Source organism: Gambusia affinis, linkage group LG24, assembly GCF_019740435.1.
Source record: "Gambusia affinis linkage group LG24, SWU_Gaff_1.0, whole genome shotgun sequence".
Classification (NCBI taxonomy): domain Eukaryota; kingdom Metazoa; phylum Chordata; class Actinopteri; order Cyprinodontiformes; family Poeciliidae; genus Gambusia; species Gambusia affinis.
In genome coordinates, this window is record NC_057891.1 from 4,584,203 (window position 1) to 4,655,693 (window position 71,491).

General features: G+C 38.2%; 2 protein-coding genes, 2 long non-coding RNA genes and 1 pseudogene across 16 annotated transcripts in view; all 5 read right to left on the reverse strand.

Moving 5' to 3' along the window:
• Nucleotides 1-3,784: 3,784 nt before the first annotated feature.
• On the reverse strand, nt 3,785-20,812 carry LOC122827463 (NLR family CARD domain-containing protein 3-like). 7 transcript variants are annotated; one of them, XM_044110460.1, is made up of 11 exons: nt 20,750-20,812; nt 18,768-18,891; nt 18,424-18,490; nt 17,372-17,507; nt 16,735-16,886; nt 13,935-15,687; nt 11,983-12,162; nt 10,371-10,541; nt 6,314-6,487; nt 5,626-5,778; nt 3,785-5,102 (listed from the first exon to the last, which is right to left on the reverse strand). In XM_044110460.1, exons 4-11 carry the CDS (start codon nt 17,497-17,499, stop codon nt 5,081-5,083), a joined length of 2,733 nt encoding a protein of 910 aa, XP_043966395.1. In that variant the 5' UTR covers nt 17,500-17,507; nt 18,424-18,490; nt 18,768-18,891; nt 20,750-20,812; the 3' UTR covers nt 3,785-5,080. The 7 variants fall into 7 exon arrangements, with proteins under 7 accessions (XP_043966395.1, XP_043966397.1, XP_043966398.1 ...); XM_044110462.1 differs by having other exon boundaries at nt 18,620-18,891; XM_044110463.1 differs by having other exon boundaries at nt 17,372-17,565; nt 18,620-18,891.
• A 1,808-nt stretch (nt 20,813-22,620) lies between these two features.
• Nucleotides 22,621-31,960, reverse strand: LOC122827461 (annotated as a pseudogene).
• Nucleotides 31,961-35,254: 3,294 nt separating this feature from the next.
• On the reverse strand, nt 35,255-52,184 carry LOC122827462 (NLR family CARD domain-containing protein 3-like). 3 transcript variants are annotated; one of them, XM_044110457.1, is made up of 11 exons: nt 51,163-52,184; nt 49,319-49,666; nt 46,947-47,270; nt 46,769-46,870; nt 45,423-45,746; nt 42,647-44,387; nt 40,694-40,873; nt 39,986-40,159; nt 37,446-37,619; nt 36,657-36,809; nt 35,255-36,136 (listed from the first exon to the last, which is right to left on the reverse strand). In XM_044110457.1, the coding sequence occupies exons 1-11, from the start codon at nt 51,197-51,199 to the stop codon at nt 36,130-36,132; spliced, it is 3,564 nt and encodes a 1,187-aa protein (XP_043966392.1). In that variant the 5' UTR covers nt 51,200-52,184; the 3' UTR covers nt 35,255-36,129. The 3 variants fall into 3 exon arrangements, with proteins under 3 accessions (XP_043966392.1, XP_043966393.1, XP_043966394.1); XM_044110458.1 differs by lacking the exon at nt 37,446-37,619; XM_044110459.1 differs by lacking the exons at nt 35,255-36,136; nt 36,657-36,809; nt 37,446-37,619; nt 39,986-40,159; nt 40,694-40,873 and adding an exon at nt 41,128-41,405.
• An 8,451-nt stretch (nt 52,185-60,635) lies between these two features.
• Nucleotides 60,636-63,283, reverse strand: LOC122827469. Of its 5 annotated transcripts, XR_006370079.1 has the most exons (6): nt 62,955-63,283; nt 62,322-62,513; nt 62,075-62,242; nt 61,491-61,667; nt 61,103-61,284; nt 60,636-60,868 (listed from the first exon to the last, which is right to left on the reverse strand). It is a non-coding gene; the product is annotated as an uncharacterized LOC122827469 (long non-coding RNA). The 5 variants fall into 5 exon arrangements; XR_006370082.1 differs by having other exon boundaries at nt 61,491-62,242; nt 62,322-62,475; XR_006370081.1 differs by having other exon boundaries at nt 61,491-62,242; nt 62,764-63,283.
• A 6,324-nt stretch (nt 63,284-69,607) lies between these two features.
• LOC122827470 overlaps nt 69,608-71,491 on the reverse strand; it is a 2,327-nt gene continuing 443 nt past the window's right edge. The window contains exons 2-3 of the long non-coding RNA XR_006370084.1: nt 71,023-71,175; nt 69,608-70,487 (exon numbers count right to left, since the gene is read on the reverse strand). This is a non-coding gene — a long non-coding RNA (uncharacterized LOC122827470). The remainder of the gene's footprint in view (nt 70,488-71,022; nt 71,176-71,491) is intronic.

The following is a 71,491-nucleotide window of genomic DNA, read 5'->3' on the forward strand; positions in this document are numbered from 1 at the left end:
TTGTCTCCTTGTAAATAACATATAATTTGTTTTGTCCAAATTTAAAGATAATTTATTAAGTTTGAACCATTTATGTATTTGCATAAATTCTATTTTCATTTCTTTTAACATCCCTTTTATATCATTGCCCTGACAAAAAAAGTGGTATCATCCCATAAATAGAATACATTTGAAAAACCCTGATACATTTACCAAATCATTTACATATAAGATGAACAACTTTGGTCCAAGTACTGAGCCCTGTGGAACTCCACATGTAATTTCACAAAATTCGGATCTAGTATCATGTACTTGTACAAACTGTTTTCTATTCTCCAGGTAGCTCGAAATCCACTGTAATGCCGGCCCTCTAATCCCGTATTTAATAAGTTTTTTGAGTAAAATGCTATGGTCAATCGTATCGAATGCTTTCTTTAGATCGACATAAATGCTGGCACTATATTGTTTTTGATCAATAGCATTTGTTATATGTTCTGTCAGTTCCATAAGGGCCATTGATGTCGAATTTCTGGCTCTAAATCCATATTGACTACTACTTAATATATTATTTTTATCTATAAATGTATCTAATCTATTTACAAATAGTTTCTCCAAAATTTTTGAGAACTGTGGTAACGATATCGGTCTGTAATTACTAAACATACATTTCTCACCATTTTTGTAAATGGGAATTACCTTTGCTATTTTCATGGCGTCTGGAAATTTTCCTGATGAGAATGACAAATTACAGATATAGGTGAATGGTTTAATTACATAAGACATAATTTCCTTTACAAATTTCATATCCATATTTACCCAATCCTTTGATTTTTTTAAGCCATTTTGTTTACGATACTCAGTATTTCTTTCTCATCCGTTTCTCCAAGAAAGATGCTGTTTGGACAACTCCCAATTTTTTGGGTAACGTCGCTATCATCTTTTGGTATCTGAGCAGCAAGTCTTGGACCAACATTTACGTAATAATGATTGAATTCGTTTGCTATTTCATTCCGATCATAAATTTCTGTATTTTCTTTTAAAAAGTGTGTTGCAATACCAGATTTTATTGTATGCTTTGTAGAAACACTATGTATAACTGTCCATATTGCTTTTGTGTCACCGTTACTTTTTGTTAATAGGTCGGTATAATATTCTTTTTTATGTTTTCTTATAATCCATGTCAATTTATTTTTATATTTCTTATATCTATCCTCTGCTTCTTTCGTTTTTAACATCAAAAAGGATGAATACAAATTATTCTTTTTTTTACAAGCATTTCTCAACCCTTTTGTCATCCATGGCTTGTCAACAGCATCTTTCTTAACAAAATTAGTTGTCATACAATGTCTTTTATACAGAACTCCCAAAATATTCATAAACTCATCATATGCTCTGTGTACATCATCCACATATACATTAGTCCAATTTTGTTGACACAAATCATTTTTAAATTTATCCAAATTTTTTTTTGACATATTGAACACTTTTTTCGTTAGCGCAGGTACAGTAATAATTTTCTGGTGATTTTTGTAAATAGCAAAAACTGGTAAATGATCACTTATATCGATTTTGAAGAGTCCACTCAGCACCTCTCCGTCCGTAATATTAGTAAAAATATTGTCAATTATTGTGGCAGAGTGTGTCGTAATTCTTGTTGGTTTTGATATCAATGGAAAGAAACCCAAACTACACATTGTATCAACAAACATACTATTTAAATCAGTTTGGGTTCCTAAATCTATATTAAAATCTCCACACAGAAATAATGTTTTATTTTTACTCATTTCAATAAGCTCTATTAATTTTTCAGTAAATAATTCTAAGTTAGATCCTGGTGTTCGATACACACAACTCACCACTATATTTCTCGATTTCTCGCTTAACACTTCTATAGTAATCATCTCCATTACACCTTCAACAGTTGTTGACATAGTATCCTTTATTTTACACCTTATTTCACTATCAGCAAACAAAGCAACACCTCCACCTCTTTTACTACTTCTATTCACATAATATAATTCATATCCATTTATTTGAAAATTGTTTTTATTTTCCTCATTTAACCAAGTCTCTGAAACTGCTATTATACTGAATTTTCCATTCAACCGTTTTAAGTAATCTGTTATTTTTGAGAAATTAGAGTTCATACTTCTACTATTTAGGTGAATTACAGAGAAACCTGCTTTTATCATTTTACTGTTGTTAAATTTCTCCTCATCATAGTATTCACACTCGATATCTGGAAAAGGATCTGCAGTTATCAAGTTTACATCATACAATTTAGAATCTGAAAATTCATAGATCCTTCCTGGTGAGATGAGCAGAACCTCAGAGCATTAAGAAAAGCATTTGGGTCTCACAGGTTGCTGGTTCCATCCCTGAGTTTGCCTTCATTCTTTCCTCGTTTAAAGCAAAACAGAGCAAGAAGCTTCTGGATTCAAACAAACAACGACTTCAGTGTTTCTGGTTGGAGCTGGAGATCTATGAATATAATAATTATTCATCTTTAATTCTGGTTGCATTCAAAAGGTCCAGCTACTCTGAAGCAAAAACAACTTCAACTCCTTTACTTCCATGTTTTCCTCTCTTTGTATCCACAGTGATCTGAACCGTGAAACTCTGAGGTCAGATTTGAACTTTTTCAGGTTTTTCTCTGTTTTCATCTCATTTACAGCCAACATTTTTTTTGCAGGAAATCGTTTCAGGAAGGAACCAGAAGATTCAGGACTCTGGGAGTTGTGACTGTAACCGACCTGAACACTGAGGCCCCAGAGCGCCCCCTGCAGGATCTGCTCCACCATCTCTGTTTCCAGCAGCAAATCAATCATCTGTTAGTCCAGACAGAAAAGCTGAAGCTGTCAATGAAGCTGAGCAGCAGAAACCCAGAATAACTGGAAGCATCAGCAGGAGATGAACTGGACCACTAGGATCACTGATGCTGCAGCTGAGGAAGAGGAGGACGATGAAGGTGAAGATGCCATCCTCACACTTCCTGTTTATCAACCCAAGAAAGCAGAAAATCAGCTGAAGAAGAAACGTGAGGAGCGAGAGTCGTCCTGCGCCCTCTAGTGGCTGATTGGACTACTGCACTGGGAGAACTGGACCTTGACGCTACTGCAGCTGCAGTTTTAACACCTACATTAAAACTTAACCTTTCAAATCAAACCACATATTTCTTTACTACAATATTTCTTTATTGCTCCTTTAACAATAAAACTTAATACATATCTTGTGTTTTTATTAAACCTTTATATCCATGTTTTCAGAGTCCAGGTGTAATTTATTAGAGAATCTCAACATCTGCTTTATTATAATAACATTTTCTTTCTACTTTACTTTAAAAAAAAAAAAACAGTTGTATATAACAAAAATAAAAACAGTGATATCTAACGTATTATTTCTTCACTGTCTGGTTGTCAATTCTCAGTTGGAGAAAATAAACAAAACACAACATAAAATATATCATTGACAAATATTTAACATTTTCTTTTGTAATTTTCAACAAATAAAAAGTTTGCATCTGCACTTGTGATGGACAGGCCATATAACATTATTATTATAATGTAAGTCCCCAGAGTTGTTCTCATTTGGGCCATCAGTGAATTTCTAGGAGACCAAATGAAACATTTGGGGTTTTTTTGACTCCAGAAGTTCAACCTCCAGGTTTTCCATCGCTGATTGTTGCTGCAAACTTCAGCAGACAATCGATCAATTGATCACAGCTGCTGCTGATCACGTCTCGCCCACAACGAGAAACGTGGTAACATCAGGAAATGGAAAGAGCTCTTATGTTGACAAAAATAAATGATGTTAAAAATGTTTATTTGTAGGTTTATTCAGACAAATTATACATCTGTCAAGAAAACAAAGCAGTCCGTTAATTAAACCAATAACATCCATCAGAACAATGAGGCAAATCCTTTGTTACAAGATCTCATCCATGCTGTTACATTCATTACTTGATTGGCGTTTTTGGATATTCATGTCAGAAATATGTTGTGTTTTTCTGGAGTTCAGTGGGATTTTGGTCAGGGGTTGTTGGACAAGTGTTGAAACCTGGAGATACAACAGTCTAAAGTAGACGTCCTGAAACAGTTAATAAAGTACCATGAAAGAAAAGGAGCCTAGTAAAAAACACAACAGAATAATAATATGAAAACATTAACTTTTTGATAAAATCAATTTAACAACAATGACTATGATGCAAAAGTTATTTATATATTTTCGTGGAAATATACTATTTCCAAGCACTGTTCAGGTAAAATCACTGAATCAGGTTTATTCATATATTGTGCATAATATAGCGAGAGCTCATAGGACAATCAGTAATGAAGCAAGTCTGGATGCAAAGCACTGCCAAGCAAAAACTACACATGGGTTTTATGCAAGGTTATGGGATGCAGCTGTGGAAAACAAACTTCCAACCTTGTACATGAAACCCAAATAGTTCTTTTGGTGAGAGTTCATAAGCATTTCATATAACATGACTAGCAGATGTGACCTTATTGTAATTTTTCCATCACAATATATATATCTATATATTTTTTTCAGATAAATGATGGATGTTCCTGAAAACTGCTCTAAGATCAGAGTTTCTGTGGGACATCCAGTTCCAAACTGGTTCTACTGGTTTCTGTTATGGAAGCTGAAGTTTCTCTCCAGTTTCCAGTAAAGCATCTTTTTCTCTGAGGAGCTTTGAGGAACATTTTCGTGTCAACAGAAGGAAGAAGCAGCAGAGAAAAGAAGGTTGAAGTGTCTTTCATGGCTTCAAAGCTGAACTGGAAATGATTCCCATGTTTCCATTCTCAGACCATTTCTGGTTCCAGGATGAAAATGAATCAGAGAGAAAAAAGATCAACTTTCCAGTTGAATCCAGTTCAGATCAAAACTCCATCAAGCCTCTAAATGGAGCCCAGTTTGAATTGGATCTTTATTGATCCAAAGAGACAAACAATATCTGACACTAAATGACAGACATGAGAAAATAAACAGGAGGAAAATCGTGGAGGTCAGAGGTCATCATCATGATCCAGTCAGAGTTTCTTTAGACTCAAACTGCTGCAGCTTCAACCTCTGAGGATCAGCAGGACACAGAGATCATTCAATACCTAAATGTCTTCCACCTGCAGAGAGAAGAAGGAAGGAGAGATCAGATCAGTGAGTGTTTCCAGACTCTCTCCAGCAGCAGTCAGTGATGCAGCACATCCACTCGATGGTTTCCAGGCTGCAGTCAGACTGATCTCAGAGCTGTGACCAAGATGAACCTGCTCAGTTGTTTCCTGTTGAACTGAGAGAACAATCAGATCTGAGATCAGATCTGCTGCTGCCACAGTTTGATGAATGAGGACCACTGACTGTCTCTAGACATGTTGGACGGCTGGACGCTGGAGTCCAGCTGGACTTCCTGGAGACATGGACACAGCAACAACACTCATCTTCACACCCACACAAACACAGGAACACAGCAAGCTGCTGCTCCTCTGATTGGCTGATTGCTGTCTCTGTGTCCAATCAGGAAGCCTGAACCATTCTCCTCCCACTGAGAAGCTGCAGCTTTACTGGGAACACTGGATCTTTGTTTTGATGCTAACTGGGTTTAGTTCAACATGCTGACAGGAGATGAAATCACTACAAGCATTTACTTACTTTAGATCATCTACAAGATCCTTCAGCTGCTGAACATCTGAACCCTTCAGGTAGTTTCCTTCCAGGTAAAGTTCTTTCAGATGGAGGCTGTTGGACTTCAGAGTTGAAGCCAAATAATCACAGCTGATCTTTGACAAACTGCAGCTCCTCAACCTGAATAAAGAATAAAAGATGAGCTGAACCAACAGGATGCAGGTTAACCAGTCCAACAGAACCAGTTAAAGATTCTCATGAATATTAATGCCAACAAGCTGCTGCTTCAATAAAGACCTGCTGACTTCAGAACCAGAACCAGAACCAGAACCTGGTACTGGGTCATGTTCTGTTGGAGAATTTTAGTCAGTAAAATCATTCCAGGTTCTGATCAAAGTGTTGAAGCATCAATCATTGATTATTGATTTGTTGCTGTCAGATTCCAGGAATTCACTTTTCTAGACTGGGTTGAATGACCTTTGACCTGCTTCACATGAGGGGGATTTCTACACACCGGGGGTCCGAATGCTGTCCTGTTCTGACCTCAGGTCAGCGGGTCCAACTCAGTTACACAGAGGGACTTAATTAAACTCTGGATCCAAGTCCAGGAACAAACTCAGAAAATATTTATTAGAACAGAAGAAATGAACTTTGATTTATGATCAATTATAAATAATTATTCACAGAAATATCAATAATTATATTATTAAAATACCTCAATGTCTCCACTCTGCAGCCTTCAGTCTGTAAAAAACCACAGAGATCCTTCAGTCCAGAACCTTCCAGGTTGGTTCTGCTCAGGTTCAGTTCTGTCAGATGGATCGGTTTGGACTTCAGAGCTGAGAACAGAGAAGTCCAGCTGGTCTCTGACAAACTGCAGAGATCCAATCTGAATAAAGAATAAAAGATGTGAGCTGAACCAACAGGATGCAGGTTAAAACTGAAATATGAACAAATAAATAATAAAATGTAGAAAATTAATTTCCCTGAATGTAAAAGAAACTTGATGAACTGATTCCAACATCTGATCCAGTCAAACTGGTTTAAAGAGTCCAAACCAGCAGAACCAGAACATTTGATCAAAATAGAAACTCAAAGTTTTTCTAAAAGTTTCTCAGGATCTTAAATTCAGTCGGATGTTTTTTTCTCTTTCCATGTTTCCTTCCAGACTCTGTATTATCTGACTGCTCTGTACCGTCATTTATCTACAGATATTTTATCTATCCAGTTTTTGTTCATTAATCTATTAATGATTTTTTCTTGCTGGTTGTATTTTAACTGCAGCTCATTGCTAAGTATGACAGATGTAAACAAGTTTATTTCAATCCGTCTAATTCAGCGTTTTACAATTTCCATTACAGCTCACATTCTGAAAGTTGATCATTTTCTCATTTTGTGCTGATTCAGTTACTGAAATATCAACTAGAAAATATTGAGTCTTTTCTCTGTCAGATTGATGAGGGTCATTTAGTTCAAGTTCTGAATCCTTCATCAGAGATGCTGCAGAAATGGGAACATTATCATAAAGGAACAACAGGATTGTGAAGATGAATCATTTTAAATCTATTTTCCAGGTAAAACATGAGAATGATTTCAGTGAACTGATGAAGCTTGTTGCATATAAAACATTACAAAGGTAAGATCTCACTTCCTGTCCTACAAAATAAGAGCTGAATCAAGATGTTTGAACAAAATGACTTAAACACCAAAACCTTCACAAAGTCAGTATTTACTGCAGGACTGTTAATGAATTATCTTTCTATTATTTATGTCTCCTTAATGTCCAGGAACTCTGCCAGAAGACTGTGGTCATCCTGATAGAGTCTGACTGTCACAACAAACTCAGGTTTTCCTCTAAGCTGCTCTCAGTGGTTTGGAGGACGACTGACTTGGAATTTGCTCCATTAGTGGAATTCACACTAAAATGGAAACTCATCACTTGCTTCCTTTTTGTTTTGCTTCCTGCCAACATCAAACTCCTGCATGTGCTGCAGCTCCATATGATCAGGCAGTCAAGTCCACAGAAAACTTCCCTGTTTCTAGGAACCATTTCATCCAGAGTTGGTCGACTTTCTCTGTCGATCTCTGTCAGACTGTGAACCTTTAGTCTGAGCTTGTGGAGAACCTCTCCTAACAACCTGCTTCACATTCATGTGCTGCAGTCTCTGCTGGTTCTGATGTCTTGGACCAGAATATTCATGTCCTGAAGAACCTGCAGCCTGTTGAGCTCAGAGAAAAACTCAGTTGTCTGGATTTTTCCAGATGAAGATGAAGTTGGTTTCTGATTGAAGCTTCTGATTCAGGAAATGGATAAAGGGCGATTCCACCTAATTTTAATCAACTATCAGCATCTTTAATCTACTAGAGTTAAAACACTGAACCACCTGGACTCTTTAAACCTGGACTGGATTATTATCAACTAATAGCAGAAGATTTAAAACTAAGTGTGGCATTTGTGGATCTTCAATAAAGGGAGATTTCATTCTCTCTCTTTCTGCATCTTGACCTTTGACCTGCTTCACATGAGGGGGATTTCTACACACCGGGGGTCTGAATGCTGTCCTGTTCTGACCTCAGGTCAGCGGGTCCAACTCAGTTACACAGAGGGACTAAATTAAACTCTGGATCCAAGTCCAGGAACAAACTCAGAAAATATTTATTACAACAGAAGAAATGAACTTTGATTTATGATCAATTATAAATAATTAATCACAGAAATATCAATAATTATATAATTAAAATACCTCAATGTCTCCAGTCTGCAGCCTTCAGTCTGTAGAAAACCACAGAGATCCTTCAGTCCAGAATCTTCCAGGTTGGTTCTGCTCAGGTCCAGTTCTGTCAGATGGGTCGGTTTGGACTTCAGAGCTGAGAACAGAGAAGTCCAGCTGGTCTCTGACAAACTGCAGAGATCCAATCTGAATAAAGAATAAAAGATGAGCTGAACCAACAGGATGCAGGTTAAAACTGAAATATGAATAAATAAATAATAAAAATGTAGAAAATTAATTTCCCTGAATGTAAAAGAAACTTGATGAACTGATTCCAACATCTGATCCAGTCAAACTGGTTTAAAGAGTCCAAACCAGCAGAACCAGAACATTTGATTAAAACAGAAACTCAAAGTTTTTCTAAAAGTTTCTCAGGATCTTAAATTCAGTCGGATGTTTTTTCTCTCTCCATGTTTCCTTCCAGACTCTGTATTATCTGACTGCTCTGTACCATCATTTATCTACAGATATTTTATGTCTCCAGTTTTTGTTCATTAATCTATTAATAATTTTTTCTTGCTGGTTGTATTTTAACTGCAGCTCATTGATAAGTATGACAGATGTAAACTGGTTGATTTCAATCCATCTAATTCAGCGTTTTACAATTTCCATTACAGCTCACATTCTGAAAGTTGATCATTTTCTCATTTTGTGCTGATTCAGTTACTGAACTATCAACTAGAAAATATTGAGTCTTTTCTCTGTCAGATTGATGAGGGTCATTTAGTTCAAGTTCTGAATCCTTCATCAGAGATGCTGCAGAAATGGGAACATTATCATAAAGGAACAACAGGATTGTGAAGATGAATCATTTTAAATCTATTTTCCAGGTAAAACATGAGAATGATTTCAGTGAACTGATGAAGCTTGTTGAATACAAAACATTATAAAGGTAAGATCTCACTTCCTGTCCTACAAAATAAGAGCTGAATCAAAATGTCTGAACAAAATGACTTAAAAAACCAAAACCTTCACAAAGTCAGTATTTACTGCAGGACTGTTAATGAATTATCTTTCTATTATTTATGTCTCCTTAATGTCCAGGAACTCTGCCAGAAGACTGTGGTCATCCTGATAGAGTCTGACTGTCACAACAAACTCAGGTTTTCCTCTAAGCTGCTCTCAGTGGTTTGGAGGACGACTGACTTGGAATTTGCTCCATTAGTGGAATTCACACTAAAATGGAAACTCATCACTTGCTTCCTTTTTGTTTTGCTTCCTGCCAACATCAAACTCCTGCATGTGCTGCAGCTCCATATGATCAGGCAGTCAAGTCCACAGAAAACTTCCCTGTTTCTAGGAACCATTTCATCCAGAGTTGGTCGACTTTCTCTGTCCATCTCTGTCAGACTGTGAACCTTTAGTCTGAGCTTGTGGAGAACCTCTCCTAACAACCTGCTTCACATTCATGTGCTGCAGTCTCTGCTGGTTCTGATGTCTTGGACCAGAATATTCATGTCCTGAAGAACCTGCAGCCTGTTGAGCTCAGAGAAAAACTCAGTTGTCTGGATTTTTTCAGATGAAGATGAAGTTGGTTTCTGATTGAAACTTCTGACTCAGGAAATGGATAAAGGGCGATTCCACCTAATTTTAATCAACTGTCAGCATCTTTAATCTACTAGAGTTAAAACACTGAACCACCTGGACTCTTTAAACCTGGACTGGATTATTATCAACTAATAGCAGAAGATTTAAAACTAAGTGTGGCATTTGTGGATCTTCAATAAAGGGAGATTTCATTCTCTCTCTTTCTGCATCTTGACCTTTGACCTGCTTCACATGAGGTGGATTTCTACACACTGGGGGTCTGAATGCTGTCCTGTTCTGACCTCAGGTCAGCAGGTCCAACTCAGTTACACAGAGGGACTAAATTAAACTCTGGATCCAAGTCCAGGAACAAACTCAGAAAATATTGATTAGAACAGAAGAAATGAACTTTGATTTATGATCAATTATAAATAATTATTCACAGAAATATCAATAATTATATTATTAAAATACCTCAATGTCTCCAGTCTGCAGCCTTCAGTCTGTAGAAAACCACAGAGATCCTTCAGTCCAGAATCTTCCAGGTTGGTCCAGGTCAGGTCCAGTTCTGTCAGATGGGTCGGTTTGGACTTCAGAGTTGAGAACAGAGAAGTCCAGCTGGTCTCTGACAAACTGCAGTTCAATCTGAATAAAGAATAAAAGATGTGAGCTGAACCAACAGGATGCAGGTTAAAACTGAAATATGAACAAATAAATAATAAAAATGTAGAAAATTAATTTCCCTGAATGTAAAAGAAACTTGATGAACTGATTCCAACATCTGATCCAGTCAAACTGGTTTAAAGAGTCCAAACCAGCAGAACCAGAACATTTGATCAAAGCAGAAACTCAAAGTTTTCTATCAGCCTGGATGAGTTGAACTATTTCTGCTGGTTTCTGATCATCAGCTGGAGACCCGACTTGGTAACTGGATCAGAACCAGTCAGTTTGTTCATTAATGGTCTTTGGGTTCTTATTAAAGCTGCTGAAAGTCAATGGAGGCCATTATTTAATGTTTATGAGCTTTTTTTCTGACATTTAAACAGATTGTTTTGAAAGAAAATATATTGGAATAAAATTATTTATTAAACTAATGACTCGGCCTGTCACCATAGCAAATTTTACTGGGCGATTAATTGTCTCAAAAATTATTGTGATAAATGATAATATTGTTTGAAGACCTTTTTACACTGATTTAATGGAAATGACATAATAATACATGCGATTTCCTGCCAAAGATAAATACACTTTATTTTCAAAAGAACACTTAACACTGGAACTGATAAAATAAACAAAATAACAAAAAACAAAGATAAAATGGATTCTCAGTCTCCATTAACAAAAATGTACTTGAATATAAACACCAAAGTGTAAATAAATAAATTACAGAGGGGAATCCCAAACAGCTGACACGGCGCAACCCGAAGTCCAGCGGACATTGGAGATGATTTGTGGAAACAACATTAATGTTTATAAAACATTTGGTGCAAAGAATATAGAAATGACGAGGGGAGGAGTTGGACTGGTAACTTTTCAGCTGTTCTTCATTAACGTGACATAAATAGGTTATAATGGTTTTCATTCAGTCAGGACGTTACGCTGACACTAGAGCCACATGAATTGCAGGTAGATTGTAGTAAAGCATTGATTAATGCCTGGTTTTAAAATGAGTTCACTGGACTTGTAGCCATTATTTTGTGCCCATTGTTGGACATCAGACGGCACATCGAACCCGATCGAACCGTTATACCAAGGATTTCTGTGGGCTAATGTGTGATCTCTCAGGTTTTGAAAATGGGCCGACAATCAACTGACAGCTCTAAGATGGTGTCGTGTGAACTGGACATTAAACTGAGGAAATGAGGAAGGGAGGGTCAGTGGAGAGCACCGGAGTTGAGCCTGTTTTCATTCAGCGTCATCAACAGAAAGAGAAAAAGGTTGGAAGAGACGATAAAGGCGATAATTAAAATGACGTGGATAGTTTTAATTTATTGTACGATTAATTGATTTATCATTTATAGTGACAGGCCTAATAATGACTAAAGTATAAATGAACGATTTTATTAGATTAGTAGAGAAAACAAACCTCAGTTTCTTCACTTTACTGACTGAACTCTCCAGGATCTCAACCAGAGGCTTCAGATCAGATTCTTCACCTTCATCTATGTTGATCTGATTTATTTCCAGTTCAGTCAGATCTGAGTTGGACTTCAGCGCTGAGGCCACAACTTCATATTCATCCTTTCGGAGCTCACAGCCACCAAGTCTGTGATTAGAGAAGAAATAAAATCAGTTCTAATTAAATCAATCTGGATCAATAACAGACTAAAATCTGATAACAGTGATGTCATCATCTGATCAACATCTGCTCTTCAATTTACTGAGTTTGACCCCACAGAGAATCAGTTCAGTTCCTGGTTAAAGTCCAGGTTCTGGTTCTGGTCCAGGCTTCATGTCCTCAGACCTTCAGCTGCAGTCAGATGTTGAAGATCTTCTATCATCTGTGAAGGAAAGTTCAGTTTTCTCTGCAGCATCTGATGGAGCTGCAGCATCAGAGCCTCAAAGGAGCTGCAGCAGCTGATGAAGAGGCTGACTGAGCTGAATGAAGGAAACTACTGGAGATGATGGAGAGGAGGAGGAACTGCTCACAGCTCGGACTTGGACTAGACCCTTTGGCTTCTTGAGATCTTCCACCAGGCAGGAAGTGAGTTAGAAATGAAGTGAGCAGAGCAGGAAGTCCAGCCTGCTGTGGACCTCTGGCATCTCTGGGTTTGTTTAGCCAATATCTGCTGCAGCATCTAGAATCATCATCATCATTAATAATAGTAGGATATTCTATAGAAACAAAGTTCCCAGCAGCAGGTTATTAAATGCTGCCAAGGAGGAAACTGGGAGCAGAAACCAAACACATGATGCTCCCAGTTCTGTCTCCGTTCATCTGCTGGATTTGATGCTTTAACAAAGTAGAAAGTGGACAGTCGTCAACCTGCTGCAGCTAAAAGCTTCAGATTGTTCTGGTCGTCCTGCAGAGCAGCAGCAGAACCGGTCCTGCTGCTGCTTCAGGTCTGAACCTCTCAGACTGTTGATCTGAGAGGAACTGGGACAAACTGGTTGGAAGAGGGAACCGTGTCTCTGCAGTGGTCTGTCCATCGTCTCAGAGGAACAAAGGTTTGGATGTCAGAAGAAATTGTTGCTAAAGTCCTGAAGAGCTGAAGACCAAAACCCCTGGAGGAGGAGGCGTTTGGGTCCAGCAGCATTTTCATGGTGAAGCAGTGAAAGTTCTCCAGTAACTAGAAGAGGCTGGGATGTCTAAAGAGTTGAAGCTCATGTCTCTCCAGGTCTTCATGGAGGACAGCTAACAGCTTCAACAAAGGCTGCAGATGAAGAGTTGATGAGGAAAATGGTTCCAGCTCTGGAAGCTCAGAGTTCTCAGAGCTTTGGGAGGATCTGACAGAAACCAGAACTTTTTCTGGACCAGACAACAATCAACACATTTTGGTCTCATTTACAAACTCAGAGAAAACTAGTGGGAGGAGGAAGAGGTGAGGATGATGATGGAATGAAGAAGATCAACACTGTTCACAAAGTTTCTAATTAATGCAACGGTTTATTTTAATGATTCAACTTTTCATTAAACCTAAATAATTATTTTATAAAAACAGTCAAAGATCCTAAAAGGTGAATTATGGAGTAGCGGCTCAATGACTGAAGAGAAGATTAAAGTTAAAAAGTCTCTCTGGTTGATTGGATCTTTAATAGAAAATAGATTTTTTAGAGTTATGAAGGTTTTTATTCATTTAAACCTGAAAACTGATAAAAAGTTAAATATTTTTAAAATGATCAAAATGTGTAAAAACCAGAAGCTGCAGCTGTCCTGGATGATCTGAATGTTTAGATGTTTGAATGGATGAAATAGTCCAGAGGATGAAGGAAGAAGTTAAAGACCAAAAACATCCAGAAGCAACTTGAAGAAGAAGAAGAAACAGGAGGACAATATTGCTGAATCAGCATTCACACAATGAAAACATCTGGACTCACCGAGCCTTTCTGCAGTTCCTCACAGCTGGAACCAGTCTCAGTCGTCCATATTCTGATGTGTTGTACTTCTCCAGGTCCAACTCATCCAGAACCTCTGACATCAGCAGCATGAAGGCCAGAGCTGAACAGTCAGTCACTGAGAGCTCCTTCCCTGAATCCAGCAGCCGTTGGATCTCCTGATAAAATGAGAGATCGTTCATCTCCATCAGACAGTAGAAGATGTTGATGTTTCTGTCAGGAGAGATTCTATCAGTGTTCATCTCCTTCAGGTTGGTGATGATTCTCTGGATGGTTTCTGGACTGTTCTCTCTCTGACCCAGCAGATCTTCTAAGAGGTTCTGGTTGGACTCCACAGTGAGACCATGAAGGAAGCGGACAAACAGGTCCAGGTGGCCATTTTTACTGCTGAGGGATTTCTTCATGACTTTCTTCATGAACTCATCTAGAGATGTTTCATTGTATTTTTCTCTCAGGAACGTCTGGATCACCTCTGACTTCCTGCTGGTGAAACAGTGGAGCATGTAGACTGCAGCCAGAAACTCCTGGACGCTCAGATGAACAAAGGAGTAGACAGAGATGTTGTTCACTCCTCTCTCTGTTTTAAACATCTCAGTGAACACTCCTGAAAACAACGCAGCATCTTTGATGCTGATGTCACACTGATTGAGGTCTTTGTCATAGAAGATCAGGTTTCCCTTCAGCAGCTGATCAAAAGCCAGTCTTCCTAGAGACTCAATCAACTTCCTGTTCTCTCGACTCCAGACAGATTTTGTCTTTTTTCCTCTATCATACTTTTCCTTCTTGATTGTGAGTTGAACCTCCAGGAACTCTATGTGCATCTCAGTCAGAGTCTTGGGCAGATCTCCTCCCTCTCTGGTCTCCATCAGATTCTCCAGAACTTCAGCAGTGATCCAGCAGAAAACTGGGATGTGACACATGATGTGGAGAGTTTTTGATTTCTGGATGTGGGAGATGATCCTGTTGGCCTTCTCTTCATCATCTCTGAATCTCTTCCTGAAGTATTCCTCCTTCTGGGGGTCAGTGAACCCTCTGACCTCTGTTACCATGTCAACACACTTTTCTGGGATCTGATTGGCTGCTGCAGGTCGTGTGGTTATCCAGAGGAGAGCAGAAGGAAACAGTTTCCTCCTGATGATGTTTGTCAGCAGAACATCCAGTGATCTGGACTCTGTAACATCAGTCAGGATCAGATTGTTGTTGAAATCCAGATCAAGTCGACTTTCATCCAGACCATCAAAGATGAACAGAACCTGAAACGTTTCAAAGCTGCTGATTTCTTTGGTTTTAGTGAAGAATTTATGAATCAGTTCTAATAAACTGAACTTTTCTTCTTTCAACATATTCAGCTCTCTGAAAGTGAATGGAAATATGAAATCAATGTTCTGGTTGGTTTTGCCTTCAGCCCAGTCCAGAGTGAACTTCTGTGTTAACAGTGTTTTATCAATGCCAGCCACTCCCATGGTCATCACTGTTCTGATTGGTTGATCTCTTCCATGTGGGGTTTTAAAGATGTCTTCTCTTCTGATTGTTTCTTGTTTCCTGGATGCTGTTTCAATCTGTCTGACCTCATGTTCCTGGTTGACCTCTCTAGTTAACCCCTCTGTGATGTGGAGCTCTGTGTAGATCTGGTTCAGAACGGTTTTATTTCCATGTTCAGCGACGCCTTCAGAGAGACTCTGGAACTTCATCTTCAGAAACTCTTTAAGGTCAGGCTGATACTGAGCAACAATATCTGAAAAAACAAATAAAAACAAACAAAATAAAAACAATCTGCAATATTCTAACAAGTAACTGGACTAATAAAGTGGTCAGTTTGGTTCTTCTACATAAACTATGAAGGAAACATAATTCAATAACTAGAGAAAACTCAATGAAAGTTATTCCAATGTCAGTCTCAGGGCCGGCCCAAGGCAAAAGCAAACTAAGCAGTCGCTTAGGGCCTCAGGGCCACCAAGGGGCCCCTCAGTGAAACTGATTTTAAAAAAATAATGATTTCTATGTCATCACAACAAAAACACACTATTTCAACATGAATTGATTTGTTTTTACAATATATTTGATAATGCATGTATAAATCATTATTTTATAGACGAAAGAAAAAAGAAAATTGCTCTGAAGCCCCCTGGTGGTCGCGGTAGGTACTGCACGCTTCACCGGTAACATGAGCTGCTGTGCAGAGTGGATCCAAACGTCCAAAGCTCCGGTCAGAAGATAAGTTGGCAAAACAATGTCTCAAAAAAGGACTTATCCTTCAGGGAGAAAGAAAAGAAGATTCACCTGGTATAAATTTAATTCTTCAGCTTTTGGAGTTATGCTTAAGAGAAATTAATTTAATCAAAGAATGTCATGAATATGTGTGTTGGGCTGCACCGATTGCAGTTTTCTGGCCGATTACCAATCTTTAAAAAACCTGACCTGCCCATATTGATTTTGGCCGATAACATTTTTTTTGTCTGAAATTTTGCTGAATAGAGGAAGAAAGTCAGTGGAGTGAATATGAGTAAGAGTCTTCACTTATAATTTTAAAAACAAACAAAATAAAAAGTCAAATTTATACATTTATCTTGTGGTCATTTTCTGAACAGCCTCAAATTAAATGAGGACTTTATTAAGCCCAGTTACCAAGACATAAGTTCCAGTTACACCAGCTGGATTCAGTTGAAACAACTGACCACAAAAACACTTTTAAACTTTAAATCTCCAAATATCAACTAAAGACGTGGATCTGGTTCCACAGAGACGATAGAATAAAGTTCTGATTGGAGATGTTCAGTCTCACCTGGAGCACAGCTGCTCTGATTGGCTGTCAGAGGTCCAGATCCTGTTCTGGGTTGTTTCCCATACTGGGGGCAGCTGGTCAAGACCGGATCCATCAGAACATTCTGAGACAAACCACAGCAGGATGGAGGCTCCTCCTCACCAAAGCTGCTCCTGTGAAGACATTTCTTCATCACTGAAATAGTTCACTAGCAACAGGCTGGAGCTGAAGATGTTCATGAAGGTCCACAATAAACAAGGGACCAGAAACTGGGTCAGAACAGAACCTCAGAACATCGATGATCTCTGGTTTTTAGTACTTCATTGAATTATATTTGGTATCATGACTGATGCCAGTGTTCCCAGTCTGGAAGATGCTGGGTTTCACTGCTTCAGTGGGTTTACAGACAATCTGAATTGTTGCTCTTCACAAGCTTGGTTGTTTTTGTTTTCATGCAACATTTTAATCCATATTAATTCATTCAGACTTTCATTTAAACTCTACTGATTTACTGACCAACATCCTTCATGTCCAACTTTAAATTAATAAGTAAGAAAATTAAGTTACTGTTTATTAAAACACTGAGATCAACCAGTTAATATCATTTAGATTTTATCTCTATAAAATCACATCAATCAGTTAGAAACTGGTTTCTTACTTTCTGTCTGAGGGTCCAGGTTCTTTACTGAAGTCTGGAGGTTTTGGTTTGGACCGATCACTCCTCATAGATGGACTGGTGGGTCCTGGAGGTTCTGCTCTGTCCTTTTTCAGATCCAGATCTTCCATCTTCTGGCCTTTTGGAGAGAGAAACCAGAACCAGTCAGTCCCAGTGATCCAGTTCCAGTAACTGTCCTGTGAAGCAGAAAGCTGGTTCCCATCATGTGTTCAGAGGATCAGAGTGAATCAGGTGAATGAATGAGTGAACATTTCCTATGAACTAGTGAACTTATTTAGCTCCCACAGTGGACTTGAACGCATCATGACTCTATTGTATCTCTCTATGGAGGGAGTTGGTGTGCAGAAGGTTCTGAGGGAGCAGCAGCTCAGGTCGGGTCCACAGCTCTCCTCCAGACAGAACCGGGACCAGCTGGGGTCTCAGCAACATGTCAGCCTCTGTGTGCAGCTCCACAGGATTTCCTCTCAGCTAAAGAGTCACAAAGCAGCTTTCAGGGACCACAGCATCCAGCTGAGGTACCAGCTGGAGCCACTGCAAGGAATCCTGGGTAAACAGCTGCTTCAATAGGGGGATGAAGCCCCCAAAGACTCAGCGAGGCCTGAAACATATTTAGTTTATTTGAGCTTTGAAAGACAAAAAGTTTCTTCCTGCTGTAAGGAGCAACAAGAGGAAAACCTGGAAAAAGACCAAACTCAGTGAGGAGGAAGAGAGGAAATCTGTGGACTGCTTAAAGCTGGTTCTGATCCGCAGACAAGAAAACATCAGTTTCTGATGAACCCCAGACTGATGAGGAACGGAGTGATGCGATTCACTTCCTGCTGATTTCAACAAGCAGTGAAACTAGTTTACAATGTTTCTCTGCTCTGCACATTTATTGCTGCTGACACCAAACGATGTAAACCGAGCGGCAGGAACAGGAAGTTACTCTGGAACAAAAATCTGACAGAGAATCAAACAGTTTTGACTCTTTTCTCAAGAGAAAGAGAAAAAAACTCACTGAGCTGCAGAGAAGTTTCACTAAAAAGTGATTTTACCTTCAACTCTGAGGGAGACTTGATTTAATTCACTCGTTCTTCAGAGCTTCTCTTCTCTTCCTGCTACCTGTGAAACATAAACCCGCATTCTGGTTTAAACAGCAAAATATTCTTAGAAAAACGTGGAGCGGGTTTGTTTCCACTTTAAAAATAAATTTGTTGCATAATTTGGAATATTTCTTCCTACATTAATCACCGTGTGTGAAGTATCTGGTGTTGGATCATGAAAAACGTCCGTCTCTCCAGAAACAGAAGACTCTTTGTGTGTTGAAAGCCTCTCATCGGTCAGGAAAGCTCCAGAGAGCCGAGAGAGACACGGAGGGACCCGGAGCGGCAACACTTACCTCTGTTAACGAGTCAACGAGTTATTTCCATCATGCGGCTCAAAATGGACGCTGTTCTGAAGGAGATCAAAGTTGGTTTCACTTTCTTTTTTGACAGTCAGGTGACTTCTGTTTTCTTCAGCGTCTACAATCAAAGTTTAATTCATCTAATTAAATATTAACAGTTCAATTTGAGTTTACAGAGTGAAACAAAACTAAAATAAAGATAGAAAACTTGAACTTTTTCTGTTTTGGGTTTGTGAAGCAGATTTGAATCTTAGCAGCTTTTTTCATGGATTCAGCAGAAAACCAGCAGAACAAACTGTTTTTATTTTATGGTGGATTATGATCGCTCACTGCCCTCTGGTGGTGAACTATCGTAACTACACATATTCCTATTCACTCTGACTCAACCAGATCATTTGTTAAACTTAATTTCTTCTCATTTTCACTTTTATCAATTCAAGTAAAATCAATTTCAATGAATGTTGTTAAAGAGCCACTGCAGGGTTAATAAATGGAAAAGAAAATTAAATTTACTTCAAAAAAATCTTCTCAAAAAGATTAACTTTCGGTTATTTTGAGAATCAAGGCCTGAAAAAATATAAACAATGAAAATGTGCTTGTGATCAAATCCAGCCTGCTCTGATTAGAGCATTGAGCAGGATGAAAATATCTAATGGAGAAAAATCTTATATAAAAAGTTAAAATATTACCAGTTAATATTACTTAGTGTATCAGTTAATTGTATGACTGAATTAATCTGTGAATACATTTATTACACATAAAATAATATGCTGCTGCTGTTAATTTTATTTAAATACTTTTATCTGTTTGAAATGACTATCTAGGAAAAAGAAAATTATATAGTTTTGTTTGAAAACCTCAGCAGAGTTTAATTTGGTGCTTTTGAGTAAACATTTAGAGGAGGAAATAGGAAAACTAAAACGTATTATTTAATATGAAAGCTAACCGAGAATATGAACTCGTTTCTGCAGCTCTTAATGTGAAAGTACCTACCGGAAGTGAATATTGTATGTGTACTAGTTCTGCTTTAATATAAGGTTAGTGGTTCATGTATGTTAATATCTCGTTGTGTATCTGAAGTTTTATATCTTTCTTTAGGATAGAAATGCACCACAAACCTATGATACAAACAGAAACCTTCCGTAAGTAGGAAAGAAATAAAATACATCAAACTATATTTCTGAGTTATTATCGCGGCGTAATAAGTCATCTGTTTGATTGTGTCTCTGTTGTGCTGGTTGTCTGAATGGTTTAAAGAGCTGCTTTCATGTTCAGTTCCATCTTAACCTTAACAGACATAAACATGCAGTGAATAAATCGATTTTCAATCAGTTTTTTACACCAAAAACTTTATAATAATAAACACGTTTTATTATTTAAAAACACGACAAACTAATTATGGTAAAGGGCCGTATTGGGTGAACTCGGGAAATCTCACCTGTCCGTGTATCAATCAACTCCAAACCACTTCTTTGTTCTGTCACATTTATCGATTTATTCCATTTTGATTATCATGCTCCAAACTTTGCAAGGACTGACCGCCCCGCTCACCACTTCCTCATACACACAAACCAGCAGGCCAGTAACCTTCCCATTCATACTTCATGACGTCACTCCCACATCGACACACCCACCACCCAATTGTCAAAGTCGCGTGCTCCTGTCATATAAATAATTACTTATTTCACTCATAAGGCTCTTACAGAGCCTCAGTGAAAACGTGTAATAAAAGAAAAGGCCTTCCAGTAACTGTGGGTGCATCAGCGCCACCTCCTCCACACACACATCTCTACCTCACCAACTTGCAACACAAAGTTACACCCTTGAATTCAAATAATGATATATGTCAGATTTTTTTTTTAAAATTTCCTGTATAATGTGCATTGCCTGTATTCTAACGTTGGGCAAACGTATCTTGAACGAGAATATTAAAGAAAAGTACAAGAAGTAATAAAAACTTTAATGTTAATCCTCACCTTCCGTTTCCAGCTTCTCTTCTGACGAAGTACACTTCGCTGAAGCAAACACAAAGGGGCGGGGACGGACCACTGTCAAATCTCATACCTTATATGGAAATGGGACCATTTCATTCCGGAACTGACGGGGGCACTAGTGACACTATTTCCTGTACCGACCGTTTCATAATAATTATAATAATAATAACGTATTTTATTTGACAACGCCTTTCAAAACACCCAAGAACACTTTCAACATTAAAAATACAAATTAAACAGTAAAGAAATGGCTACAAAATGTGATATGTCACGTGGCATGTCTGTCACGTGGTATGTCCCTTTTTTATTTTGAAATCTTTATTTAAAATTATATTAGTAACAAACAGTCTAAAATAAGCAACGATAAGGAATCATTATGGAGATGTATTTATCTATCCTTACACCCTATATATCTCTAACAAAAGTCATAAAAAATAAAATAAAATCAATATTTTTGAGACAAATGTACATTACATTAAGAGCACATTTATCCATCCATTAATTTTTATGAATTATCCTCAAGTGGGGTCATGAAGGCTGCTGACCCTGGACAGATCCCCAGTCCATCGCTGATTAAGAAAACAGATATAAACAAATACATGCTGGTGCTGAAGTTCAAATATGTTGATATTGATTTTAAATAAGTTAAAATCTTAAAATAAATAAGTTAAAATCTAAAATATAATAGCCTTTGGCTTATTTAATAAGAACTAGATGGAAAAGAGGTTTGGTCTGTAAAACATTTAGTCGACAATTTTGGTCCAACTTAGTACGTCCATTCACGGTGCACTTTTGTTGTTTATTTGCCAAATATTTTTTCTTATTATTCTCATTGTGAATATAATTTACAAACAAACCAAAGGACTTTTGAACTTTTAACAAGTGCCATTCGGCAACTAGAATATACTTGGTTGCAGGTGACCTGGCTCAATTATTATCATTATTGACCATAATGTCTCCTATAAGGACTCCAGCTCAACTAGTAAACTGACTGGTGTCCCACTATTCCATTTAGAAATACCATATTAATTTTATCAATTGCAATAAATTCATAAACTGCACTCCAAAAACATGAATATCCAATTGTAGCAAAACCCAAAGTGATTAATTAAAACCTTAAATGTAGCTTCAACCTGGAAAGACTCGCACAGAAAGTAGGTTTTAGAAAGTTCATTTGACAATACTCTTCAACTTTCTGATCCCGGCAGTAGACACTGTGCTGGTAACCACCAGAGAGAATGATCTTTTTTCTACATGAAAACCTTTTTGAATAAAGTCTGTCTTCATCTCACCTGTTCAGCCAATCACCTGCTCAGGTGCCTCCCTCCCAGCCTAACGGCGCCGGTCTCAAGTCCTTCACCCTTCATAAAGTCCAGCTTGATGTGTGCAACTGCTCCTCACCTGAGCTTCCATCACCTCCACCCTGATTACACCTTCGCTTTGCTCGTTTAATCTTATGTTTGTATCTGAACAATATGTTTCTGCAACTTATTTTTTATTACATAAAACAAGTTGATTCTAACAGGTTTGTAAAGAAAATTTGTATTGATTCCAGTCATTGTTCAAAAATGTATAGGAAACATTGTATATTGCAAGTTATTAGCTTTGCTTGCATTTAAAATTTTCCAACAAGGTTTTCCAATTGTTAAACAACGCTGTTACAATATATTTACAACTACTTTATTGGTTCTACTGTCTCTCCAACAAATTACAGCCACAATGTAACTTTGTGGAAACGACACCATTTCTATGAAAACTAAATGATGTAAATCAACTGAGCTACAACAAAAGGAACTTTCAAAAATGTAAATAATATTGAAAGAACACATTATGAAAAAGGAGGACTGCACAAGTCAAAAGGTAAATATTCTTTATCAGAAACGATTTCAAATGGCATGTCACAAAAAAAACTAACAATATGTGACAGATTGTGGAAAGCAACTTATATTTTCTTTGAATTCAATGTTGGCACTCAGGGCAAAGTCCAGGTATGCCATCACAGTAGTAACGAGGGAACTCTCCTCGTCTTCCATTTCCAGTGAATCCCACACAGTCTTTATATTGCTGGTTGCAGGAAGAACATGTCACAACAGCAAAAGGAGTCCGGTTTTCTGCCTTGAATGTTTTTGAAAATTTGCCCCAGTTGATCTCACCTGTTAATGAAAAATCGATTTCATGTAGTAACAATCTAATCTCACATGTTTCAGGTGAAAAAAGTCAAAGGTCCTCACCGTCCAGCCAAGCAAAATGAGTCTTCTTCCGGAAAACAGGGTGAGACACAATGGCTTGAAAGGACTTGCATGTCAATGCCAAGGTGAGATAAGCTGTGTCTCCCTGTGCCAGTATCACCTCCTGGAGAACAGCATCAAGCACATGCAAAGGCATCTGAAAATAAAAAAACAAACAAAATAAAAAACAGGTGCATTGCAAGACTGTCATACAGGAAGAATGGATGATACATATGATTATGAATGAATCTGACCTGTAAGATTGGCGGTATCCTTTCTACCTGCATGGTGAAGAGCATTAAACAATAATTAATACTTTATATCTCTCAGTATCTTATCCTTTCATCTCTAATGATATAAAAAAAGTTGTCCAAATAATGAATTTTAATTAAAAAAAAATCATTTAGGGTTTTAGTCTCATTTGCACATAAAGATACACAAATCAAAATTACTAGTTATGTGTAAATTAAAAAAATGAACCTCAATTTGTGCCTCGGCTCCTTTGGCATAGGTGTGGTCATCAGCACACAGTCTGTAAAAATACAGATTTGTTCTAAGTGAAAGATGAATGCAAGTCCAAATAACATCAAAACTGCTTCAACCCTTTTAATTCTTCTATCCTAATTTTCTTTCAGACTTAAAAAATAAGCATAGAACAAAAGTACACTGTGAATGGACATAATACAAATTCTATGACTTAAAACAACAAAGTGATGAATTTTAGCTACAGCTTACCTCACATTTTGCCTCTCATCAACTTTTTTCCGCTTTCTCTCCTTTTGTTGTTCTTCTCTGGACCTTTTAAAAAGGACAAATTGAAGGTTTTCTTAAAAAACTGACAGATGTGTAACATGACGTGGTACAGTGCACCATTGTTCTTACCTCGCAGGAAAGTTTCTCAAGAGAGAGAGACACCACCATCTCTGTATTGTCATCATATCATCCTGTGGACATCACAGGTTCACCTTTAATGAAATCTCCAACAGAAAGCATCGACTCTCATCTGTTTCCTTACCTCGCCAAAATCAAATGATGCTCCCATCACAAAGTACAGTGCATACTGTTGAGAAAAATGGGATTATTACGTCTATACAAATCATACAAAGATATGGTGGGTGGAGGCGGATGTTACCATGACTACAAACATCCCGCAGTTGTTGGACAGTCCTTGTTTAGGCAATCCCTATGGTGTTTAAGAGAAAATTCAAGAAGGGGGAAGAAAATTAATGTGTCATTATTATAACAATTAAATTGAGGTAAAGGACAACAGCCTTACCCACAGTACTGATTATAAACATTTAAAGCAGGAATGGTTGGAAATAAGCAGCCTTGAAGTTCTATAGAACCACAAGTGTTCCATCAGAACATCTCACCTTAACATCATTGCCAACAAATTCTGTCCATGGTTCAGATGACATCTGATGACAGACTTCTCTGGTGATATGAATTGTTTTAAAATTATAAAGGGCATATTTCACAACATAAAAATTATAAACATGTATGAGAATGAAAGACAGATGTGAGACAGAACGGTCTCTTGGTGGTCCAGCTTTAACCCATGTCTTGTTTAAAAAGAAACAAGAGTGCTTAGAAAATGTTTGTCTCGGATTTCAGCCATTAAAATGTTTTTCACAAATTCAATTTGGATATTTATTGTTATATAAATATGAAGATTAATGCTGAACCTTTGCCTCCGTGGAACAACGTAATAACATACTGAACACATGCCATTTTCAAACTTATTCCTATAAAACCTTAATGTTTTGATGTGGTTTTCATCTGTGAAGCCACTGATAGAATCAAGGAAGAAAATCTCCCTATGCTTAGGCTTCAGAATCTGAAAAAATATGTCACACTGATGGTGAACACTACCGTAGACTAATGAATGAATTAGACAAGTGTCAAGAAATGCAGTAAATATGAAGGTCAATTTCAAATAAGTATTGTACTAACGCATAGTGTCCAATGTCCAGGACACCACACAGGAATCAGAACCCAGTCCAGATCTTGTGCCTGCGGCTTCCAATTAAATCACAAAATTAATATATAGTGGTGAATCTGACATCCAAAGCTGAAAATAAATGTACCAAAAATATGTACTGGTAGGTGTAGAGCTGGGTCAAGGGAAAGAGGTGGAAACCAGGTGTGGACTACATGACTGTTCCCTGCAAAAACCTTGATGCCCTGGAGAAATAATACAAACAAAAGGAACAATGAAGAGGTTCAGAGGAAAGGGATACTTTTTTTGTCATCTATGTTTAATTCACATCCTAAGACATGCCTGATATTCTTTGTCATTTCCATATTAATGATATTTACTCATTACTCATATTTATATGACTCCAAACTTTAAAATATCATGAAACAAATGTAGATTCCATAAATTTACAGACCTTGTCGCTGCACATTCTTTCAACAGCTTTCAGACAGGAGTTCAGAATCTTTGAAGAATTGTAGAAATCATATTTTTACAACATAAAAAAACATTAACACTCATATGGCTTGAAATATATTTAAACTCACCTCCCCATTGATGTCTTGCGATAACCCAAGAGTGAACATATCTCTTCTAGTGAGGACCTGCCCATCAACACAAGCAACATTTTCACCTGGATCTCTGGTTTGGTCTAATACTTGAGTAAGCTTAGGAAAGAAAAATTGAAGATAAATACATTTGTGTTAACTTCATTTTTCACAATATTATGCATTCCTCAAGTATATGTACTGATATGTACAACTTATGTCTTTATACTGCTTGTTTGTGGAAATTTCACTTTTTACAACATGACTGATTTCTCCAATAGAAAACTATTGGGATTACTATTGTGCAGTGTGATTTGTTATAAACAAATATTGAAACACATGTCCATTTCTGGACTACTGACAATTAATACAAAAACCCCAGAAAGAAATATTAAAAAGACAAACACAAAGCAAAATTGATATACATATACATTGAGAAACATTTACCAAAGTCATTTCTGTAGTATTAGGCTGTTGACTCCAGGTGGATTTATTTGCTTCAGTTGTTTTTAAGCTTGCCAAAGAGTCAGCAGGAGGACATTGGTGAGTTTGAACAACGCTGGCTTCCAAGCTCTGCAAGCATGTTGCTGGTTTTTCTCACAGCCTTTATCAACAGAAACAATCCTACATTAATATATATATATATTTTAGAATTTCTTGTTTGGTTTTTGTGTTCTTCCGAAGGTTGAAATGGTGGAGGATGTTTCTTTGCAGAAAGATGTGTGTGGATGGGGTGAGCATATTGAGGAAGTAGTTGTTCTTCCTCATGCCTGCAAATAGTTGCTCTGCACACTGACTGTTTAATCTTCCTACAAGTTCCGGAACAATCTCAATCCGCCGCAAGACATCCTTGTCGTCCTTGCTATTGCCTTGGTGGAAAACATCACTGAGACAATAGTGCTCTACTGAGCCAGTAACAGGATGTCCTCCCTTGTCTTCAGGTTCTTTCCTGTGCTTCAACCATGGCAAGTTTACAGCAAGGTTTTTCTCAGTAGCTTGTCTTATGTTTTCAGGTGTGGGGTCAACCAATCTACCTTTGTTGATGGTAAATGGTGTATCCTCTGGGCACCTATTCCTTAGATGACTTACAAATCCCCTGGGGTAGTCATACACTGCAATATTTGGAAAAAACTTCCAGGATAAAAGAAGGTCTGCAAAGTCTCTGGGGCTCTCCGCTCTCAGGTTAAACGTTACAGAATAAATAACGCCACAGGGACAAGTGATTACAGCCCATCCACCTGAAACAACAAATCACATCCTTACATGTAAAGCATATTAACTTATGTGGCTCATTGTTGTTGTGTACTTAATTAAACTTCACAAAAGCATTGGCATTACTATGACAATGTGTTCTATTTTCAAAATAGCAGATAAACAAGGGATGGCTGTTTTTGGTCATTTAAATTTTTCTTAGCTCATACAGTTACAGTACTTTGGTATGGGTCAAATGACAACAAATTTAAAGTTTTCTGTTATAAGTTGCTGTCACACACTTACCAGAGGCGCCCCACACTTTATCAAAAACCTTGTTATATGTGACTCTAGAAGCCATTTTGTCCCGCAGACGGAGCACAAGATCCATCTTAGAACCTCTGCTGTCAATTCCACATTGACTGCAGAGTTTCCTGATCTCAGGCAGCTTTAAAACAACACAAAATGTGAGTTATTTGTAATATTATTTAACCCTCCTGAAAGACCAACACAATCAGGAAATTCAATAAATAAATAAATATGAGAATACCTTGAGATTGAGAACCTCATCTACAAGCCGCTCTTCTGTGAGAATCTGCTCTGCATCACTGTTAGAATCAGGCAAGTGGACTTTTTCACTCTCTGTGTTTATCAAAATGTCAGATCGTCTCGTCTGTGGTCCAATCCAGGGGGACCAGTTGTGATAAGTAGGTTTTACAACAAAAGGATTCCTGCAGCCAGCTGAGAAATGCAATGGAGACAAGTAAATACAATTTTTGAGGCACACTAATGCATTTAATAACTTGGTGCACAAAATGTTTTCAATTTCTCTGTTCAATAGACACCAGACTTACGTGGATAAAGTCCACGGCTAATCACTTCCATAGTAACTGCTTCCCAAAAAGAGCGTGCATTCACTTCACCATTATAGTGTTGAGGTGGGTTTGGTATTTCACTAACTTTAAAAATAAAACAAAAAACACAGGATTCCATTTTGTTTATTATGTTCATTTCAGATGAGTCTAGCATTTAGAATAACAGTATTTTCATACTTGCAGGTTTCAAATCTAAAAACCTACCTGGCATGCTGAAAACACCTTTCTTATGGAGATCCATGACAACAACTGCAGGATGATACCCACATGAAATGCATGCGTATTGGTAGTCATGGTCACTTAGACCTTCAAATGACAGATATGCCTGCAGGATCCGATCCTTGTTAGGAAAGGTCTCTCCTTCTGTGTGTTCTATCATTTCGATTATGCGACTTACAGCAGTGTGAGTCTACGGAAAGAATTAGGACACATTTACAAAATCACAGTAATGAAGATGAAAAGTTCACAAATGTGTCTTTTACCATTTGTTGTAATGTGTAAAAATAATATTCATATTCTAAACAAGTATTAAAAACTACAACTAACCTGCAATGCATTCCTCAGTACCATACACAATTTTACGGACAGCAGCAGGTGATCAATGAAGTTGTGGATGCCGTCTTCCCAGTCTTGATATCGGTAAACCATGGAACAGTTGGGGCAAGTCTTCCTGTATGTTGATATACCTACGAGAATATTAAAAAGATTATTAAGATCTTACGTCGACATGACGGAATAAAAATAGGATAAAAAAAAAAAAAAGTCTTATGGAAATAAAAATAAATCAGTACACTTGTAATCAGAGCAGAGTAAATTACAAACCTTTGACTACTCCTGTCATAGTCAATATGTTGGCAGTGGAAGATACCAGCTGAGGGTCACCAAGCCTGGCGTGCTGTCCACATTCTGTGCATTCAGTCTCTGATGGGATCAGATGTTTGGGGAACCCATTGAGAGCCTTGGCATCTCTACTGCTGGTGACAAGACTGTCAGGAAGATCAGCAGGTATTTTCTTCTGGTTAATCAAATACTTGATTATCCTCTCTGCTGCTTCATCAGTGATGGAACGACTTTCCTCCTGACATTCTGATGCTGTTGTCCCACACATAACATCCTCCTCTGAAATCACTGCCTCTTTGAACATGTCTGGCATTTTTTCAAAGAGATGCCACTTTGCTGTAGCCTTGTGCGTACAGGACCTTTTGCCCTCTGTACATGCACAATGCCAGGTATTTTTTCCTTTGTCATAAGTGACAATCACCCTTCCAAGTCTGCTGAAAAACGACGTTTTAGGTTCAAAGACAGACACGTGAAATATTGTGTCTGTCCCACTGCCAAAAAGAAGAACTGAAAACGGCGAATTATTTGAAAACGCCTCCTGCTGATTTTTTAAAAGTTCTGCTTTTCTTTGAAGACTGAACCATAAGTTCTCAACCAGGATGTTGAGGGTAGTTTCCGACAAAGGTTCTTCTGACTCTGTGGCGCGTGGACAAAAGCGTAAAGATTGAATGTGTTCACACTCAAAAGGCAAAATCCCACTTCGCTTGGCAAACTGTGCATTCACATTACACCTGTCAAGCTCACATTCTGACCTGTGAAATTGTGACCAGGTGTTTTTTATTACATGTATAGGTCTTGATGGACCATAAAAGGATTTCTTAACAGCAAAAACACCTTTTTTGGCATCCACACACTGACTCCTTAAATGATGATTTTGTGAAATGAGGTCCACATTTTCCTGGTGGTTTCTTTTCAAATGAATACGGAGATTCTTTTTTCTCAGGCGCAGATTGCACATTTCACATGTAACCATGTCTTCTGAGCGGACAGGTGCCTGTACTGCCTGGATGTTAGAGGCTGTTGGTTGGACAGGTGCCTGGGCTGATGCACAGCTGGACACCTTATGGAAAGTCATCGTGTGGTTAACCAAATGATTAACAAACCTGTCCCTTCTGTCAATAGTTGAAAAACAGTATGGGCAATGGAAGTGAGATGTGTCTCTACAAGGTAGGCCACATCTGAATATACGGAATTCTGCAGTAACAAAAAGAAATGAACAAAATTAAAAAACAACATCTACATACATTGCAGATATGTTTAAACAATATGTGGTTCATTCCCACTTTAAATAGAGCAAGGACACAACGTAATAGCTACTAAAATAAAAGAAAAAGGTTACTACACGTCTGGAGATATACAAATGATTGGTAGAAAAAAAGGCATGTTTGAATTAACCACTGTAGATTCTTTCACATTATTCTTAATTTTGAAGGATTTAACAATTAATTTTCTAAGTCACAATGGCTTCCAGAAACCAAATATATATTCTGCAAAACATTAATTGAAATTGTAAAAATGATATTGCTCAAACAGCCAAGGGCAGGTATTAACTAATTAGATTTACTCAATTACTCTGTAACTTATGACAAAATTAAAAAAATTAAATTAAAATTAGGGCTATTTTTCAATATCTTATACTCTTGAGTAAATTTTGTTGACATGTAACCTAATGCAAGTAACTTAACTGAATGAAGAACACATTTTAATCCAGAAAAAAATAAAACGCGATACACAGAAAAATGTTATATTTGGTGTTGTCTAACCTTAATTTGTTGACTTGTATTAATATTTTTCATTTTTGGTTTTAAAATACCTAACAGTGCACATAACTTTTTATGAGCACCGTTTTATTCATGTCTGCTGAAATAAATATTACATCGCACATTATGATCAGTAAAACCAGTAAAACATTAATAAAAGCCATTTCACCAAATACTTTCTTACTCTTACTTCTGTCATTTATTGCACAGTTACTTACTAAAAAATTATATTGAAGTACTGCTACTCGTCAGAGTATCACATCTGGGTACTACACCCACCTATGATGGCAGCTGTTAGTTTATAAAAAATATTACACTTTCCAGAAATTTAACATTGGTGTACAAAACATATTTAAAGAAAGATTAACCTTTAAAAAGAAAAGAAAAACACTAGAAAACTGGTAAGTATGTAAAACAATATTTTATATTTTTTTCAAGTGTAGTTTTACATACCGTTATGTTGAACCATAGCAGTTTGTGCTATGTGGTTCTGTACCTTGTACGACTCATCGGCACAGTATGAACAAAGGGGACAGTAATATTTCTTGTTTATGCAATACGGGAGAATCTTCTCTCCGTTCCGAATGTTACAAATGGACAGGTGGATCTGTATAATGAAAATAAAAAACAAAGTTTGAGCACAAAATACATTTCTCAATTAAAAATGTTATCTACTTTTCTATTTTTATCTAGTGGTACCCTGCAGGATAATAATTAGCTGTGCTACATGCTAAAATTAGCCTTCGCCTGTATGAATTACGAATTTCACTAGTTTACAGTTGTTAATTATATTTTCAACCTAATCTAGAAAAGCGTATTAATTTACTGTGAAAAAATTTTTAAGAAGGTAAAATTACCTTTTGTTGATTTTGTGGGTTTTGCATTATGGATCGGGTGCCGAACACCAGTGCAAAAACTTTTCAAACTTCTTTCTTTCTTCTTCCTTTCCTCTTAACCCCGCGTCTTTAAGGCATTTATACTAGTGATTATGAAAATAGCGCCCCCTTCATTTCCGGAATGCAATAGTCCCATTTCCAAATAAGGTATGGGACTGACGGAGAGGTCCGTCCCCGCCCCTTTCTGTTTGCTGCAGCGAGGTCCTTCTCGTTCACGCTGACAGATAAAACACTGACTTCATGTTAAAGTAGAAAGAAGATTTAAGAAATAAAACAGCAGAAACACGAAGAGAGCATCAAGGGCTTCATTAGCCTATCAGGAGCGGGAAACTAGCTAACTATTAACGCAGCCTTCTGCCCCCTAGTGGACTCAGTATGTAAATACAACCAGAGTAAAGCTAGAGAACTGATATGTGAATAGTACTTCCTTTGGATTCTTTCAAAGTAAAACAAAATTAACTCAATTCTCCCGCAATTACATTTTAGCTTGTTAGTTTATTATATTATCAGAAAGCATGAGTGTGTAATTTTCTTAGGATATGATATACATTATAAATTGGACTCTGAAGGAAAATTATCGTAAGTTTTCTGCTTTCCAGACAAAAAAAGAGAATAATTATGGAAATAACTTAGACACAAAGTGAACAACAATTACTTAGAAAGGAATATTTTCTATTACTCTAGATGGAAATTTAGCTGAAAAAACATTACATTTTATTCTGTAAAACTCCCAGAAATACACACTAAAATCCTTTATGCTAGTTTCATATTAAATCTATGAGTGATTATTAATTTCCTTTGTCCTTTATACTAGTTTAATAATAAATTGATGAGTGATTATCAGTGAACTGAAGGACAGTCGCTGCTATTCAGCATAAGAGTTTAAATCTGCAGCTGCTGATAATCAGTTTGTGGAAAAACAAGTTGCTGCTGCTGCTGCTGGAGTCTGTTAGCATCGCTAGCTCCGCTCAGAGTCTCTGCGAGCAAACAGATTATTTAACTTTTATTTTTATTTTTTGGACGAGACTCGCTCTCTACCTCTTTCTCGTGGTCACACACTGTAACTACACACTAAAATCCTTTATGCTAGTTTCATATTAAATCTCGGAGCAATTATTAATTTCATTTGCCCTTTATACGATATAAATGATGTAATTGGGCCCCGAAGCCAATTTATCATAATTATTCTGTTTTCCAGAAAACAAAATCATAAATATATATAGATGAGTTATCTGTATGTAAATATCACATCTATGTATTAAATCAGCTGCCAGTCCATTAGACAGACCATAGTAATATTAATATTTATAATGAGAAAGATATAAACGTGATCAACTTAACAGAAATCAGAAACCAGCTGCAGCTCTTCAAACTCACCTCTATATTCAGAGCGGGGAATTTCCGCCCTCTGGTGGCCAAAGTGGGAACTACAGCCATGAGAATTTTGTATTATTTACATTTAATATCCACTTAATGTGGAGTTTAGAGAAAAACTAACAGTCTTCCAGAGTCATATTGACAGTTTACTGACTCATATATTATCCTGATATTTTTTAATTCACTGTTTGGAGTTACATACAGTACAGACCAAAAGTTTGGACACACTTTCTAATTGAATTCAATTAGAAGTTCTGACAACATTTGGTCTGTACTGTATGTAATAAAAATTGTTTTAAATTATAAAATGTAGCTGCTGTGTTTAACTCCTACAAAATGATTTTTTCTGATCAGACTGAATAAAATCCTGCAGTGACTCTTTTTTAACGACAGTAATCTAAGCTGACTTGATCTGACTTCCTAAGAGTGAAATTAAAATAAGGCTAAACATCCGGTTGAACAATTTCCATTAATGATGTAAATAATGAATAAATCCAGAAAGATGTCAGGGTGACCGATGGAGAAAATCCTGATATGTGATGAAAATCGACTGTTTCATCTCATGTAGATCTGAACATATAAACTTATATCCAAGCATCATCATAGGTGGAGTCGTTCTTCCCGTCCGTATTAGCGCTAAATTTTCCTGCTGACCTGAACACATCTTCAGTAAAACCAGCCTCACTGAGGCCAATAGACCAGAGCTACGTTTCAGGGAAACTCTGAAGCTTCTTGGCTGGTTTTGGCTCTAAACTGAGACGCTCTCATATGAAGTGAAATGTTGCACATTATAGGTGCTGGAGATGACCTTTAACCCCTTTCTGTCCCAGGTTTTAGGTAGTGTTGAGGTGAAGAGCCAGACTCCTGATCTGCTAAGTGACGTGACGCTGGGTGGAAGTTCTTCATCCTGTTCCATCTCCATGTTGGAGACGTGAGGTTTTGCTTCTCCTGTCTGGGATCTGATGGGAAACGAGTCACAAGATTCAGATGATTTCACAGTCGTCACTTTGACGATGCAAACTCTGGTTCCTCTCAGTGTTTGGTCTGTCAGAACGCTGCTCAGGTTTCTCCTCAAGGTTTTCCTGCTTTTCTTTAAAGTTGTACGACTTTAAATCTACACAAATAAACCAGAGAAAGTCGGTTATCATCTCATCTTCTAGTGCAAATTTTCCTCCATCAACAAAAGCTGAAAAACAAAACTGTTCTCCTGGAACAACAGCTGTGCAAACTGATCCATCACATCTGTGAGCAGCATGGAGTTTATCTCTGTTTCATTTCAACTTTGACCTTTTATTCCTTCTTGTTGCATCAGAAACTTCCCGTCCTCAAAGTGAATCCAAACGGTTTGAGTGAAACCAGGTTTCAGGTGGACTGATGTCGTCTTCACTGTAAACTTCATCAACTTTCTTCTTCAAAACAAAACCTTTCAAAGCCAAACAAACATCCAAGCAGCTGAGTCACAAATGATCCAAGTTCAAATCTTGTGTTTCTTTTCTCTGGAGGATCTCGTCAGGACGTCTGGATCTGTTCTGAAGTGGATTTAATGCTAGAGATCCGGAGGAAGTTTTAGTGTTTGGCTCTGAATCTACAGAGCTGCTATCATGTCTTATTTTAGCTCCAGTTTTTTCACCACAACAGAATAAAATGACTTTTTTGCTCTTTAAAGCTTTTTGAAATGAAATTAATGCTTAATATTTCTGCTGAATTCAACTCTTCTCCAGAAAGATCTGGTTGCTGCTGCAAAGAATCAGATCCACTGGGAATAAAGTTGGAATTTCAGTTTTCAGCTTTTATTCACCAGATGAACCAGAATCTGCAGTTTCATCCTGAAACCAGTTTTTCCTGATTCAGCTCAATTCTTCCTCTAAAACCAGATGTGAGTCTCTGAGGTCAGAGTTTTCTGACACCAGGAGGAAGAGCAGCAGAACCAGTAAAGATACTGGAACCAGTTCAGCTCAGCAACTGGAAACTGCAGCTTTAAGAGAGTTTGTAGAAATCTGCTGTCAGAGTTTATTGGTTCTGATCAGCAGGAAACCAGAACCCGACCAGAACCACAGCTCTATGAAGCCAGCAGCTTGGTTCTGAAGGAGAACTGGGCCGAGTTCTGGTTCTGGTTCCTCCACAGAGAGAAAACCCAGAGAGAGGAAAAGAAGAAGTTAAAACTCACCAGATCCAGACTCTGCTCTGCTGCTGCTGGAGTCTGAACCGGTTCTGATCCAAACCTGACTAGAGCTCACTCACCTGAGGCTCCGCCCCCTTCCAGGTGACATTAAACTCCTTTCCTTCCATGTTTTCCTTTCTTTGTTTCCATGGTGATCTGAGCTGTGAAACTCTGAGTTCAGATTTGAACTTTTTCAGGTTTTTCTCAGTTTTCAGCTCATTTCCAGCCAACATTTTCCTGCAGGAAATCATTTCAGGAAGGAACCAGAAGATTCAGGAGTTGAGACTGTAACCGACCTGAACACTGAGGCCCCAGAGCGCCCCCTGCAGGATCTGCTGCACCATTAACCAGACAGAAATGAGAGTTTAATAAAAGTAATTATTCTAATTCCAAACATTATACTAGACACACAGACATTTATATTTCTCAATATCTATTTAGAAATATAGAAACTATTTCGAGAAAACTATAAAGTTGAACAATTTCATGTTTCATTAGTTCTTACTGCCCTCTCGTGGAAAAATATCGTAACTGCAGATATTCTTCATATTAAATGTTCAATCAATTGATTTGTTTATCTTCATTTGTTCTAATTTTCACTTTTATTAAGTAAAAAAAATCAGCTTAAAACACGAAGATTTTTTAAAAACTTTATTTGGTCATTAAACATCCAGAAACCCACCTTACATTAGAAGAATTATGAAAATCAATCATGAACCAATCAGCACATTATCCCAGTGTTTCTCTGAGTGTTGAATAAATCAGTAAAATCACAGTAAAGATCCTGATGTGACACATCGAGTCCTAAAGTTCTCCAGAAAACTCAAAACATGAAATATGGAGTTAAAAAAGTAAAAACCAAAACAAACTGAGAATCAATGATGATGAAAAACTTCAAGATTTACTTTTTAGAACAAACATAAAAATATATAAAAAGAAATTTTCCAGGTTCCAAATGTTCCTGAAAACTGCTGTAAGTTCAGAGTTTCTGTGGGACATCCAGTTCTAAACTGGTTCAACTGGTTTCTGTGATGGAAGCTGAAGTTTCTCTCCAGTTTCCAGTAAAGCATCTTTTTCTCTGAGGAGCTTTGAGGAACATTTTCATGTCAACAGAAGGAAGAAGCAGCAGAGAAAAGAGGGTTGAAGTGTCTTTCATGGCTTCAAAGCTGAACTGGAAATGATTCCCATGTTTCCATTCTCAGACCATTTCTGGTTCCAGGATGAAAATGAACCAGAGAGAAAAAAGATCAACTTTCCAGTTGAATCCAGTTCAGATCAAAACTCCATCAAGCCTCTAAATGGAGCCCAGTTTGAATTGGATCTTTATTGATCCAAAGAGACAAACAATATCAGACACTAAATGAGAGACATGAGAAAACAAACAGGAGGAAAATCTTGGAGGTCAGAGGTCATCATCATGATCCAATCAGAGTCTCTTTAGACTCAAACTGCTGCAGCTTCAACCTCTGAGGATCAGCAGGACACAGAGATCATTCTCTACTTTACAGAGATCAGAACCTGCAGAGAGAAGAAGGAAGGAGAGATCAGATCAGTGAGTGTTTCCAGACTCTCTCCAGCAGCAGTCAGTGACGCAGCACATCCACTAGATGGTTTCCAGGCTGCAGTCAGACTGATCTCAGAGCTGTGACCAAGATGAACCTGATCAGTTGTTTCCTGTTGAACTGAGAGAACAATCAGATCTGAGATCAGATCTGCTGCCACAGTTTGATGAATGAGGACCACTGACTGTCTCTAGACATGTTGGACGGCTGGACGCTGGAGTCCAGCTGGACTTCCTGGAGACATGGACACAGCAACAACACTCATCTTCACACCCACACAAACACAGGAACACAGCAAGCTGCTGCTCCTCTGATTTGCTGATTGCTGTCTCTGTGTCCAATCAGGAAGCCTGAACCATTCTCCTCCCACTGAGAAGCTGCAGCTTTACTGGGAACACTGGGTCTTTGCTTTGATGCTAACTGGGTTGAGTTCAATATGCTGACAGGAGATGAAATCCCTACAAACATTTACTTACTTTAGATCATCTACAAGATCCTTCAGCTGCTGAACATCTGAATCCTTCAGGTTGTTCCATTTCAGGTCCAGTTCTTTCAGATGGAGGCTGTTGGACTTCAGAGCTGAAGCCAAATAATCACAGCTGATCTTTGACAAACTGCAGTCCATCAATCTGAATAAAGAATAAAAGATGAGCTGAACCAACAGGATGCAGGTTAACCAGTCCAACAGAACCAGTTAAAGATTCTCATGAATATTAATGCCAACAAGCTGCTGCTTCAATAAAGACCTGCTGACTTCAGAACCAGAACCAGAACCAGAACCTCTGGTTTTGGTTTCGGTCACGACTGTCGTGACCAAAACAGTCGTTTTGGTCACGACTGTTGGGTCGTGACCAAAACAGTGTTGTTTTGGTCACGACCCAAAACAACACTGGGTCGTGTTGTTTTGGAGGATTTTAGTCAGTAAAATCCTTCCAGGTTCTGATCAAATGTTGAAGCATCAATCATTGATTATTGATTTGTTCCTGTCAGTTTCCAGGATTCACTTTTCTAGACTGGGTTGAATGACCTTTGACCTGCTTCACATGAGGGGGATTTCTACACACCGGGGGTCCGAATGCTGTCCTGTTCTGACCTCAGGTCAGCGGGTCCAACTCAGTTACACAGAGGGACTAAATTAAACTCTGGATCCAAGTCCAGGAACAAACTTAGAAAATATTGATTAGAACAGAAGAAATGAACTTTGATTTATGATCAATTATAAATAATTATTCACTAAAATATCAATAATTATATTATTAAAATACCCCAATGTCTCCAGTCTGCAGCCTTCAGTCTGTAGAAAACCACAGAGATCCTTCACTACAGAATCTTCCAGGTTGGTGTTGCTCAGCTCCAGTTCTGTCAGATGGGTCGGTTTGGACTTCAGAGCTGAGAACAGAGAAGTCCAGCTGGTCTCTGACAACCTGCAGTGATACAATCTGAATAAAGAATAAAAGATGTGAGCTGAACCAACAGGATGCAGGTTAAAACTGAAATATGAACAAATAAATAATAAAAATGTAGAAAATTAATTTCCCTGAATGTAAAAGAAACTTGATGAACTGATTCCAACATCTGATCCAGTCAAACTGGTTTAAAGAGTCCAAACCAGCAGAACCAGAACATTTGATCAAAACAGAAACTCAAAGTTTTCTATCAGCCTGGATGAGGTGAACTATTTCTGCTGGTTCCTGATCATCAGCTGGAGACCCGACTTGGTAACTGGATCAGAACCAGTCAGTTTGTTCATTAATGGTCTTTGGGTTCTTATTAAAGCTGCTGAAACTCCATATTTCTTTTCATCTCCATAAGGATGTAGAGCTAATTAAATGACATAAACAATACTTTTATACATTATAAATAATATCTATATATCTCCATCAATAATAGGAGGAACAACAGAAATAAGGAGACATGAAAAACAACATGATCAACTATAATAAAAAAACATTTGCAATGTAAGAAATTTAATTGAGCAAAAGTGAATAACAAACAAAGGAATTATGTAGAAAAGAATAACAACCCAGGTTGTTAAAACCAGGCTTGTTAAACAGATACAAGCAAAAATTCTGATTTTTGTTTTTATGGTAGCGTGTATATTATTCTGAGAGACATTTTGTTGGTAGAGTTTTATATATAGGAAAAAAACTATTTGGTTTATCAATGTGGAAATTTTCCTTCCACTCTAAAACAAGATAAATCATATTCATAGAATCACATCCTCAACAATTTGTAGAGCAAACACTTAGCATGCTATAGCTAAATGTTATCATTCAGTTTGGTTAAGAATAATTATTGCACCGTCAATAAATGACTTCTAATAGATGTTCTTAGTTACCAGAGGAACACAATAACGCCTTCATGAGCTCAGAGGTTCAAACTCATGAATAAAGAGGATGGATGCTCTCTGATAAAATATTTCTTGCCGTCTTTCACGTCCTTTCAGCAAACGGTTGAGACGGAGTTGTTTTTGGTTTCACCGCTATTTACCTGCTGTTATACCTGCTGTTGAACGTTTTGTTCAAAGATTATCTGTTAGTCTGCGGCTCGTGTGACCAAACCGGCCGAGGAGGAGAAAAGTTAAAACTAGAGTTAAAATGTTGTTTTAACTTGAGTTCAAGTTACAATGTTCAGTTTTAACATTTGAACTCAACAACCTCCAGCTAAATAGAGGTTATGCACAAGCTAAAGTTGAGTAACTCCAAGATCCCTGGATCTTCTTAACAGACAGAATCTCTGAGAACAGTTCTTAAAGATACAGCCAGTGTTTTCAGCAAAGTTCAGCCGACTGTCCAGGAACGACACAAGGAATTTAAAATTTGACACTTTCAACAAGCTGGCCGTCGAGTGAAACTGGAATCTCTTTCAGGTTTTGTTTATCTCATTTTATTAGTTCCACTAATTAAATTGAATTATTTTCATTGAGAAAATGAAAAGGTTTGTTCTTTTGTGAGGGAATTTATATTTTACGGTGCCAGAAATACTGAAATTAATGTGCATAATAAAGATGTTGTGGTATTCTCATTTAGTAATGTAATTCTATTAGTTGTGTTTCACCTCAGGCCACTAAAGGCAAAATAAGGCCGAAAAGATGCAGCTAAGAGGAGCAGATTTAGAAGTTCACCGAAAGCTACAGAATGTGTTAAAAACTGAGCTGAAGAAAATAAAAGAGAGAAATTCAAATACATGCTGAGAGTGAAAATCATCCTAAACATGAAGATGTATCACAGATTTCAAAGGAAAATAAAAACGGAGAATAATAACCTGCAGAACCTGCAGCCTGTTGAGCTCAGAGAAAAACTCAGTTGTCTGGATTTTTCCAGACGAAGATGAAGTTGGTTTCTGATTGAAGCTTCTGATTCAGGAAATGGATAAAGGGCGATTCCACCTAATTTTAATCAACTATCAGCATCTTTAATCTACTAGAGTTAAAACACTGAACCACCTGGACTCTTTAAACCTGGACTGGATTATTATCAACTAATAGCAGAAGATTTAAAACTAAGTGTGGCATTTATGAATCTTCAATAAAGGGAGATTTCATTCTCTCTCTTTCTGCATCTTGACCTTTGACCTGCTTCACATGAGGGGGATTTCTACACACCGGGGGTCCGAATGCTGTCCTGTTCTGACCTCAGGTCAGCAGGTCCAACTCAGTTACACAGAGGGACTAAATTAAACTCTGGATCCAAGTCCAGGAACAAACTCAGAAAATATTGATTAGAACAGAAGAAATGAACTTTGATTTATGATCAATTATAAATAATTAATCACAGAAACATCAATAATTATATTATTAAAATACCCCAATGTCTCCAGTCTGCAGCCTTCAGTCTGTAGAAAACCACAGAGATCCTTCACTACAGAATCTTCCAGGTTGGTTCTGCTCAGGTCCAGTTCTGTCAGATGGGTCGGTTTGGACTTCAGAGCTGAGAACAGAGAAGTCCAGCTGGTCTCTGACAAACTGCAGTGATTCAATCTGAATAAAGAATAAAAGATGTGAGCTGAACCAACAGGATGCAGGTTAAAACTGAAATATGAACAAATAAATAATAAAAATGTAGAAAATTAATTTCCCTGAATGTAAAAGAAACTTGATGAACTGATTCCAACATCTGATCCAGTCAAACTGGTTTAAAGAGTCCAAACCAGCAGAACCAGAACATTTGATCAAAACAGAAACTCAAAGTTTTCTATCAGCCTGGATGAGTTGAACTATTTCTTTACCAAACTGAAACATCTCCATCATTAATTAACATCATTTGAATTATTTTACACATTTTTGATCATCAAAAACATTTTAAAAACTGAAAAACAAAGTTCAATAATCTCAAAGTCTGAAATAAGAAAATAATTAATTTACAAGGTAAAATGTTTTAGATTTTACTCTGACAATTAAATTAGGTTTGACAATTAGGTTTTTTGGAGAAACAAATTTTGAATAAAATTATTAATTAAACTAATGATTACTTTATCAATTAATGAATTTATTGGATAAATAATTAAAACAAACCTCAGATTCATCACTTTACTGATTGAACTCTCCAGGATCTCAACCACAGGCTTCAGATCAGATTCTCCACCTTCATATATGATGATCTGATTTATTTCCAGTTCAGTCAGATCTGGGTTGGACTTCAGCGCTGAGACCAAAACTTCACATTCAGCCTTTTGGAGCCTCAAGCCACCAAGTCTGTGATTAGAGAAGAAATAAATTCAGTTCTAATGAAATCAATCTGGATCAATAACAGAATAAAATATGATAACAGTGATGTCATCATCTGATCAACATCTGATCTTCAATTTACTGAGTTTGACCCCACAGAGAATCAGTTCAGTTCCTGGTTAAAGTCCAGGTTCTGGTTCTGGTCCAGGCTTCATGTCCTCAGACCTTCAGCTGCAGTCAGATGTTGAAGATCTTCTATCATCTGTGAAGGAAAGTTCAGTTTTCTCTGCAGCATCTGATGGAGCTGCAGCATCAGAGCCTCAAAGGAGCTGCAGCAGCTGATGAAGAGGCTGACTGAGCTGAATGAAGGAAACTACTGGAGATGATGGAGAGGAGGAGGAACTGCTCACAGCTGGGACTTGGACTAGACCCTTTGGCTCCCTGAGATCTTCCACCAGGCAGGAAGTGAGTTAGAAATGAAGTGAGCAGAGCAGGAAGTCCAGCCTGCTGTGGACCTCTGGCATCTCTGGGTTTGTTTAGCCAATATCTGCTGCAGCATCTAGAATCATCATCATCATTAATAATAGTAGGATATTCTATAGAAACAAAGTTCCCAGCAGCAGGTTATTAAATGCTGCCACAGAGGAAACTGGGAGCAGAAACCAAACACATGATGCTCCCAGTTCTGTCTCCGTTCATCTGCTGGATTTGATGCTTTAACAAAGTAGAAAGTGGACAGTCATCAACCTGCTGCAGCTAAAAGCTTCAGATTGTTCTGGTCGTCCTGCAGAGCAGCAGCAGAACCGGTCCTGCTGCTGCTTCAGGTCTGAACCTCTCAGACTGTTGATCTGAGAGGAATTGGGACAAACTGGTTGGAAGAGGGAACCATGTCTCTGCAGTGGTCTGTCCATCGTCTCAGAGGAACAAAGGTTTGGATGTCAGAAGAAATTGTTGCTAAACTCCTGAAGAGCTGAAGACCAAAACCCCTGGAGGAGACGGAGCGTTTGGGTCCAGCAGCATTTTCATGGTGAAGCAGTGAAAGTTCTCCAGTAACTAGAAGAGGCTGGGATGTCTAAAGAGTTGAAGCTCATGTCTCTCCAGGTCTTCATGGAGGACAGCTAACAGCTTCAACAAAGGCTGCAGATGAAGAGTTGATGAGGAAAATGGTTCCAGCTCTGGAAGCTCAGAGTTCTCAGAGCTTTGGGAGGATCTGACAGAAACCAGAACTTTTTCTGGACCAGACAACAATCAACACATTTTGGTCTCATTTACAAACTCAGAGGAAACTAGTGGGAGGAGGAAGAGGTGAGGATGATGATGGAATGAAGAAGATCAACACTGTTCACAAAGTTTCTAATTAATGCAACGGTTTATTTTAATGGTTCAACTTTTCATTAAACCTAAATAATTATTTTATAAAAACAGTCAAAGATCCTAAAAGGTGAATTATGGAGTAGCGGCTCAATGAATGAAGAGAAGTTTAAAGTTTAAAAAGTCTCTCTGGTTGATTGGATCTTTAAGAGAAAATAGATTTTCTAGTTATGAAGGTTTTTATTCATTTCAACATGAAAACTGATAAAAAGTTAAATATTTTTAAAATGATCAAAATGTGTAAAAACCAGAAGCTGCAGCTGTTCTGGATGATCTGAATGTTTAGATGTTTGAATGGATGAAATAATCCAGAGGATGAAGGAAGAAGTTAAAGACCAAAAACATCCAGAAGCAACTTGAAGAAGAAGAAGAAACAGGAGGACAATATTGCTGAATCAGCATTCACACAATGAAAACATCTGGACTCACCGAGCCTTTCTGCAGTTCCTCACAGCTGGAACCAGTCTCTGTCGTCCATATTCTGATGTGTTGTACTTCTCCAGGTCCAACTCATCCAGAACCTCTGACATCTGCAGCATGAAGGCCAGAGCTGAACAGTCAGTATCTGAGAGCTTCTTCCCTGAATCCAGCAGCCGTTGGATCTCCTGATAAAATGAGAGATCGTTCATCTCCACCAGACAGTAGAAGATGTTGATTCTTCTGTCAGGAGAGATTCTATCAGTGTTCATCTCCTTCAGGTTGGTGATGATTCTCTGGATGGTTTCTGGACTGTTCTCTCTCTGACCCAGCAGATCTTCTAAGAGGTTCTGGTTGGACTCCACAGTGAGACCATGAAGGAAGCGGACAAACAGGTCCAGGTGGCCATTTTCACTGCTGAGGGATTTCTTCATGACTTTCTTCATGAACTCATCTAGAGATGTTTCTCTGTATTTTTCTCCCAGGAACGTCTGGATCACCTCTGACTTCCTGCTGGTGAAACAGTGGAGCATGTAGACTGCAGCCAGAAACTCCTGGATGCTCAGATGAACAAAGGAGTAGACGGAGATGTTGTTCACTTCTCTCTCTGTTTTAAACATTTCAGTGAAAACTCCTGAGAACAACGCAGCATCTTTGATGTTGATGCCACACTGATTGAGGTCTTTGTCATAGAAGATCAGGTTTCCCTTCAGCAGCTGATCAAAAGCCAGTCTTCCTAGAGACTCAATCAGCTTCCTGTTCTCTGGATCTTCTTCAGCTTTTTCAAAATACTTTTCCTCCTTGATTTTGAGCTGAATCTCCAGGAACTCTATGTACATCTCAGTCAGGGTCTTGGGCAGATCTCCTCCCTGTCTGGTCTCCATCAGCTTCTCCAGAACTTTAGCAGTGATCCAACAGAAAACTGGGATGTGACACATGATGTGGAGAGTTTTTGATTTCTGGATGTGGGAGATGATCCTGTTGGCCTTCTCTTCTTCATTTATGAATCTCTTCCTGAAGTATTCCTCCTTCTGGGGGTCAGTGAACCCTCTGACCTCTGTTACCATGCCAACACATTGAGCAGGGATCTGATTGGCTGCTGCAGGTCGTGTTGTTATCCAGAGGAGAGCAGAAGGAAACAGTGTTCCCCTGATGAGGTTTGTCAGCAGAACATCCAGTGAGCTGGACTCTGTAACATCAGTCAGGATCAGATTGTTCTTGAAATCCAGATCAAGTCGACTTTCATCCAGACCATCAAAGATGAACAGAACCTGAAACGTTTCAAAGCTGCTGATTTCTTTGGTTTTAGTGAAGAATTTATGAATCAGTTCTAATAAACTGAACTTTTCTTCTCTCGACATATTCAGCTCTCTGAAAGTGAATGGAAATATGAAATCAATGTTCTGGTTGGTTTTGCCTTCAGCCCAGTCCAGAGTGAACTTCTGTGTTAACAGTGTTTTCCCAATGCCAGCCACTCCCATGGTCATCACTGTTCTGATTGGTTGATCTCTTCCAGGTGGGGTTTTAAAGATGTCTTCTCTTCTGATTGTTTCTTGTTTCCTGGATGCTGTTTCAATGTGTCTGACCTCATGTTCCTGGTTGACCTCTCTAGTTAACCCCTCTGTGATGTGGAGCTCTGTGTAGATCTTGTTCAGAACGGTTTTATTTCTATGTTCAGCGACGCCTTCAGAGAGACTCTGGAACTTCATCTTCAGAAACTCTTTAAGGTCAGGCTGATACTGAGCAACAACATCTGAAAAAACAAAGAAAAACAAACACAATAAAAACAATCTGCAATATTCTAACAAGTTATTGGACTGATAAAGTGGCCAGTTTGGTTCTTCTACATAAACTATGAAGGAAACATAATTCAATAACTAGAGGAAACCGTTATTAAAATGTTTTTTAATAAAGGTTTGTAACAAAAACATACAATTTCATCATGACTTGATTTGTTTTTATAATATATTTGATAATGTATGTAGAAATCATTATTTTATATTAAAAAAAGGGAATAAAATGCTCTTGGGTCCCCCTGGTGGTCGCGGTAGGTACTGCAAGCTTTGCAGTAACGAGCTGCCGTGCAGAGAGCATCCAAACGTCCAGAGCTCCGGTCAGAAGATAAGTTGAACCCAGGACCTTCTTGCTGCAAGGCAACAGCTCTACCAACTGCCAAACGTTTTCCAACACGTCGACATCAAAGTGTTCAGTCAGACCAAAAGCAGCTGATGTCGTCCAGGAGGAGCAGAGATTCCTGCCAGAGGGCGATACGGCCAAGTCTCTGGATCCTCTGATCCTGGACAACCACAACACCATCGATCCAAACCTCTCCACCTTCTTTACAACCTCTTTGCTCTCCAGCCTCATCTGGGCCGTGTGAGCCGCTGTTTTCTGCTGCTGGAGAATTTTATTTAGAAAGTGAAACAGACTCGATTTCAAAACGTTGGAAAAACTTTTTAAAATAAAAATAAAATCCCAGTCCACATGCTTCCTCATTCACAACATGTTCGCTGCTTCCAGGCTGCAGGAACTTCAGTTCTGATGGTTCTGACCCGTCTGGTGGTTCTGAACAGTAACTGGTGTCTCCAGCAGGGGACACTGTCCTAGTCAAAGTCTCCAGCTGCTTCTTCAGGACTCTGGTCCCTGATTGTCCTGAACCTCCTGATCTGGTTCCTCCTCTTCCTCACTCATTACATCACATTGACCTTTGACCTTCTAATCAGCCAATCATCGCTATTGATCACCACCAATCATCTGATTGGAAAAATCCAACATTTATACCACTGACCTTTGACCTGGAGATGAACCCGTTTCATCATCAGGATGACTCGTTTCCTGATGGAGACTCTGCAGGTGTAGATCCCGCTGTCTGCAACTGAGGGACGTTCCAGAGTCAGACTGAGGTCTTTAGTCTTCAGTGGGTCGTCATTCATCCTGGTTCTGTTGCTGCTGGTCAGGTTCTGTTCTTCAGGATCAGCAGAACCGTTTGGATACACACAAACCGTCTTCTTCTCTCCGTTCTTCCACTCCACTCTAGCGCCTCCAGGCAGGCAGACGTTGGTTTTGCAGGGGAGCAGGACAGATTTAACCCATGGATCCACCTTCAGTGGAACTGAGAGACAAAGAGGACAAGATAAAAAAGAGAGAGAAAGAGAGAAAGAAAGAGAAAGAAAAAGAGAAACAGAGAGAGAGAGAGTTCCTTCTCTTCCTTCCCTTCCCCCCTTGGACCAGGATGAACCCATCAGGTCAGAGACCATGAAGGTGTTTCTGGTGAAAATGTTTCTTGTAACTGAGACGTTCAAGTCAGAGAGAAAAATCCGACAGCAGTGTTTCGTCTCCAAGACAGTTTGGTGATGAAACTGTTCTGAAGGCAGGACTGAATTGTAGTTTCTATCTTTGCCACTAGGGGGCAGCAGCCATTTAGTGAGTAAAGTTTTGTTCAGATGTGAAATAATGTTCAGTTATCAGTGCAGATCAGTTGAAGTTGTGTTTGTAGTTAGTTTATGTATTTATGACCATCAGACTGATAAGATACAATCTATTTGTGTTTAAGAAGAATAATGTTTGTATTTTATTACTTTAGACATTTTCTGTTGGCTCATTTTGCCCAGAAGAAGCTGAGTTTTACTTTAAAATGGTGAATTCTGTTATGTTGAGTTTTTCTCTTTTACTTTATTTAACTTTATTAGTAACTAATCAAACATCCAAACTCCGCCCACTTCCACAGTCCTTCACTGAGAGGAAGAGACTTTAAATCCTGCTGCTAGTTTATAAATCACTGAACGGATTAAAGATCTGCAGCTGCTGGATCAACCTGCTGGTTCTGGTTCTGCTCTACATCCAGAACCAGAACCAGTCATGGAGAAGCAGCATTCAGCTTCTATGCACCATAAATCTGGAACAAACTTCCAGAAAACTGAAATACAGCTGAAACACTGAGTTCCTTTAAATCTAACAGACTGTAGAGACAGCAGCAGCAGCAGCTGGTTCTGGTTCTAACTTCACTGCATTTGATCTGAACATGAATGAACAGACAGATCTGAACTAATGACAAGATGAACCGTTGACCTCTGACCCCTAGGACAGGTCACATGATGTCTCACAGCATTCTGGGTCAGAAACATTCAGACTCACCTGGCAGGAAATAATCTTTAAAATGATATAAAACGCCTGCAGAGACGATGAGAACCAGAACCAGCAGAACCAGCAGAACTTTGGCCCAGGATGGAAAAGGTTCTGTGGAAAAACAGAGACAGATTGACCTCACTCTGACCTTTGACCTTCATCAGCAGCTCTGACCTGATGCTCTGACCTTTCTTTCCATATTCCAGAACCACAGTGTGTCTCAGGACGTCCTGGTCTCTGTAGACGGTGCAGACGTAGCGTCCACCGTCTCCGTCTCTGGGGTTCCTCAGGGTCAGGCTGACGTCTCCGGTCCTCAGGAAATCTTTCTTCATCTCTGTTCGGTCGCGGTAAAAACCGTCCTGGTTTTTTTGTTTGCTGCTGTGAACCATCATAAATTGTGGTTCTGAGCGGGTCCACTCCACTATTGTGTCCTCAGGAAGGTGGGATGATGTTGTGCAGGGCAGGACGACAGAACCTGACCCTTCAGTGACCTTGACCTCCTGCTGATCAACTGAGAGGAAATAAAGAAGAAAATGAGCAGAAACAGTTTGGATCATTTTCTGGTTTGATGTCGTCATTCAGTTTCTGTCTGCAGGGAGAAAAATCATTTCTTTAATGATCAACATAAAATCAGAAACTTGAATCCATCAGTGGTTCATGTGACAGTTATTGATGCATCAGAGGGTTTGATCTATACACAGCAGATCTACAAAACCTGTTTGTTCTGTGGAGGCTGAAGATGAGAAACACAAATACTAAATATTCCTGGAGATTCATCCTGTAAATGTTCAGTTTATCCAGCTGGTCAATGATCATCAAAACATAAATAATAGTGGAAAAAGTGAAAAAGGTCACGATAAATCATGTTTTATAATCTTAATAAATATAAAGTGTTTTTAAGAAGTCATAAAATGATGCTGAATATTGATCTAATTCATTTATATTTAATTTTTATAGATATTTTTATTAGAATTTTCTGCTATATAGATATACAAGAAAAGAACATGAGAAAAAAAAGAAACATATTAACACAACGCCATCCCTCCCCAAAAAAATAATAATAATAAAGTATAAAGAAAAAAAACACACAAAACCCCAGGACTCACTATCTATACAAAAGAAAGAAAAGATTAAGTTTACATGTCACATTGTTTGATAAAATATAAGAAGGGGGACCAAATATCATTAAAGTCTTCAAGTTTTCCTTTTGTTATAAAAGTCAGTTTTTCCTTTGCCAGGTTGTTGCTCAGTAGTTTGATCCATTCATTTATCTTTGCTCTTTCTGGGTTCCTCCATTTCAGAGCAATCAAATGTTTAACCTGCAAAAGGCTAAAACTCACAAGCTTCTTTCTCTTTGTAGGAACTTTAAGTCCATCTGGAAAAATGTGCAGTCGGCAAAGTTTACCGTCCATTGAAACATCGTGTTCAATCAAACGAGAGGTGAACACAATAACCTCCTTCCAGAAAGTCTGAAGTTCCACACATTGCCACATACAATGAAAAAGTATCTATATTACATTTAACACACAGATCAGGAATGTTTGAATTGAAATGGTGAAGTTTTATAGGAGTGATATATGTCCTAAACAACCACTTGTATTGTAATAGTCTAAACCTTGTTGTGTTAATAGTTTGAGTTTGTTCCATTCATCTTCACAGATTTCAGTTTGCAGATTTCCTTTCCATGCTTGCAAATATGAGAGACTATTTTCTTTCAAGGCTAAAAGCAAGACATTATAAAACTTGGAAAGTAAACCCCCACTCTGATTGTGGTGAGTGGTTTTATATTCTATGGGTTCACTAGTGGATTTCAGTGACACAAAAACAAAACTTCTCATCTGTAAATACTTAAAAAATGTTTTTGAGGCAGACTGTACTTATTTTCCAGCTGTTCAAAGGACATCAAAACTCCTTCACTATAAATAATTATTCAACCATATTCTAAAACCTCTGTCTGCTCTTCCTGCTTTGAATCTATTATTTCCCCAGATAGGAGAAAGACATGAGAGCTTGGACACCTCATCCAAAACCCAATGTGAGTGAAACTGATATTGTGTTTTTGAGAAAAGGATTTTTGGTGTTTTTTCATAGAAGTTTAGGATCTGCTGAGTAAAGATAGGAGGCCAATGATCGTGTTAATAGTTGTTCTCTATTTGTGTCACTCATGGAAAAATAACAAGTAGCAGCACGAAGCTGTGAATTTATATAGATATTTACATGAATGTGTTTGAATGAAGCTGCTGTCATTAAAGAGCCGACTGCTTTACTGTTAATGAAAAACTAAAATAGAGACTGAGGTCAATTATGGAGACTTAAAGAAACATGAAATATTAATGAAAGCATTTCTGTTTTGTTAGGAATTAACAGCAGGTTTATAGGAAATAAATCTGTTTCCATAGTAACTCAGATTATAGAAATTATTGTATTAATAATAATTTCATTATAGAAATAATCCATTCATCCATTCCTTAGTTATTCTGAGTTATTCTGGGGATGGTCTCCATGGTTACAGACACTATGAACAACTTTAAAATAGGGTGTGCTGCTTGTTTATCTGACCTTTGACCTTCAGATGAATCTGTTTCACTTTCCGTTCTTCTCTTCCATTAGAGATGCTGCAGGTGTAGTTTCCTCCATCAGACGGTTGAGGTTTCCTCAGAGTCAGGCTGAAGTTTCCAGAATCCAGAGCGTCAGGATTCATGGAGGTCCGGTTTCTGAAACGCTGGTTCTGGTTTTTAAGATCGTCACCGTTTTCTCTCCGTAGATGGACGGAGTTAGGACTGAGATCACTGCGAGTCCAGATGAGTAACGGATCTTCAGGTGGAAAACCAGAGTAATCGCAGGGCAGCAGGACAGACTCCGCCCCCTCATTAACCTCCACCACTCCACCCAGAGCATGCTGGGAAACTGAGGACACAAGACGAGGGTTTAGTGTGTAGAAATACTGATCAGTTATTGACTAGTGATGAAAGATTTCAGTCTGTCTGCTAAACAGCTCAGTGATGCTGAACTCTTATTGGGCAGCAATGATCTCTGTTCATGTAACATGTAACTCACATTAAGCAAAATGTCAGAAAACTGATAAAAGTGCATTAAAATAACTGTTAAAATGTAAAAACTGAAGATGGAAACAGATGAAACTCAAACATCCTGAATGTGTTTTTTAGAGTTGCTGCTGTTTGTGGTTATTAGCAGAAATCCTGCTGTCAGTTTTCAGGTTGTTTTTTCTCATGAACTGATTTGATGAGAAAGATTTTTGTTTTAGTATCTTGGTGATTGTTGGGGCAGACATTTTGTTTCTGTGACTTCCTGAAAAACTCAAATTCTTCTAACTTTATTTTTCTGGGATTTCTGGTCCAGATTCTTTATAGTTACAGAATTTAAACCTTCCAGTAACTTTCAGTCAGTTTCTGCTGTGAAACTGAAGCGTCTTTGTTGATCAAACAACAATTTGGAAACTTCTGTATATTCTACATATTTTATCACTTCAATAGAACCTCATTGTGAGCGTTCATCTCTAAAGGGGCTTTTACACAATTACACAGTTTGAACCCAGATTTCTAAAAATGTAATTCTAGTCATAAATACATTCAAGATATTTGTTAAAGGATCCAGGATCAGTTCAACATGTTGCAATAAATATGTTGTCATTTTCCTGTTGACTAAAGAACAAAAACTCATAATTACATTCTGAATATCATCCATAGATCAGGTTTGTTTTTTATAAAACCAGTAAACCAGAGAAGAACCGGACCCACCAGAACCTGATTCTCCATTACTGGTCTGACCAGCATCATGCATCAGCAGCAGAACATTATGACCACCAACCTGTGAGACCCAGGTGAATTCAGGAGAAATAAACTACAAACTACAACCACCCAGGCGGCCATCTTGGATTCAAATGAACATTTATGTGGAAAACTGAAGACAGGAAGGAAAACCAGAACCAGAACCAGAACCTTCAACATCTGCAGACATTCATCACTGGTTTCTGAGGTTAATGTTTCTGGGAGCTGATGTCCAGATTACTGGTCTGTGTGGGTCTCAGTGGTTCTGGTGCTGACAGAACTACAACCTGATAGAAACTGATAGAAAACATCAGAACCAGATCAGCTGCTGAACCCAAACCAGAGAAATTAGATCCAGACAGGAAACGACAAAGAGGAGCCACTGGACCAGACCAGAATCCAACAATAAACCAGTGAGATCTACTGGGAGGACTGGTGAGAGACAAGTCGCTGGAACCAGAACCTGAGGTTCTGATCCAGAACCAACAACCATCTGAGGTCACCAACGGTCAGTTAGAGAGAAGAATGGACCAGAACCAAGAAGCTCTGAGGCTGATCAGCAGCTTGCAGAGAGACTGGAGAGGAAGAGGAGCAGAGAGAGGAAGGTGATCTTACCGAGCAGGAGGATCATCATCATCATCATCATCATCATCTTCCTCTCAGAACCACAGAGAGACTTCCATCAGATCCCAGCAGTGGATCACCTCTGACACCAGTTCACCGTTTCTACTGGAACCAGCAGAGACATGCAGGAGGAAACTCCTGCTGATTGGCTGATCCAGATGCTGCTGAACCGGTTCTGATCCAGATCAGTTCTGAGGAAAGGCGTGGAGCTTCAGTTTCCTCATTCAGCCATGAAGCTGTAAGTAGGTTAAAAGTCAAGAGCTTCAGTTTCCTCATAGTTTTCTTGGAGTTCAATCATTTCTGTCTCTCTGCTCCACCAGGTCCGTTTACCAGTTTCATTTCCCGACCAGAACCTCTGAGTGTAAACCACCTAGAGAAATAATGAGATTTGGTTATTTATAAAAACAGGCTTCAAGGCTGAAAATGATCAGGTGTTACAAGTCATACATGTCATCCAAATGGATCAGAACCAGAGTTACATTCACCGTCCAGCCTGGGAAACATTTAGCAAACCTGATGGATGAAACCAAGTCAGTTTTCTGCTTGTCCGTCTTTCTGTTAAAGGAATTTAAATTCCTCTCATCAAGTCAGTCCTTTTGTTGAATTTGAGCAAAAACCAGAAACTATTTAGAAATTATCCGTCGTCATGCTGAGATATTTCAGCCAGACTTGCATGTTTTCATGCTTGTTGCAGCAACAATACAGAGAAAACAGGATCTAGTGTCATTTCTAAATCACAACAATATGAAGCAGAAAATCCTGAAGCTTCTTTACAGTTGGTTTGCATACTTACCACTTCACAAGGCTGCACATAAATTCCTATAAAGTTTAGTTTTCAGATTATTTTTTGGTGCCAATTCACTTTATAAAACAATTTAACTAAATCCTGTTACTACAGATGGACTTTAAGTTAAATTTTACTGTCTGACAGCAGAAACTCAGGACTAAAGTAAATTTTTTCACTTTTCCATGAAGATTATTGATGCAGTTTCTTTTATGGCCAGCAGATGTCGCTGTAGCTCCATTCAGAGAAGAGAAGATGAAGCTTCGCTCTGATTTTCTCCTCTAATTTTACATTCTACATATTTATCAGCAATTTTCTGTGGATACAAATATTTGGAGCTCTCCCTCCAAAGAAAAAACAACCCAGAATTTGGATTGAAAAACTGATTCAACAAATCAGAGAGAGAGAGAGAGAAATATTTTTTTATTTTAATATGGATCATTTATTTTCAATAAATAATCGACATAGTATTACAAACTACGTGACAAAAAAACAAACAAAAAAATACATACATCACAAAATAAATACAAAATAAATTACATGAACACCCTTCCAAAAATGAGTTCTCCTTCTACCACACTACAAATTACTTCCCCATAACTCCAAATGTGGCAAAAAATATCTAAATCTGAAACTGATCTGTAAAAATTAAATTCAAGCAATAACCTAGACTTTACCAGGTTAACAAATAAAGAAACCAAGTCTATATTCAAGTCCTCCACTACCTTCCTCCTTCTGCTTATGTACACGGCCATTTTAGCCTGTCCTAATAAAAAATTGATCAATTTACATTTATTCCTTCCCTGGCGTGTGAATTTAAAACCACAAATAAATCTAAATTTTGTGAAAATTTCTCCAAATCTGTTGTAAATATTTCCCAAAAGCACAAAAAGAGTCGATAGGCAAACACAATCAGAAAAACAATGAAACACTGTTTCTCTCTGTTCACAAAATGGACATTTTGCTTCCACAGCAGAATTAATAACAGAAACAAAAGAGTTTACAGCTACAATGCCGTGAAGGATCCTCCACTGTAGATCTGCATGTTTTTTCAGTAGAGGAGGCTTATACAAAGATTTCCATTCAGCTTTAATTCCAGGTGGTAAAGAAAAATGAGTCCTCCACACTGTGTCGCTGCGTCCATTCAGTTTGGTTTGATTCAGAGTTTTTACAATCATCCTATAGAACATTTTCCCAGAAGCTCCTTCTAGGGAGATTCCTTTACTGTCCACCGAGTCTAAAAAAGGACTAGAGCAGTTCTTTATCCCAGGAAACAGTCTGAAGGTAATTTGGTAACATGATACCTTCATGATAATCAGTCAAAAGGGAACATTCATGTTCACTTAACTTATGTTTCCAATGGTTCAAAAGCTGACCAACAGATCGAATAGATTTTATTCCCAAACAATCAGCGAGTTTAACAAGATCATCCAGCCGAGGTCCAGCCAGCTCCACCACCCTCCCAGGCAATAGACCTTCGCAGTGTGGAGCAGTCTAGACCAGGTTGTTGCTCCCCAAACAGGACAATCCAACAAACGCCCAAACAGAACCGGTTCCTGGAGCAGCCAGTGCAGAGACTCAGCCTGCTGCTGCCTCTCCTTCCTCAGCAACGTCCACACAGAAAAAACACTCTTATATGACATTTTAGGAAAAATACACTTCCACTTCAAAAGTCGACCCTTAACATTATCCAAAACATTTTCCCAATTTTTCCCCACAAACGTGTCGTTTCCCAAAAACACACCTAAATACTTGAGCCCTCCTTTTTTCCACACCAAGCCTCCAGGCAGACTGAGTTGATCCCCCAACCTACTTCCAGTAGTTATAGCCTCAATCTTTCTCCAATTTGCTTTTGCAGAAGAGATACAGCCAAAACAAAAGACAGTGTTTACTAAAACATCAATATCTTCCTGTGTGTCTACAAAAACCATTACATCATCAGCATAAGCTGACAACTTTCAACACACATTACACCCAGGAATAGAAACACCAGATAGATCTTTCCTCAGCTTATGAAGCAAAGGTTCAATTGTTAAAGAATAAAGCATCCCCGACAAAGGACAACCTTGCCTCACTCCTCTTAACACATTGAAAGGAGCACTCAAACCACCATTCATTTTAAGCACACTCGCAATGTCACGATCTAAAACCTGGACCATAGCTATGAAACCAGGGCTGAAACCAAAAGCAGTCAAAGTTTGCCACAAATATTGGTGTTCAACCCGATCAAAAGCTTTTTCCTGATCTATTGAAATCAGACCAATATCTATGCCCAATGAGTTGGAGATTTCCAAAACGTCTCTGATTAAAGTGACATTGTCACTTATCAACCTGCCAGGCACACAGTAGGTCTGGTCCCCGTGAATGACTGAAGACATCACTTCTCTAAGTCTGGTAGCCAGAACTTTAGAAAATATTTTGTAGTCCGTGCAGAGCAAAGAGACTGGTCGCCAGTTCCTTAGATCCTGTAAGTCTCCTTTCTTTGGGAGCAGAGCGACGACTGCCCGTCTGCAGCTCAGAGGCAGCCAACCTCTCTGCAGACTATCCACGATCACCTCCAACAAGTCCTCACCGATCACAGACCAGAATGATTTGTAAAAATCAACAGGAAGACCGTCCAGGCCAGGGGATCTACCACTCTTTAGGCTCATCAAGGCAGCATGCAGTTCATGCAGCGTGAGCTGAGCCTCCAATTTTCGATTGGCTTCAGCATCCACCTGAGGAAGTCCTTCGTAGAATCCATCTCTCACATCCTGATTCTCCAAAAGTTCACTCTTAAAAAGGTCTTTATAGAAACTGACAGCAAACTTCCTGATCTCAGAGGAACCTGAGACTGTAGATCTACAGTCAGACTTCAGGGAGTGAACAATCTTTCTTTGTCCATTCTTTTTTTCAAGTCCGAAGAAAAACTGGGACGGGGCGTCCATCTCCGATACACTTAGGAAGCGTGATCTGATTAAGGCTCCTTTGGCTGCTGTGCCCAACAGGTTGGCCAGAATGGCCTTTTTAGATTTGAGGGAATTTAAAAACCCTCGATTTCCTGTAGATGCTGCCAAACCCTGCAGCTCTACTATCTGAGTCTCCAAGTCCCTCATAGATCTGGTTATATCTCTAGTGACATTGCGAGTGAACTGTTGACACAACTGTTTAATTTGACATTTACCAAAATCCCACCACTGTTGGACACAAGAAAAATCTGATTTAGATTTTTTATGACTGACTCAGAAATATTCAAAGGCTGTTCTAAAAGCTTTATCGTGTAAAAGAGCTGTATTAAAATGCCAATATACACTCCGTATACGAACATTTTCAATCAACACAGAACAACAAACCAAACAGTGATCAGAAAAACTGACAGGAATTATATGACAATTATTGAATATATTCAAATGATGTTTAAAAGCATATATGCGATCCAGTCTTGCCAAGGATAAAAGATTATCTCTAGAATGGCTCCATGTATACCGTCTCTGGTTCCTATTGAAAGCTCTCCACACGTCCGAAAGGTCAGAGGTCGCAGTCAGTTGCCTGAGCCTCCGAGAAGATTCAGCATGAGGCTCTGAGTGGTTCCGATCAAGTGACGGATTTTCAGTGCAATTAAAATCTCCACACAAAAATAAATAACTATCATCACTACAATCATTTACAGTGTCTTCCAAAATATTCAACAGTAAAATTCTATCTGCCCCCTTAGTTGGAGCAGAAACATTAAGAAAAACTAAATTCACATTTTCATACTTGGCTTTAACTTTCAATAAACTACCTGCAATTATTTCCTCTGCTTCACAAGAAATAGGCAAAAAATTCTTAGAAAACAAAATCCCCACACCGCCACTATAGCTGGACTTGTGACTAAAAAAACCCTCCCCTCCATTCTCCTTCTTCCAAACACTCTCATTATCAGCAGTGCTGTGTGTTACGGAGCCCCCTAGGGGACATGGGGAATTTTTTTTTTCTTTTGCGTTCCCTCGCAAAACTGTACTGATCAGTTATGCGGCATAATTGAATACTGTAAGTCTTTCTTACGGTGGCCGCCGTACTTTCTGCTTTAATATAAGGTTATGTAAGGTTCCATGTTAATATCTCGTTGTGAAATATCTGAAGTTTTATATCTGTCTTTAGGATAGAAAGGCACCACAAACCTATGATACAAACAGAAACCTTCCGTAAGTAGGAAAGAAATAAAAATACATCCAAACTATATTTCTGAGTTATTATCGCGGCGTAATAAGTCATCTGACAGTTTTGATTGTGTCGCTGTTGTGCTGGTTGTCTGAATGGTTTAAAGAGCTGCTTTCATGTTCAGTTCCATCTTAACCTTAACAGACATAAACATGCAGTGAATAAATCGATTTTCAATCAGCTTTTTACACCAAAAACTTTATAATAATAAACACGTTTTATTATTTAAAAACACGACAAACTAATTATGGTAAAGGGCCGTATTGGGTGAACTCGGGAAATCTCATCTGTCCGTGTATCAATTAACTCCAAACCACTTCTTTGTTCTGTCACATTTATCGATTTATTCCATTTTGATTATCATGCTCCAAACTTTGCAAGGACTGACCGCCCCGCTCACCACTTCCTCATACACACAAACCAGCAGGCCAGTAACCTTCCCATTCATACTTAATGACGTCACTCCCACATCGACACACCCACCACCCAAGTGTCAAAGTCGCGTGCTCCTGTCATATCAATAATTACTTATTTCACTCATAAGGCTCTTACAGAGCCTCAGTGAAAACGTGTAATAAAAGAAAAGGCCTTCCAGTAACTGTGGGTGCATCAGCGCCACCTCCTCCACACACACATCTCTACCTCACCAACTTGCACCACAAAGTTACACCCTTGCATTCAAATAATGATATATGTCACAGTTTTTATTTTTTCTGCATAATGTGCATTGCATGTATTCTAACGTTGGGCAAACGTATCTTGAACGAGAATATTAAAGAAAAGTGCAAGAAGTAATAAAAACTTTAACGTTAATCCTCACCTTCCGTTTCCAGCTTCTCTCCTAACCGTACAGGTGAGAGCTTCTATGATTGTCCTGTAGGTGGCGGTAAATACACTTGAAGTTGGTTTGCCAGCCGCCAGTAACACCCAGAAGAAGATCAACACTGGTTTTGTATTTCATTTGAAACTGATCTGCTTTGCTCGGTAAGTTATTGGCTTTCATATTTATTTGTGTCACATTCTGACCAAACATCTGGGACCCATATAGGTTATTAGTTGCGCTTTAAAAAAAGTGTAATTTTGTGCTTTGTCTTGCTTCGTAAAGACAACATGCTACCACTCGGAATTCTCAGCTTTGATTATAAGTTCTGGTTATGAGTTGTGAAATGTCGTGCACTTTTATTATTAATGTCGCAGTTTCCTCTTGTTCGCTTTGACGTCTTAAGGGCAGGAAAAGTCGGAGAAAGTCACTTTATTCATTATTCAGTTGAACCAGGTGGAAAGACACCACTTACTTTATTCCAGTCAATCACAGAACTGCGCATGTCTCACATCTTGAATAGTTGCACAATGATGACGTCAGTGAAGAGCGCACCATAGTAGGCCGGGTCCTAGTACTTACTAGTACTACTCTACGCCGGTCTCCTGCAACTTTTAGATGTATCTCTACTTCAACACACCTGAGTCCAATAATGAGGTCATTAGCAGGACTCTGGAGAACCTGGCTGCACTTGGGAGGTGATTCAGTTATTGGATTCAGGTGTGTTGGATCAGGGAGACTAAGAGTTGCAGAACAGCGGCCCTCCAGGACCAGGACTGCCCAGTCAAAGTCAAAGTGTTTTATTGGAGTGTGTAAAAATGTGATAGTACGCCCTGTGACGTAACTTCTACATCCAAAAAAAGTAAACATGACATTAATTTCATAATTATGTATTAAGTTTTCCCTGTAATTAGTTTCTGTCAATGAAACACAAAAATAAAGATCAATTCCTGTTTGTTTTGTGTCTGAATTTTTGAGACACAACACATTTTTTCAGTTGAAACTTCATTAATGTTTTTAGAAATATTTTCAAAACTGGATTTTGTTCAAGAAATCTATTCCACTTTTAAGTTGATAAAATTTGCTCTCACTGGGATGAAGAGTTAAATTATGATATTAACAATTTAATTCACATATGCTGCTTCCTAAAAATCACCTCAGTTTTTAAAGTGAAATTATTTTAATGTTTAAACGTTGCAACATCACAAAATCCCAATTTTTATACCAATATATTAATAACTTAATTTAAGATTTGAAATTTATCTCATTTGTAACATTTTCTTTTTCTTTTCTCACCGTTAGTTTGTGACGATTCTTTATTTCTTCTTTTTTCTGCTCAGTTTAAGAGAACTTGATAGTAAAAAAAAAGAACTTTGAACATGAACGTTTCTGAACTGAACTGGTTCTGTTTTAGATGAATTAATTAGTTCTTTTTTTCTCCACAGTTCAGAGTTTCAGGATGAACTTAAGATAATCTGCCACTGTTTCTCCGTCCCTTCTGGTTCTGGTCCTGGTTCTGGTCCTGGTTCTGGTCCTGGTTCTGGTTCTGGTTCTGGTCCTGGTCCTGGTCCTTCGTCCCTCCTGTCGGTTCTGTTCGGTCCGTTTGTCCTCGTCATGGTGGTTTTGTTTAGTCCAGTTGTCTGCAACCTTTACAATCTAGAGACATTTTATTTTATTTTTATTTTCCAGTTTAATAAATTGGTTCCAGAGCCACAAAACCACATTAATAAATATTTACTTCATTTAATCTGTTTTAACTGTTAGAGAAAATATTTTATTTTTACTTTAAGGTTTTATTATATTATATATTATTATTAGTCCTGCACTGTAAGAAGTCTAACAAGTTTTTAGAAATATTAATTCTTTGCTACAATTTATCAAGCATTTAATAAAGAAATGCTCTTATTGCATTTTAGGCAACAAAGTTTTTATTGTTTTAAAAAACAATAAAAACTTGTTTTTACTAAATTTGTTGCAAACAAACAAATTTAGTAAAAAATTTGTTTGTTTGCATTTTTTAATTTACTCATATTACAGAAAAAAGCATCAAATAGTTTGGTGATTGATTGATAACTAAAATATAACCTCAAAAATGCCTTTTGCTTAATATTTGCATTTTAAATTTAATATTTAAAAAATCCTGTTTGTAAAAATTTTTTACCCAAAACTCCTGAAGCGTCACTTTTAGCTTCACCAAGTAAAAAAAATCTCTTATTAAGAAAGATTTTAAAAGGAAAAGTTTTTAATTTTAGTGAAAATGAAAAACTAATTTTCACTAAAAAACCAGAAATGGTTGAAATCTGTTTTAGTTTCTTTGTTAAACTTGAGTTTGTGATCTTCAGTCGTAACGAGCTGCAGGCTGCAGAGCTCTGCTTTAATCAGTCTAACTAACCTTCATCACTGCCGAAGACTCCGGAAACTCTCCCGTTTGTAGAAACGTGACTCTGCTCGGCTCGTCGGGCTTTAACTGTTCCCTCTGAGGTCGAGGCTCAGAGAAAGTATTCCTGTGTAAAGATGAAGAAATGAAGCTTCAGTCTGCCGGTGGATTTACGGCCGAGCTGAACGAGAGTCGCCGAAGAGAATCTGTAAAGTGTTTGGTGTGAAGTCTGAAGACGAAGAGAAGTGAAGAAGTGAAGCTCTCCAAGCAGCCAGCAGTCCTCTGATCAAACCATCAACACTTTTCCTCGCCTCATTTCTTCCCTCGGCAGATTTTTCACAAAATTTTACTAAGTGTTGAAATTTGGTGATTTTTTGATGTCAAATTTACGCGGAAAGCATTTCTCTTTGTATTGAGCAGTAGCTCAGAGGAATAAGAAGTGGACTGGGAGTCCACAGGTTGCAGGATCGAGTCCTGAACTCTACCAATTTTACTTTAATTTTTCCTTTATTTGAGTCAAAACGCAGCAAGATCCCTGCTGGCCTCGAACCAACAACCTTTAGATAAGCAGCCTGTATTCCTACTCTCTCCGCCACTCGCTCATCTACACTAAAATACTTTTTTTTTAAAACTTGTCTTCTGTTTTTGAGGATTTTGGTGAAAAAGGGGCGTCGACCGTGACGACTGAAGGCGTGGCTTCAGAATCGTCTTCTGATCCAGAAGCCACAGGTCCGAGCTGAGCTGATGAATCAACATTTACTGCTCAACATGTTCAGAACAACAACAGGAGATCTGGAGCGATTTACTCCACATTTCACTTCATCTGCAGAAACACTTTTTATTCTTCACTTGGAAACTTTTGACTTTTTATTCATCCTCACATGTTGGAAACTTTTAAGATCATTGAAACTAAAAGGAAAATATTTATTTTCCATCCAGTGTTCAGTTTGAACTCTGTAAAAACACAAAATGTTTTCCAGTGTTTTAGTTTAGTTTCTGTTGCAAATGAAGGAGAAAAATTGAACTTTTATTTCTCTGCAAATTCATGAAATACAAAAATAAAAAATGAATTTAACTTTTGAAATTTAGCTTCACCTGGTTGAAAATAGAGCAAAAAAATTTAATAAGGTTTAGTTAAAACACAACCTAACTACATTTTGAATTTTTATTTAAAAAAAACATTTGAAAATATAAAAACCAAAATAAAACGTCTGGAAAGTCAGAAATGTTTAGAAGCAGTTGTCTTGATTCCTGGATTTCAGATGAAATTATTACTAATAAAATGAGAGAAATGCAGATAGTTTTTCATATTTAGTTTTTATTTGGATGTGAATAAATATCTGCTGGTGGCGCAGCGGCATAAATACACATGAAGAAGAACCAGAACAAACATGTTACATTCAGAAAGAAACTAAACGTCACATGATCCAAAGAGCTGCAGCTCCGACCGCGTCGCCGCCGCCGCTTTGTGCTTCCTCCATCACCATCGACCCGACTACCGGCCGGTTCTGACCCGACTTCTGGAATGATCCTCCTTTTTTTAAATTTGGATTTTGGGGAAAAAACAACAAAAACATGATTGTTTCAAACTTTCAGCACAAAAACAGAACCGGACTCTTCAAGTATGAGTCAGAAACAATCTGCAACGGAAAGCGTCTCAGAGTCCTGAGTGGAGCACACACACACACACACACACACACACACACACACACACACATATACACACACACATATGCAGACAGACACACACACGCACACACACACCTACCTCAAACGTGGCATCAGCAGGGAGAATATTCAGGATTCACCCAGCAGCTCTTACTGATTCTGGTGAAGCTCGTTACCGTCGGTAACCCTTCCTGCTACCTGAATATTCGTCCCTTCTGACTCCGGCTCGGTCAGAACCGGTCCATTCAGTCTGGCAGTGTCTCTTCTGATATGTACAAACGCCTCCATGTTCAAACGGAAGAGAGAAATAAGAGAGGAAATAAATCCAGGAGTTGGTAAACAACCTCTGTTAGGTAAATTGTATTATTGGTATTATCAAATATTTGTTGTTTCATGTAGCTTTATAGTTTCACGTATATGATGTTCTTGACTTACATACCTTTATAGTTTTATCTTAGTATAAAGAATGTTTCTGTGTGTTGAATTACTTTGATTCCTTCCTGAGATCTTCCTTGGAGAGAGCAAGAAGGCCTCTGAAGAAAAGCAGTGACGACCAGGTCCAACAGGGTTTATCGCTCAGCAGAAACCAAGGCCTTCCTGATCTGTTAGATCGCTGTAAAACTGTCACAGTGAAGACGTACAACTTGCTCTGTTCTGCCCTGTGTCTGGAACAGAAGAATCTAGTGTGTAGATAACATGTGTCTAGATAGTGATTGTCATTAGCGCTGCAACTATGTGATGATTTGTTTTCCCTGCCCTTTGAGAGTTGCAGCGTCCTATGTGATGGGGATCCTGAATGCAATAAAAAGAGAGGAGCAGGCATATGTGATTTCAGAGATTGTAACTGAAAGCACATCTCTGTCTGTTCTCCTCGTGAGTATACAGAATCCATCTCTCTTGTCTTTCTTGTGTTTAATTAATTTTATCTTTAATAGGTGTTTGAACCTGACTTATTGAAATAACTGATCACAGAAACACTTTTAAACCTGCAATTTCAAAAATCTCAACTAAAGACGTGAATCTGGTCCAACAGAGACGCCAGGAAGCTCTGATTGGAGGAGTTCAGTCTCACCTGGAGAACAGCTGCTCTGATTGGCTGTTCAGCTCTTGTTCTGGGTCGTTCTTCACACTGGGGGAAGGAGGAGGGTCTCGATGGAACAGACTGGTCCCAGTAGGACCTGATGCATTGCCTGTAGAACCAGTGTCCACAGCTGGTAAAGACTGGATCCATCAGAACCTCCTGACACAAAGCACAGCAGATCTCTGATCAATACATCAACATGGCAGCACCAGGTCCAGTTCTGGTTCTGCTCACTGACCTCTTAGCCTCCTCCAGCCTGCACAGGTAGAGGTGGGCCACGTTCTGGAGCCACAATGATGCTGATCAGTGACATGAACTGGATTCTGAACCCAATCCTGAGACGGATTCAAACTGCAGCTTCAACATCAGATCCAGATGAAGCTTCTTCTTCACTAAAGAACATTTCAGTTTGAGTCTCTGAATGAAGGAACTGATTTCATGAAGACAAGAGAGTCCAACAAAGAAGACATGATGTCAGAGTCAGAGAGGGAACCGGGTCAGAGATGGGGCTGCTGTTAATGTTATTTAAATACTTTTATGAATTGACAGTCATTTCAGTTTGATATGAGTAAAATTTAATTTGCTGCTCTTAAATAAAACAACAGACGTAAAATGTATTATTTCAAATGAAAGCTAACAGAGAAACTCGTTTCTATGGCTCTTAATGTGAAAGTACTCACTGGAAGTGTATGTCGTTTGTAAACGCTCTAACTTTATCAAGTAGCTGTAGTTACCATCTGTGTCCACTAGAGGGCAGAAACCGCCCTGCTCTGATATCAATAATAGTTCAGTTCGTGGCTCTGCAGCTAAAACATCATCATCCTTCTGACTGTTTCCGGAATAATTTTTCTTTTAATAAATATTCTCCTACCTTCAGACCGGAAGCTCAGCATCTTAGCGTCTAAACCAGAGTTGTAGAGCTTTGTTTCAGCTCTGCTGGAGCTGAAGCTCCAGTTTAGGAGCCACAGCTCCTCTGAAGCTGCTGCTGGAGCCTGTTAGCATCGCTAGCTCCGCTCAAGAGTCTCTGCGAGCTGTTTTCATCTCTGTAGAGCTGCTTGTAGTTCACACTGACAGATAAAACATTGATTTCAGGTTAAAGTAGAAAGAAGATTTAAGAAAAAAACAGCAGAAAAAGGAAGAGAGCAACAAGGGCTTCATCAGCCTATCAGGAGCGGGATACTGGCTAACTGCTAATGTAGCCTTCTGCCCTCTAGTGGACTGAGCATGTAAATACAGCCAGAGTAAAGCTAGAGACCTGATATGTGAATAGTACTTCCTTTGGATTCTTTCAAAGTAAAACAAAATTAACTCAATTCTCCCGCAATTGCATTTTAGCTTGTTAGTTTATTATATTATCAGAAAGCATGAGTGTGTAACTTTCGTAGGATATAATATACATTATAATTTGGGCTCTGAAGGAAAATTATCGTAAGTTTTCTGCTTTCCAGACAAAAAAAATAAACGTTTCATAAATGTTCTTCTGACTAAACCAGAAATGCAGCATATGCATGTAAATAACACATCTATATATTAAATAAGCTGTCAGTGCATTAGACAGACCATAGTAATATTAATATTTATAATGAGAAAGATATAAACCTGATCAATTTAACAGAAATCAGAAACCAGCTGCAGCTCTTCAAACTCACCTCTATATTCAGAGCGGGGAATTTCCGCCCTCTTGTGGCCATAGTGGGAGCTACAGCCATGATAATGTTATAGTACTTTCATTTAATTTCCACTTAATGTGGAGTTTAGAGAAAAACTAACAGTCTTCCCGAGTCACATTGACAGTTTACTGACTTATATATTATCCTCGCATATTTTTAATTGTCTGTTTGCAGTTATATATGTAATAAAAAACAATTTTAAATCATAAAATAAAGCTGCTGTGTTAAACTCTTACAGGACGATTTTTCTGATCAGACTGAATAAATTCCTACAGTGACTTTTATTTAACGACAGTAATGTAAGCTGACTCGATCTGACTTTATGAAATTTAATATTAAAAAAAGATTAACATCCGGTTGAACAATTTCCATGAAGAACGTCTGTAGTTATGATAGTTCACCACCAGTGAACTCAATCAGCCATCATAAAACTGATCAACTTTAAACTTTTCACTAAATAGTTTCTAATGACAACAGCTATATTAACTTAATCCTGTGGATAATAATCTATATATTTCATATTTGTATGTTATTAGAGATGGAAATTAATTATTAAAATAATTTAGACAGAATGTGAACAACAGCATCTTAGGAAGTAATATTTTCTATTACTGTAGATAGAAAATTAGCTGAAAAAACATTACATTTTATTCTGTAAAACTCCCAGAAATATTAACTGTGGGTAAATTAGAGAATCAAGGTCTCAAAAAGCTACAAATATTAAGCAAAACATATTTATTAGTGATAAGCTTCAACCAGCTGAGATGAGAGCATCAAGATGGATAAAACCACCTAAAGGACAATTAATAAAATTAAAAAGCCAATAAAGCTTTTAAAAAATATATCTGAGCTCTGTAGTAAACAGATTATTCAACTTTTATTGTTATTTTTTGGAAGAGACTCGCTCTCTACCGCCCTCTTGTGGTCCCACACTGTAACTACACACTTAAATCCTTTATACTAGTTTAATATTTAATCTCTGAGCGATTATTAATTTCCTTTATCCTTTATACTAGTTTAATAACAAATTAATGAGTGATTATCAGTGAACTGAAGGACCGTCGCTGCTATTCAGCATCAGAGTTTAAATCTGCAGCTGCTGATAATAAGTTTGTGCGTAAAAAAAGCTGCTACTGCTGCTGCCGGAGTCTGTTAGCATCGCTAGCTCCGCTCAGAGTCTCTGCGCGCTGTTTTCATCTCTGTGGAGCTGCTTCTGGTTCACGCTGACAGATAAAACACTGACTTCATGTTAAAGTAGAAAGAAGATTTAAGAAATTAAACAGCAGAAACACGAAGAGAGCATCAAGGGCTTCATTAGCCTATCAGGAGCGGGAAACTAGCTAACTATTAACGTAGCCTTCTGCCCCCTAGTGGACTCAGTATGTAAATACAGCCAGAGTAAAGCTAGAGAACTGATATGTGAATAGTACTTCCTTTGGATTCTTTCAAAGTAAAACAAAATTAACTCAATTCTCCCGCAATTGCATTTTAGCTTGTTAGTTTATTATATTATCAGAAAGCATGAGTGTGTAACTTTCATAGGATATGATATACATTATAATTTGGGCTCTGAAGGAAAATTATCGTAAGTTTTCTGCTTTCCAGACAAAAAAAATAAACGTTTCATAAATGTTCTTCTGACTAAACCAGAAATGCAGCATATGCATGTAAATAACACATCTATATATTAAATAAGCTGTCAGTACGTTAGACAGACCATAATAACATTAATATTTATAATGAGAAAGATATAAACCTGATCAATTTAACAGAAATCAGAAACCAGCTGCAGCTCTTCAAACTCACCTCTATATTCAGAGCGGGGAATTTCCGCCCTCTTGTGGCCATAGTGGGAGCTACAGCCATGATAATGTTATAGTACTTTCATTTAATTTCCACTTAATGTGGAGTTTAGAGAAAAACTAACAGTCTTCCCGAGTCACATTGACAGTTTACTGACTTATATATTATCCTCGCATATTTTTAATCGTCTGTTTGCAGTTATATATGTAATAAAAAACAATTTTAAATCATAAAAAATTCTGCTGTGTTAAACTCTTACAGCAAGATTTTTCTGATCAGACTGAATAAATTCCTACAGTGACTTTTATTTAACGACAGTAATGTAAGCTGACTCGATCTGACTTTATGATATTTAAAATTAAAATAAAGATTAACATCCGGTTGAACAATTTCTATGAAGAACGTCTGTAGTTATGATAGTTCACCACCAGTGAACTTAACTTAACCATGTCAGTAATAATCTATATAGTTCATACTTATAGAGATGGAGAATAATTATGTAAATAACTTAGACACAAAGTGAACAACAATTACTTAGAAAGTAATATTTTCTATTACTCGAGATGGAAATTTAGCTGAAAAAACATTAAATTTTATTCTGTAAAACTCCCAGAAATACACACTAAAATCCTTTATGCTAGTTTCATATTAAATCTATGAGCGATTATTAATTTCCTTTGTCCTTTATACTAGTTTAATAATAAATTAATGAGTGATTATCAGTGAAATGAAGGACAGTCGCTGCTATTCAGCATCAGAGTTTAAATCTGCAGCTGCTGATAATCAGTTTGTGGAAAAACAAGTTGCTGCTGCTGCTGGAGTCTGTTAGCATCGCTAGCTCCGCTCAGAGTCTCTGCGAGCAAACAAATTATTTAACTTTTATTTTTATTTTTATTTTTTGGAAGAGACTCGCTCTCTACCGCCTTCTCTTGGTCACACACTGTAACTACACACTAAAATCCTTTATGCTAGTTTCATATTAAATCTCGGAGCAATTATTAATTTCATTTGCCCTTTATACGATATAAATGATGTAATTGGGCCCCGAAGCCAATTTATCATAATTATTCTGTTTTCCAGAAAACAAAATCATACATATATATGGATGAGTTATATGTATGTAAATATCACATCTATGTATTAAATCAGCTGCCAGTCCATTAGACAGACCATAGTAATATTAATATTTATAATGAGAAAGATATAAACGTGATCAACTTAACAGAAATCAGAAACCAGCTGCAGCTCTTCAAACTCACCTCTATATTCAGAGCGGGGAATTTCCGCCCTCTGGTGGCCAAAGTGGGAACTACATCCATGAGATCGTTGTATTATTTACATTTAATATCCACTTAATGTGGAGTTTAGAGAAAAACTAACAGTCTTCCAGAGTCATATTGACAGTTTACTGACTCATATATTATCCTGATATTTTTTAATTCACTGTTTGGAGTTACATACAGTACAGACCAAAAGTTTGGACACACTTTCTAATTTAATTCAATTAGAAGTTCTGACAACATTTGGTCTGTACTGTATGTAATAAAAATTGTTTGAAATTATAAAATGTAGCTGCTGTGTTAAACTCTTACAGGATGATTTTTTCTGATCAGACTGAATAAAATCCTGCAGTGACTCTTATTTAACGACAGTAATCTAAGCTGACTTGATCTGACTTCCTAAGAGTGAAATTAAAATAAGGCTAAACATCCGGTTGAACAATTTCCATTAATGATGTAAATAATGAATAAATCCAGAAAGATGTCAGGGTGACCGATGGAGAAAGTCCTGATATGTGTTGAAAATCGACTGTTTCATCTCATGTAGATCTGAACATATAAACTTATGACCAAGCATCATCATAGGTGGAGTCGTTCTTCCCGTCCGTATTAGCGCTGAATTTTCCTGCTGACCTGAACACATCTTCAGTAAAACCAGCCTCACTGAGGCCAATAGACCAGAGCTACGTTTCAGGGAAACTCTGAAGCTTCTTGGCTGGTTTTGGCTCTAAACTGAGACACTCTCATATGAAGTGAAATGTTGCACATTATAGGTGCTGGAGATGACCTTTGACCCCTTTCTGTCCCAGGTTTTAGGTAGTGTTGAGGTGAAGAGCCAGACTCCTGATCTGCTGAGTGACGTGACGCTGGGTGGAAGTTCTGCATCCTGTTCCATCTCCATGTTGGAGACGTGAGGTTTTGCTTCTCCTGTCTGGGATCTGATGGGAAACGAGTCACAAGATTCAGATGATTTCACAGTCGTCACTTTGATGATGCAAACTCTGGTTCCTCTCAGTGTTTGGTCTGTCAGAACGCTGCTCAGGTTTCTCCTCAAGGTTTTCCTGCTTTTCTTTAAAGTTGTACGACTTTAAATCCACACAAATAAACCAGAGAAAGTCGGTTATCATCTCATCTTCTAATGCAAATTTTCCTCCATCAACAAAAGCTGAAAAACAAAACTGTTCTCCTGGAACAACAGCTGTGCAAACTGATCCATCACATCTGTGAGCAGCATGGAGTTTAGGTCTGTTTCATTTCAACTTTGACCTTTTATTCCTTCTTGTTGCATCAGAAACTTCCTGTCCTTAATGTGAATCCAAACGGTTTGAGTGAAACCAGGTTTCAGGTGGACTGAAGTCGTCTTCACTGTGAACTTCATCAACTTTCTTCTTCACAACAAAACCTTTCAAAGCCAAACAAACATCCAAGCAGCTGAGTCACAAATGATCCAAGTTCAAATCTTGTGTTTCTTTTCTCTGGAGGATCTCGTCAGGACGTCTGGATCTGTTCTGAAGTGGATTTAATGCTGAAGATCCGGAGGAAGTTTTAGTGTTTGGCTCTGAATCTACAGAGCTGCTATCATGTCTTATTTTAGCTCCAGTTTTTTCACCACAACAGAATAAAATGACTTTTTTGCTCTTTAAAGTTTTTTGAAATGAAATGAATACTTAATATTTCTGCTGAATTCAACTCTTCTCCAGAAAGATGCGGCTGCTGTTGCAAAGAATCAGATCCACTGGGAATAAAGTTGGAATTTCAGTTTTCAGCTTTTATTCACCAGATGAACCAGAATCTACAGTTTCATCCTGAAACCAGTTTTTCCTGATTCAGCTCAATTCTTCCTCTAAAACCAGATGTGAGTCTCTGAGGTCAGAGTTTTCTGACACCAGGAGGAAGAGCAGCAGAACCAGTAAAAATACTGGAACCAGTTCAGCTCAGCAACTGGAAACTGCAGCTTTAAGAGAGTTTGTAGAAATCTGCTGTCAGAGTTTATTGGTTCTGATCAGCAGGAAACCAGAACCCGACCAGAACCACAGCTCCATGAAGCCAGCAGCTTGGTTCTGAAGGAGAACTGGGAGTTCTGGTTCTGGTTCCTCCACAGAGAAAACCCAGAGAGAGGAAAAGAAGTTAAAACTCACCTGATCCAGACTCTGTTCTGCTGCTGCTGGAGTCTGAACCGGTTCTGAGCCAAACTTGACTAGAGCTCACTCACCTGAGGCTCCGCCCCCTTCCAGGTGACATTAAACTCTTTTCCTTCCATGTTTTCCTCTCTTTGTTTCCATGGTGATCTGAGCTGTGAAACTCTGAGTTCAGATTTGAACTTTTTCAGTTTTTTCTCTGTTTTCAGCTCATTTCCAGCCAACATTTTACTGCAGGAAATCATTTCAGGAAGGAACCAGAAGATTCAGGAGTTGAGACTGTAACCGACCTGAACACTGAGGCCCCAGAGCGCCCCCTGCAGGATCTGCTGCACCATTAACTAGACAGAAATGACAGTTTAATACAAGTAATTACTCTAATTCCAAACATTATACTAGACACACACATTTATATTTCTCAATATCTATTTAGAAATATAGAAACTATTTCGAGAAAACTATAAAGTTTAACAATTTTATGTTTCATTAGTTCTTACTGCCCTCTCGTGGAAAAATATCGTAACTGCAGATATTCTTCATATTAAATGTTCAATCAGTTGATTTGTTTATCTTCATTTGTTCTAATTTTCACTTTTATTAAGTAGAAAAAAAATCAGCTTAAAACACGAAGATTTTTTTAAAAACTTTATTTGGTCATTAAAGATCCAGAAACCCACCTTACATTAGAAGAATTATGAAAATCAATCATGAACCAATCAGCACATTATCCCAGTGTTTCTCTGAGTGTTGAATAAATCAGTAAAATCACAGTAAAGATCCTGATGTGACCCATCGAGTCCTAAAGTTCTCTAGAAAACTCAAAACATGAAATATGGAGTTAAAAAAGTAAAAACCAAAACAAACTGAGAATCAATGATGATGAAAAACTTCAAGATTTACTTTTTACAATGAACATAAAAATATAAAAAGAAATTTTCCAGCTTCCAGATGTTCCTGAAAACTGCTGTAAGATCAGAGTTTCTGTGGGACATCCAGTTCTAAACTGGTTCAACTGGTTTCTGTGATGGAAGCTGAAGATTCTCTCCAGTTTCCAGTAAAGCATCTTTTTCTCTGAGGAGCTTTGAGGAACATTTTCATGTCAACAGAAGGAAGAAGCAGCAGAGAAAAGAGGGTTGAAGTGTCTTTCATTGCTTCAAAGCTGAACTGGAAATGATTCCCATGTTTCCATTCTCAGACCATTTCTGGTTCCAGGATGAAAATGAACCAGAGAGAAAAAAGATCAACTTTCCAGTTGAATCCAGTTCAGATCAAAACTCCATCAAGCCTCTAAATGGAGCCCAGTTTGAATTGGATCTTTATTGATCCAAAGACACAAACAATATCAGACACTAAATGACAGACATGAGAAAACAAACAGAAGGAAAATCTTGGAGGTCAGAGGTCATCATCATGATCCAGTCAGAGTCTCTTTAGACTCAAACTGCTGCAGTTTCAACCTCTGAGGATCAGCAGGACAGAGATCATTCTCTACTAGAACGTACATGTCTTTCACCTGCAGAGAGAAGAAGGAAGCAGAGATCAGATCAGTGAGTGTTTCCAGACTCTCTCCAGCAGCAGTCAGTGACGCAGCACATCCACTAGATGGTTTCCAGGCTGCAGTCAGACTGATCTCAGAGCTGTGACCAAGATGAACCTGATCAGTTGTTTCCTGTTGAACTGAGAGAACAATCAGATCTGAGATCAGATCTGAGATCAGATCTGCTGCTGCCACAGTTTGATGAATGAGGACCACTGACTGTCTCTAGACATGTTGGACGGCTGGACGCTGGAGTCCAGCTGGACTTCCTGGAGACATGGACACAGCAACAACACTCATCTTCACACCCACACAAACACAGGAACACAGCAAGCTGCTGCTCCTCTGATTGGCTGATTGCTGTCTCTGTGTCCAATCAGGAAGCCTGAACCATTCTCCTCCCACTGAGAAGCTGCAGCTTTACTGGGAACACTGGATCTTTGCTTTGATGCTAACTGGGTTTAGTTCAACATGCTGACAGGAGATGAAATCACTACAAACATTTACTTACTTTAGATCATCTACAAGATCCTTCAGCTGCTGAACATCTGAATCCTTCAGGTTGTTTCCATACAGGTTCAGTTTTTTCAGATGGAGGCTGTTGGACTTCAGAGCTGAAGCCAAATAATCAAAGCTGATCTTTGACAACCTGCAGCTCCACAATCTGAATAAAGAATAAAAGATGAGCTGAACCAACAGGAAGCAGGTTAACCAGTCCAACAGAACCAGTTAAAGATTCTCATGAATATTAATGCCAACAAGCTGCTGCTTCAATAAAGACCTGCTGACTTCAGAACCAGAACCAGAACCTGGTACTGGGTCGTGTTGTGTTGGAGGATTTTAGTCAGTAAAATTATTCCAGGTTGTGATCAAAGTGTTGACGCATCAATCATTGATTATTGATTTGTTCCTGTCAGATTCCAGGATTCACATTTCTAGACTGGGTTGAATGACCTTTGACCTGCTTCACATGAGGGGGA

What these genes read in the sequence shown, in the direction of transcription:
- LOC122827463 (XM_044110464.1), bottom strand. Translation starts at nt 17,499, where the DNA reads ATGGAAGATCTGGATCTGAAAAAGGACAGAGCAGAACCTCCAGGACCC. An exon ending in CCTGGACCCTCAGACAGAAA is followed by an intron (nt 16,887 to 17,371) that starts GTAAGAAACCAG and finishes ATGTCTTCACAG; the next exon opens with GAGCAGCTTTGGTGAGGAGG. An exon ending in TGCAGACTGGAGACATTGAG is followed by an intron (nt 6,488 to 10,370) that starts GTATTTTAATAA and finishes TTCTTTATTCAG; the next exon opens with ATTGGATCTCTGCAGTTTGT.
- LOC122827462 (XM_044110457.1), bottom strand. Translation starts at nt 51,199, where the DNA reads ATGATGATGATGATGATGATGATGATCCTCCTGCTCG. An exon ending in AGGAACTGCAGAAAGGCTCG is followed by an intron (nt 40,874 to 42,646) that starts GTGAGTCCAGAT and finishes CTCTAATCACAG; the next exon opens with ACTTGGTGGCTTGAGGCTCC. An exon ending in TGCAGACTGGAGACATTGGG is followed by an intron (nt 37,620 to 39,985) that starts GTATTTTAATAA and finishes TTCTTTATTCAG; the next exon opens with ATTGTATCACTGCAGGTTGT.